Source organism: Nothobranchius furzeri, chromosome 16 (genome assembly GCF_043380555.1).
Source record: "Nothobranchius furzeri strain GRZ-AD chromosome 16, NfurGRZ-RIMD1, whole genome shotgun sequence".
Taxonomy (NCBI): domain Eukaryota; kingdom Metazoa; phylum Chordata; class Actinopteri; order Cyprinodontiformes; family Nothobranchiidae; genus Nothobranchius; species Nothobranchius furzeri.
The window spans coordinates 32,208,919-32,281,007 of NC_091756.1; the positions used below are offsets into that span (position 1 = coordinate 32,208,919).

A 72,089-nucleotide genomic window follows, 5' to 3' on the forward strand; every position below is an offset into this window, starting at 1 on the left:
CTCCAAACAACGTGTGCGAAAACCACTAAATCGCGTACTTGGACCAAAATGGCCGACTTCCTGTGCAATTTTGTGCTTGGCTCCAAGAGACTTTTTTGTAGGTCCTGGGACACCACATTAGTGTACCAAATTTCGTAATCCTCAGTGAAAGCATGGCTTGGGGCTAATAGTTTAAATGGTCCTAGGGGGCGCTATTTCAGAAATTAGGCCACGCCCACATATTTCAGGTGTCTATGTCTCTTTGGGGTCAGACTAGGATCACTCACCAGAAGTTTCGTAACAATATCACGATAAATGAAGAAATGAGAGGCAAACGTATTTCCATGGCGTGATGGCGATTTTCGAGATGCTCCCAAAGCCCCGCCTTTTTTTGAAACCTTCCAGTACTGGATACCAAGTGACCTCAAGTTGTCTACTGCTATTTGCCAGAGAATCCTGCCGATTGGGTAAAAGGAGTCCAGTAGGGAGCTGTGAAAAAAAGAGTGGCGCGGCGACAGGTCAAAGTTTGAGGCTTAGCCACGCCCACACCTTTCAACTTTTGAAAAATCCGACGGTTGAATTTTTTCCCCTATGCCTTAAGAGTATATAGCAGAAGTTTGAAGGCGATTGGTGAAAAGGGCGACGGAGCATCACTCTCCAAACAACGTGTGCGAAAACCACTAAATCGCGTACTTGGACCAAAATGGCCGACTTCCTGTGCAATTTTGTGATTGGCTCCAAGAGACTTTTTTGTAGGTCCTGGGACACCACATTAGTGTACCAAATTTCGTAATCCTCAGTCAAAGCATGGCTTGGGGCTATTAGTTTAAATGGTCCTAGGGGGCGCTATTTCAGAAATTAGGCCACGCCCACATATTTCAGCTGTCTATGTCTCTTTGTGGTCAGACTAGGATCACTCACCAGAAGTTTCGTAACGATATCACGATAAATGAAGAAATGAGAGGCAAACGTATTTCCATGGCGTGATGGCGATTTTCGCCATGCTCCCAAAGCCCTGCCTTTTTTTGAAACCTTCCAGTACTGGATACCAAGTGACCTCAAGTTGTCTACTGCTATTTGCCAGAGACTCCTGCTGATTGGGTAAAAGGAGTCCAGTAGGGAGCTGTGAAAAAAAGAGTGGTGCGGCGACAGGTCAAAGTTTGAGGCTTAGCCACGCCCACACCTTTCAACTTTTGAAAAATCCGACGGTTGAATTTTTTCCTCTATGTCTTAAGAGCAGATGGCAGAAGTTTGAAGCAGATTGGTGAAAATGGCGACGGAGCATCACTCTCCAAACAACGTGTGCGAAAACCACTAAATTGCGTACTTGGACCAAAATGGCCGACTTCCTGTGCAACTTTGCACTTGGCTCCAAGAGACTTTTTTGTAGGTCCTGAGACACCACATTAGTGTACCAAATTTCGTACTCCTCAGTCAAAGCATGGCTTGGGGCTGACAGTTTTAATGGTCCTAGGGGGCGCTATTTCAGAAAATAGGCCACGCCCACCGGATGTTCACATCAGATCTTTTGAGGGGCCGGACTAGGATCACTCACAACAAGTTTCGTGACGATATCTTTAGAAATGACGAAATGGAAGGCAAACGTAAGGCCATGGCGGTACGCCTGACTTCGCCGCGCCGCCACAGCCCCGCCTTCTGCCGAAAACTCCCATAAAGTGACGCCAAGCAACCTCCACTTGTCTTGAGTTACCAGCTACAAGTTTGTGGTGATTAAGTGAAATGGGGCAATTTGGGACCTTTCACAGTAAAACTTGACCTTTTTGGTCCTGAGGGGGCGGGGCTTGTGTGATGTCATCATCCGACCATTCAATTTACTTTGTGGCTGGATGACGAATGACCACAGAAAGTTTGGTAATTCTATTCCTTTCAGTTATTAAGTTATAGCAATTTTAAATTTTTTGGCGAGTAGTCAAACTTCGAGGCCTGGCCCCGCCCCTTCAACATATACGAAAACTCAGAATCCTTGTCTCATTTTGTTCGCCCATTCCTTCTGAGCAATTTTACACAAGTTTTGAGACGATCGTGCGAAAAATGATCGAGCAATCCAATCAGAAACGGACCCTAAAAACGGCAAAAACGGCTAAAAATCGCCATTTCAACCCAAAATGGCCGACTTCCTGTTTGATATTGACCATGCTTGCAAGAGACTTTTCTGTGCGGACTGTTGAGTTCTACAAGTGTACCAAATTTCATAACTGTACGATAAACTAAGCTTTATGGAGAGGGTTTTTTTTCACTTTGTAGTGGGCGCTGTTCAGCCATTTTCTTTGCGATTTTTTTGGGACCTTTAAAATATCAAATTTTTCACCAGGCCTGAGAAGTTTGCAAAATATTGTGAGTTTTGGGGTATGTTAAGGTCCCCAAAAAGCCGTTCAAAGGGGGCACGGAATAACAAAAAATAATTAAAGCTGCAAGCAGCGTCGTTCGGCCCTCGCAGCTCCGCGCCGCTCCGGCCTGGCCGGCAGCCCGGGGCACTAGGGCACGTCCACGGAACAGAAACGTCGACCACCCCAACACCAGAAACCGCAAACGATCACCTCGTCCGCACCTCACCCTGACTCAGCATCCCCTCTGAGGACACCATTATATTACACGTCTCACAACTAGGGCATACTCTACCTTTACGACTCTCGTGGATCTGATGACACAGACCAACTGTAATGCTTTTCTGACCACGTTGTTTGAAGTTATTGTAGGTTAAACTTATCTAGGGCCGCTGGAAAGCTTTCAGATCATGACAAATATGGGCATTTCACCATAAAACAATAGACTTCCTGTAGTAGAGGGCGGGACTTAGGGGATGTCAGCTGTCCACATTGGCATTGTCTTCAGATGTGGTCAGTGATCACACAGACAAAGTTTGATATAGATTAGATCATGCACATGGGAGTTATTAAGCCAAGAAATGTAATGGCGAAAGGTCAAAGTTTGAGGGTTAGCCACGCCCACACCTTTCAACTTTTGAAAAATCCGACGGTTGAATTTTTTCCCCTATGTCTTAAGAGGATATAGCAGGAGTTTGAAGGCAATTGGTGAAAAGGACGATGGGGCATAATACTCCAAACAATGTCTGCGAAAACCACTAAATTGAGTACTTGGACCAAAATGGCCGACTTCCTGTACGATTTTGCACTTGGCTCCAAGAGACTTTTTTTCCTGAGACAACACATTAGTGTACCAAATTTCGTAATCCTCAGTCAAAGCATGGCTTGGGGCTATTAGTTTAAAAGGTCCTAGGGGGCGCTATTTAAGGAAATAGGCCACGCCCACAAACTTCAGCTGTCTATTTCTCTTGGGGTCAGACTAGGATCACTCACCAGAAGTTTCGTAGTGATATCACGATAACTGAAGAAATGAGAGGCAAACGTATTTCCATGGCGTGATGGCGATTTTCGCCATGCTCCCAAAGCCCCGCCTTTTTTTGAAACCTGCCAGTACTGGAGACCAAGTGACCTCACGTTGTCTACTGCTATTTGCCAGAGATTCCTGCTGATTGGGTAAAAGGAGTCCAGTAGGGAGCTGTGAAAAAAAGAGTGGCGTGGCGACAGGTCAAAGTTTGAGGCTTAGCCACGCCCACACCTTTCAACTTTTGAAAAATGCGACGGTTGAATTTTTTCCCCTACGTCTTAAGAGTATATAGCAGAAGTGTGAAAGCGATTGGTGAAAAAAGCAACGGAGCATCACTCTCCAAACAACGTATACCAAAACATCTAAATCGCGTACTTGTACCAAAATGGCCGACTTCCTGTGCGACTTTGGACTTGGCTCCAAGAGACTTTTTTGTAGGTCCTGAGACTCCACATTAGTTTACCAAATTTCGTAATCCTCAGTCAAAGCATGGCTAGGGGCTGGCAGTTTTAATGGTCCTAGAGGGCGCTATTTCAGAAAATTGGCCACGCCCACAAATTTTAGCTGTCCATTTCTATTGGGGGTCAGACTAGGATCACTCACAACAAATTTCGAGGTGATATCTCGATAACTTAAGGAATGAGAGGCAAACGTATTTCCATGGCGTGATGGTGATTTTCGCCATGCTCCCAAAGCCCCGCCTTTTTTCAAAACCTGCCAGTACTGGAGACCAAGTAACTTCAAGTTGTCTACTGCTGTTTGCCACAGAATCCTGGTGTTTGGGTAAAAGGAGTCCAGTAGGGAGCTGTGAAAAAAAGAGTGGCGTGGCGACAGTTCAAAGTTTGAGGCTTAGCCACGCCCACACCTTTCAACTTTTGAAAAATCCGACGGTTGAATTTTTTCCCCTATGTCTTAAGAGTATATAGCAGAAGTTTGAAGGAGATTGGTGAAAAGGGCGACGGAGCATCACTCTCCAAACAACGTGTGCGAAAACAACTAAATCGCGCACTTGGACCAAAATGGCCGACTTCCTGTGCGACTTTGCACTTGGCTCCTAGAGACTTTTTTGTAGGTCCTGAGACACCACATTAGTGTACCAAATTTCGTAATCCTCAGTCAAAGCATGGCTTGGGGCTGACAGTTTTAATGGTCCTAGGGGGCGCTATTTCAGAAAATTGGCCACGCCCACCGGATGTTCACGTCAGATTTTTTGGGGGGCCAGACTAGGATCACTCACAAGAAGTTTCGTGACGACATCTTTAGAAATAAAGAAATGGGAGGCAAACGTAAGGCCACGGCGGTACGCCTTACTTCGCCGCGCCGCCACAGCCCCGCCCTCTGCCGAAAACTCCCATAAAGTGACGCCAAGCAACCCCCACTTGCCTTGAGTTACCAGCTCCAAATTTGTGGTGATTAAGTGAAATGGGGCAATTTGGGACCTTTCACAGTAAAACTTGACCTTTTTGGTCCTGAGGGGGCGGGGCTTGTGTGATGTCATCAACCGACCATTCAATTTACTTTGTGGGTCGATGACAAATGACCACACAAAGTTTGGTAACTCTATTCCATTCAATTATGAAGTTATAGCAATTTAAATTTTTTTGGCGAGTAGTCAAACTTTGAGGCCTGGCTCCGCCCCTTCAACATATACGAAAACTCAGAATCCTTATCTCATTTTGTTCGCCCATCCCTTCTGAGCAATTTTACACAATTTTTGAGACGATCGTGCGAAAAATGATCGAGCAATCCAATCAGAGACGGACCCTAAAAACGGCAAAAACGGCAAAAAATCGCCATTTCAACCCAAAATGGCCGACTTCCTGTTTGATATTGACCATGGTTGCAAGAGACTTTTCTGTGCGGACTGTTGAGTACTACAAGTGTACCAAATTTCATAACTGTACGATAAACTAAGCTTTATGGAGAGGGTTTTTTTTCACTTTGTAGGGGGCGCTGTTCAGCCATTTTCTTTGCGATTTTTTTGGGACCTTTAAAATATCAAATTTTTCACCAGGCCTGACAAGTGTGCAAAATATTGTGAGTTTTGGGGTATGTTAAGGTCCCCAAAAAGCTGTTCAAAGGGGGCACGGAATAACAAAAAATAATAATAATCAGAGCAAAAACAAGAGGCCTTCGCAGCGCTTTCGCTGCTCGGGCCTAATTAAAGCTGCAAGCAGCGTCGTTCGGCCCTCGCAGCGAAGCTGCTCGCCCTCCTTCCGCACCCCCTCCGCTCCATCCCCGACGCTCTCCAAACCCAGCTCCGCGCTTCTCCGTCCTGGCCGGCAGCCGGGGGCACCAGGGAACGTCTGGCGGAACAGAAAGTCAACCACCCCGACACCAGAAACCGTGAACGGCCTCCTCGTCCACACCTTACCCTGACTCAGCATCCCCTCTGAGCCCACCATTACACGTCTCACCACTAGGAGATACTCTATCTTTACCACACTGGTGATGCGATGTTCAGTCTCGGGCAAGTCGGAGGCTGTTTGTGGAAGTTACAGTCAAACGTAAGGTCACAGTGTCACGTCAGAAATCGCCATGGCATCAAAGCCCCTGCCTTTCTGAAAAGCTATCAGATCTGAATGGTCATTACAACATCATGAAGACAGTGCATGACCTTAGTGTCATCTTGACTAAATTAGAGGGAACAAATATGGGCATTTCACCATAAAACAGTTGACTTCCTGTAGTCAGGGGGCGGGGCTTAGGTGATGTCAGCTGTCCACATTGTCACTGTCTTCAGATGTGGTCAGTGATCACACAGACAAAGTATGAAATTGATCTGATCATGCACATGGGAGTTGTTAAGTCAAATAAGGTAATGGCGACTGGTCAAAGTTTGAGGCTTAGCCACGCCCACACCTTTATACTTATTTAAAATCCGACGGTTGAATTTTTTCCTCTATGTCTTAAGAGTATATAGCAGAGGTTTGAAGGTGATCGGTGGAAAGGGCGAGGAGATATCATTCTCCTAATAACGTGTGCGAAAACCACTAAATTGAGTACTTGGACCAAAATGGCCGACCTCCTGTGCGACATTGTGCTTGGCTCCAAGAGACTTTTTTGTAGGTCCTGGTACACTACATTAGTGTGCCAAATTTTGTGATCCTCAGTCAAAGCATGGCTTGGGGCTGACTGTTTTAATGGTCCTAGGGGGCGCTGTTTCAGAAAATAGGCCACGCCCACAAACTTCAGCTGTCCAATTCTATTAGGGGTCAGAGTAGGATCACTCATCAGAACTTGTATGGCGATGTCACAATGACTGAAGAAATGAGAGACAAACGTATTTCCATGTCGTGATGGCGAATTTCGCCATTCTTCCAAAGCCCCGCCTTTATTCGAAACCTGCCAGTACTATAGACCAAGTGACCTCAACTTGTCTGCTGCTATTCGCCACTGTTTGGTGGTGATTGGTTAAAAGGAGTCCAATAGGGAGCTGTGAAAAAAAAGAGTGGCGTGGCGACAGGTCAAAGTTTGAGGCTTAGCCACGCCCACACCTTTATACTTATTTAAAATCCGACGGTTGAATTTTTTCATCTATGTGTTAAGAGTATGTAGCCGAAGTGTGAAGGCAATTGGTGAAAAGGGCGACGGAGCATCACTCTCCAAACAACGTGTGCGAAAACCACTAAATTGCGCACTTGGACCAAAATGGCCGACTTCCTGTGCGACAATGCACTTGGCTCCAAGAGACTTTTTTGTAGGTCCTGAGACACCACATTAGTGTACCAAATTTCGTAATCCTCAGTCAAAGCATGGCTTGGGGCTGTCAGTTTTAATGGTCCTAGGGGGCGCTATTTCAGAAAATAGACCACGCCCACCGGAATTTCACATCAGATCTTTTGGGGGGCCAGACTAGGATCACTCACAAGAAGCTTCGTGGCGATATCTCTAGAAATGACGAAATGGGAGGCAAACGTAAGGCCTAAGTGGTACGCCTGAATTCGCCGCGCCGCCACAGCCCCGCCTTCTGCAGAAAACTCCCATAAAGTGAAGCCAAGCAACCCCAACTTGTCTTCAGTTACCCGCTACAAATTTGGGGTGATTATTGGAAAGGGCGAATTTTGGAAAATTTCCCAGTAAAACTTGACCTTTTAAGTCCTGAGGGGGCGGGGCTTATGTGACATCATCAATCGACCATTCATTTGTCTTCGGAGGGCGATGACAATTGTCCACAGAACATTTCTTTAACCGTAATTCTTTCATTTATGAAATTATAGCAATTTGAATTTTTTTGGCGAGTGTTCGAACTTTGAGGCCTGGCCCCGCCCCTTCAGTATTTACGAAAAGTCAATTTTATTGTCTCATTTGAATCGTCCATCGATTCTGTTCGATCTCGCACAATTTTTGAGACGATGGTGCGAAAAATGACCAAACTGTTCAACCAAATATAGACCCTAGAAATGGCCAAAACGGGGTCAAAATGGCCACTTTACTCCAAAATGGCCGACTTCCTGTTTGATATTGACCATGGTTGCAAGAGACTTTTCTGTGCGGACTGTTGAGTACTACAAGTATACCAAATTTCATAACTGTACGATAAACTAAGCTTTATGGAGAGGGGTATTTTTCACTTTCTAGGGGGCGCTGTTCAGTCACTTTTTGACGAACTTTCACATCGCCAGTGAAATACGTAAATTTCACGCACTTTCTATATTGGGCCAGAATTTGGTGACTTTTTGGATATGCTAAGACCCCCTAAAGGCCATTCAAAGACGCGGAAGAAAAAAGAATAATAATTAAAGCTGCAAGCAGCGTCGTTCGGCCCTCGCAGTGAAGCTGCTCGTCCTCCGTCCGTACCCCCTCCGCTCCATCCCCGACGCTCTCCAAACCCAGCTCCGCGCCCCTTCCTGGCCGGCAGCCCGGGACACCAGGGCACGTCCGCGGAACAGAAACGTCCACCAGAACAGAATTCGCCATGGCATCAAAGCCCCTCCCTTTCTGAAAAGCTATCAGATCTGAATGGTCATTACAGCATCATGAAGACAGTGCATGACCTTAGTGTCATCTTGACTAAATTAGAGGGGACAAATATGGGCAGTTCACCATAAAACAATAGACTTCCTGTAGTCAGGGGGCGGGGCTTAGGTGATGTCAGCTGTCCACATTGTCACTGTCTTCAGATGTGGTCAGTGATCACACAGACAAAAGTATGAAATTGATCTGATCATGCACATGGGAGTTGTTAAGTCAAATAAGGTAATGGCGACTGGTCAAAGTTTGAGGCTTAGCCACGCCCACACCTTTATACTTATTTAAAATCCGACGGTTGAATTTTTTCCTCTATGTCTTAAGAGTATATAGCAGAAGTTTGAAGGTGATCGGTGGAAAGGGCGAGGAGATATCATTCTCCTAATAACGTGTGCGAAAACCACTAAATTGAGTACTTGGACCAAAATGGCCGACCTCCTGTGCGACATTGCGCTTGGCTCCAAGAGACTTTTTTGTAGGTCCTGATACACTACATTAGTGTGCCAAATTTTGTGAACCTCAGTCAAAGCATGGCTTGGGGCTGACTGTTTTAATGGTCCTAGGGGGCACTGTTTCGGAAAATAGGCCACGCCCACAAACTTCAGCTGTCCAATTCTATTAGGGGTCAGAGTAGGATCACTCATCAGAACTTGTGTGGCGATGTCACAATGACTGAAGAAATGAGAGACAAACGTATTTCCATGTCGTGATGGCGAATTTTGCCATGCTCCCAAAGCCCCGCCTTTATTCGAAACCTGCCAGTACTATAGACCAAGTGACCTCAACTTGTCTGCTGCTATTTGCCACTGTTTGGTGGTGATTGGATAAAAGGAGTCCAATAGGGAGCTGTGAAAAAAAGAGTGGCGTGGCGACAGGTCAGAGTTTGAGGCTTAGCCACGCCCACACCTTTATACTTATTTAAAATCCGACGGTTGAATTTTTTCATCTATGTCTTAAGAGTATATAGCAGAAGTGTGAAGGTGATTGGTGAAAAGGGCGACGGAGCATCACTCTCCAAACAACGTGTGCGAAAACCACTAAATCGCGCACTTGGACCAAAATGGCCGACTTCCTGTGCGACATTGCACTTGGCTCCAAGAGACTTTTTTGTAGGTCCTGAGACACCACATTAGTGTACCAAATTTCGTAATCCTCAGTCAAAGCATGGCTTGGGGCTGTCAGTTTTAATGGTCCTAGAGGGCGCTATTTCAGAAAATAGACCACGCCCACCAGAATTTCACATCAGATTTTTTGGGGGGCCAGACTAGGATCACTCACAAGAAGTTTCGTGGCGATATCTCTAGAAATGACGAAATGGGAGGCAAACGTAAGGCCTAAGCGGTACGCCTGACTTCGCCGCGCCGCCACAGCCCCGCCTTCTGGAGAAAACTCCCATAAAGTGACGCCAAGCAACCCCAACTTGTCTTCAGTTACCCGCTACAAATTTGGGGTGATTATTGGAAAGGGCGAATTTTGGAAAATTTCTCAGTAAAACTTGACCTTTTAAGTCCTGAAGGGGCGGGGCTTATGTGACATCATCAATCGACCATTCATTTGTCTTCGGGGGGCGATGATGATTGTCCATAGAACATTTCTTTAACTGTAATTCTTTCATTTATGAATCTATAGCAATTTGAATTTTTTTGGCGAGTGCTCGAACTTTGAGGCCTGGTCCCGCCCCTTCAGTATTTACGAAAAGTCAATTTTATTGTCTCATTTTAATCGTCCATCACTTCTGTTCGATCGCACACTATTTTTGAGACGATCGTGCGAAAAATGACCAAACTGTTCAACCAAATATAGACCCAAGAAATGGCCGAAACAGGGTCAAAATGGCCACTTTAGTCCAAAATGGCCGACTTCCTGTTTGATATTGACCACGGGTGCAAGAGGCTTTTCTGTGCGTATTGTTGAGTTCTACAAGTGTACCAAATTTCATAACTGTACGATAAACTAAGCTTTATGGAGAGGGGTATTTTTCACTTTCTAGGGGGCGCTGTTCAGCCATTTTTTTATGAACTTTCACATCGCCAGTGAAATACGTAAATTTCACGCACTTTCTATATTGGGCCAGAATTTGGTGACTTTTTGGATATGCTAAGACCCCCTAAAGGCCAGTCAAAGACGCGGAAGAAAAAAGAAAGAAAGAAAGCGTAATAATAAACGGAGCAGATACAATAGGCCTTCGCAGCTTCACTGCTCGGGCCTAATAAGAAGAAACGGAGCAGATACAATAGGCCTTCGCAGCTTCACTGCTCGGGCCTAATAATAATCAGAGCAAAAACAAGAGGCCTTCGCAGCGCTTTCGCTGCTCGGGCCTAATTAAAGCTGCAAGCAGCGTCGTTCGGCCCTCGCAGCGAAGCTGCTCGCCCTCCTTCAGCACCCCCTCCGCTCCATCCCCGACGCTCTCCAAACCCGGCTCCGCGCTTCTCCATCCTGGCCGGCAGCCGAGGGCATCAGGGCATGCCTGTCGGAACAGAAAGTCAGCCACCCCAACACCGGAAACCGTGAAAGGCCTCCTCGTCCACACCTCACCCTGACTCAGCATCCCTTCTGAGCCCACCATTACATGTCTCACCCCTAGGAGATACTCTATCTTTACCACACTGGTGATGTGATGTTCAGTCTCGGGCAAATCGGAGGCTGTTTGTGGAAGTTACAGTCAAACGTAAGGTCACAGCGTCACGCCAGAAATCGCCATGGCATCAAAGCCCCTCACTTTCTGAAAAGCTATCAGATCTAAATGGTCATTACAACATCATGAAGACAGTGCATGACCTTAGTGTCATCTTGACTAAATTAGAGGGGACAAATATGGGCAGTTCACCATAAAACAATAGACTTCCTTTAGTCAGGGGGCGGGGCTTAGGTGATGTCAGCTGTCCACATTGTCACTGTCTTCAGATGTGGTCAGTGATCACACAGACAAAGTATGAAATTGATCTGATCATGCACATGGGAGTTATTAAGTCAAATAAAGTAATGGCGACTGGTCAAAGTTTGAGGCTTAGCCACGCCCATACCTTTATACTTATTTAAAATCCGACGGTTGAATTTTTTCCTCTATGTCTTAAGAGTATATAGCAGGAGTTTGAAGGTGATCGGTGGAAAGGGCGAGGAGATATCATTCTCCTTATAACGTGTGCGAAAACCACTAAATTGAGTAATTGCACCAAAATGGCCGACCTCCTGTGCGACATTGCGCTTGGCTCCAAGAGACTTTTTTGTAGGTCCTGAGACACTACATTAGTGTGCCAAATTTTGTGATCCTCAGTCAAAGCATGGCTTGGGGCTGACTGTTTTAATGGTCCTAGGGGGCACTGTTTTGGAAAATAGGCCACGCCCACAAACTTCAGCTGTCCAATTATATTAGGGGTCAGAGTAGGATCACTCATCAGAAATTGTGTGGCAATGTCACAATGATTGAAGAAATGAGAGACAAACGTATTTCCATGGCGTGATGGCGAATTTCGCCATGCTCCCAAAGCCCCGCCTTTATTCGAAACCTGCCAGTACTATAGACCTAGTGACCTCAACTTGTCTGCTGCTATTTGCCACTGTTTGGTGGTGATTGGATAAAAGGAGTCCAATAGGGAGCTGTGAAAAAAAGAGTGGCGTGGCGACAAGTCAGAGTTTGAGGCTTAGCCACGCCCACACCTTTATACTTATTTAAAATCCGACGGTTGAATTTTTTCATCTATGTCTTAAGAGTATATAGCAGAAGTGTGAAGGCGATTGGTGAAAAGGGCGACGGAGCATCACTCTCCAAACAACGTGTGCGAAAACCACTAAATCACGCACTTGGACCAAAATGGCCGACTTCCTGTGCGACTTTGCACTTGGCTCCAAGAGACTTTTTTGTAGGTCTTGAGACACCACATTAGTGTACCACATTTCGTAATCCTCAGTCAAAGCATGGCTTGGGGCTGTCAGTTTTAATGGTCCTAGGGGGCGCTATTTCAGCAAATAGACCACGCCCACCGGAATGTCACATCAGATTTTTTGGGGGGCCGGACTAGGATCACTCACAAGAAGTTTCGTGGCGATATCTCTAGAAATGACGAAATGGGAGGCAAACGTAAGGCCTAAGTGGTACGCCTGAGTTCGCTGCGCCGCCACAGCCCCGCCTTCTGCAGAAAACTCCCATAAAGTGACGCCAAGCAACCCCAACTTGTCTTCAGTTACCTGATACAAATTTGGGATGATTATTTGAAAGGGCAAATTTTGGAAAATTTCCCAGTAAAACTTGACCTTTTAAGTCCTGAAGGGGCGGGGCTTATGTGACATCATCAATTGACCATTCATTTGTCTTCGGGGGGCGATGATGATTGTCCATAGAAAGTTACTTTAACTGTAATTCTTTCATTTATGAAATTATAGCAATTTGAATTTTTTTGGCGAGTGCTCGAACTTTGAGGCCTGGTCCCGCCCCTTCAGTATTTACGAAAAGTCAATTTTATTGTCTCATTTTAATCGTCCGTCGCTTCTGTTCGATCGCACACTATTTTTGAGACGATCGTGCGAAAAATGACCAAACTGTTTAACCAAATATAGACCCAAGAAATGGCCGAAACTGGGTCAAAATGGCCACTTTAGTCCAAAATGTCCGACTTCCTGTTTGATATTGACCATGGATGCAAGAGGCTTTTCTGTGCGTATTGTTGAGTTCTACAAGTGTACCAAATTTCATAACTGTACGATAAACTAAGCTTTATGGAGAGGGGTATTTTTCACTTTCTAGGGGGCGCTGTTCAGCCATTCTTTTATGAACTTTCACATTGCCAGTGAAATACGTAAATTTCACGCACTTTCAATATTGGGCCAGAATTTGGTGACTTTTTGGATATGCTAAGACCCCCTAAAGGCCAGTCAAAGACGCGGAAGAAAAAAGAAAGAAAGAAAGCGTAATTAAAGCTGCAAGCAGCGTCGTTCGGCCCTCGCAGCGAAGCTGCTCGCCCTCCTTCCGCACCCCCTACCCTCCATCCCCGACCCTCTCCAAACCCAGCTCCGCGCTTCTCCATCCTGTCCGGCAGCCGGGGGCACCAGGGCACGTCTGGCAGAACAGAAAGTCAACCAACCCGACACCAGAAACCGTGAACGGCCTCCTCGTCCACACCTCACCCTGACTCAGCATCCCCTCTGAGCCCACCATTACACGTCTCACCACTAGGAGATACTCTATCTTTACCACACTGGTGATGTGATGTTCAGTCTCGGGCAAATCGGAGGCTGTTTGTGGAAGTTACAGTCAAACGTAAGGTCACAGCGTCACGCCAGAATTCGCCATGGCATCAAATCCCCTCCCTTTCTGAAAAGCTAGCAGATCTGAATGGTCATTACAACATCATGAAGACAGTGCATGACCTTAGTGTCATGTTCACTAAATTAGAGGGGACAAATATGGGCATTTCACCATGAAAAAATCGACTTCCTGTAGTCAGGGGGCGGGGCTTAGGTGATGTCAGCTGTCCACATTGTCATTGTCTTGAGTTGTGGTCAATGATCACACAGACACAGTTTGATATAGATCTGATCATGCACATGGGAGTTGTTAAGTCAAGGAATGTAATGGCGAAAGGTCAAAGTTTGAGGCTTAGCCACGCCCACACCTTTATACTTATTTGAAATCCGATGGTTGAATTTTTCCCCCTTTGTCTTAAGAGTATGTAGCAGAAGTTTGAAGGCGATTGGTGAAAAGGGCGATGGTGCAACACTCTCCAAACAATGTGTGCGAAAACCACTAAATCGAGTACTTGGACCAAAATGGCCGACTTCCTGTGCGACTTTGCACTTAGCTCCAAGAGACTTTTTTGTAGGTCCTGAGACACCACATTAGTGTGCCAAATTTCGTGTTCCTCAGTCAAAGCATGGCTTGGGGCTGACAGTTTTAATGGTCATAGGGGGCGCTATTTCAGAAAATAGGCCACGCCCACAAACTTCAGCTGTCCTTTTCTATTAGGGGTCAGAGTAGGATCACTCATCAGAAATTGTGTGGCGATGTCACAATGATTGAAGAAATGAGAGACAAACGTATTTCCATGGCGTGATGGCGAATTTCGCCATGCTCCCAAAGCCCCGCCTTTATTCGAAACCTGCCAGTACTATACACCAAGTGACCTCAACTTGTCTGCTGCTATGTGCCAGTGATTGCTGGTGATTGAGTAAAAGGAGTCCAATAGGGAGCTGTGAAAAAAAGAGTGGCGTGGCGACAAGTCAAAGTTTGAGGCTTAGCCACGCCCACACCTTTATACTTATTTAAAATCCGACGGTTGAATTTTTTCTTCTATGTCTTAAGAGTGTATTGCAGATGTTTGAAGGTGATTGGTGAAAAGGGTGATGGAGCATCGCTCTCCAAACAACGTGTGCAAAAACCACTAAATCGAGTACTTGGACCAAAATGGCCGACTTCCTGTGCGACTTTGCACTTGGCTCCAAGAGACATTTTTGTAGGTCCTGAGACACCACATTAGTGTACCAAATCTCATACTCCTCAGTCAAAGCATGGCTTGGGGCTGACAGTTTTAATGGTCCTAGGGGGCGCTATTTCAGAAAATAGGCCACGCCCACCAGATGTTCACATCAGATTCTTTTGGGGGCCGGACTAGGATGTCTCCCAAGAAGTGTCGTGGCGATATCTCTAGAAATGACGAAATGGGAGGCAAACGTAAGGCCTAAGCGGTACTCCTGACTTCGCCGCGCCGCCACTGCCCCGCCTTCTGCAGAAAACACCCATAAAGTGACGCCAAGCAACGGCACCTTCTCTTCAGTTAACTGCTACAAATTTGGGCTGATTATTCGAAAGGGCGAATTTTGGAAAATTTCCCAGTAAAACTTGACCTTTTAAGTCCTGAGGGGGCGGGGCTTGTGTGACATCATCAATCGACCATTCATTTGTCTTCGGGGGGCGATGACAATTATCCATAGAAAGTTACTTTAACTCTAATTCTTTCATTTATGAAATTATAGCAATTTGAATTTTTTTGGCGAGTGCTCGAACTTTGAGGTCTGGCCCCGCCCCTTCAGTATTTACGAAAAGTCAATTTTATTTTCTCATTTGAACCGTCCATCGCTTCTGTTCGATAGTACACTATTTTTGAGACAATCGTGCGAAAAATGACCAAACTGTTCAACCAAATGTAGACCCTAGAAATGGCCAAAACGGCTAAAAATCTCCATTTCAACCCAAAATGGCCGACTTCCTGTTTGATATTGATCATGGTTGCAAGAGACTTTTCTGTGCGGACTGTTGAGTACTACAAGTAAACCAAATTTCATAACTGTACGATAAACTAAGCTTTATGGAGAGGGGTTTTTTTCACTTTCTAGAGGGCGCTGTTCAGCCACTTTTTTATGAACTTTCATATCGCCAGTGAAATACGTAAATTTCACGCACTTTCTATATTGGGCCAGAATTTGGTGAGTTTTTGGATATGCTAAGACCCCCTAAAGGCCACCCAAAGACGCGGAAGAAAAAAAATAATAATAATAATAATAATTAAAGCTGCAAGCAGCGTCGTTCGGCCCTCGCAGCGAAGCTGCTCGCCCTCCTTCCGCACCCCCTCCGCTCCATCCCCGACGCTCTCCAAACCCAGCTCCGCGCTTCTCCGTCCTGGCCGGCAGCCGGGGGCACCAGGGAACGTCTGGCGGAACAGAAAGTCAACCACCCCGACACCAGAAACCGTGAACGGCCTCCTCGTCCACACCTTACCCTGACTCAGCATCCCCTCTGAGCCCACCATTACACGTCTCACCACTAGGAGATACTCTATCTTTACCACACTGGTGATGCGATGTTCAGTCTCGGGCAAGTCGGAGGCTGTTTGTGGAAGTTACAGTCAAACGTAAGGTCACAGTGTCACGTCAGAAATCGCCATGGCATCAAAGCCCCTGCCTTTCTGAAAAGCTATCAGATCTGAATGGTCATTACAACATCATGAAGACAGTGCATGACCTTAGTGTCATCTTGACTAAATTAGAGGGAACAAATATGGGCATTTCACCATAAAACAGTTGACTTCCTGTAGTCAGGGGGCGGGGCTTAGGTGATGTCAGCTGTCCACATTGTCACTGTCTTCAGATGTGGTCAGTGATCACACAGACAAAGTATGAAATTGATCTGATCATGCACATGGGAGTTGTTAAGTCAAATAAGGTAATGGCGACTGGTCAAAGTTTGAGGCTTAGCCACGCCCACACCTTTATACTTATTTAAAATCCGACGGTTGAATTTTTTCCTCTATGTCTTAAGAGTATATAGCAGAGGTTTGAAGGTGATCGGTGGAAAGGGCGAGGAGATATCATTCTCCTAATAACGTGTGCGAAAACCACTAAATTGAGTACTTGGACCAAAATGGCCGACCTCCTGTGCGACATTGTGCTTGGCTCCAAGAGACTTTTTTGTAGGTCCTGGTACACTACATTAGTGTGCCAAATTTTGTGATCCTCAGTCAAAGCATGGCTTGGGGCTGACTGTTTTAATGGTCCTAGGGGGCGCTGTTTCAGAAAATAGGCCACGCCCACAAACTTCAGCTGTCCAATTCTATTAGGGGTCAGAGTAGGATCACTCATCAGAACTTGTATGGCGATGTCACAATGACTGAAGAAATGAGAGACAAACGTATTTCCATGTCGTGATGGCGAATTTCGCCATTCTTCCAAAGCCCCGCCTTTATTCGAAACCTGCCAGTACTATAGACCAAGTGACCTCAACTTGTCTGCTGCTATTCGCCACTGTTTGGTGGTGATTGGTTAAAAGGAGTCCAATAGGGAGCTGTGAAAAAAAAGAGTGGCGTGGCGACAGGTCAAAGTTTGAGGCTTAGCCACGCCCACACCTTTATACTTATTTAAAATCCGACGGTTGAATTTTTTCATCTATGTGTTAAGAGTATGTAGCCGAAGTGTGAAGGCAATTGGTGAAAAGGGCGACGGAGCATCACTCTCCAAACAACGTGTGCGAAAACCACTAAATTGCGCACTTGGACCAAAATGGCCGACTTCCTGTGCGACAATGCACTTGGCTCCAAGAGACTTTTTTGTAGGTCCTGAGACACCACATTAGTGTACCAAATTTCGTAATCCTCAGTCAAAGCATGGCTTGGGGCTGTCAGTTTTAATGGTCCTAGGGGGCGCTATTTCAGAAAATAGACCACGCCCACCGGAATTTCACATCAGATCTTTTGGGGGGCCAGACTAGGATCACTCACAAGAAGCTTCGTGGCGATATCTCTAGAAATGACGAAATGGGAGGCAAACGTAAGGCCTAAGTGGTACGCCTGAATTCGCCGCGCCGCCACAGCCCCGCCTTCTGCAGAAAACTCCCATAAAGTGAAGCCAAGCAACCCCAACTTGTCTTCAGTTACCCGCTACAAATTTGGGGTGATTATTGGAAAGGGCGAATTTTGGAAAATTTCCCAGTAAAACTTGACCTTTTAAGTCCTGAGGGGGCGGGGCTTATGTGACATCATCAATCGACCATTCATTTGTCTTCGGAGGGCGATGACAATTGTCCACAGAACATTTCTTTAACCGTAATTCTTTCATTTATGAAATTATAGCAATTTGAATTTTTTTGGCGAGTGTTCGAACTTTGAGGCCTGGCCCCGCCCCTTCAGTATTTACGAAAAGTCAATTTTATTGTCTCATTTGAATCGTCCATCGATTCTGTTCGATCTCGCACAATTTTTGAGACGATGGTGCGAAAAATGACCAAACTGTTCAACCAAATATAGACCCTAGAAATGGCCAAAACGGGGTCAAAATGGCCACTTTACTCCAAAATGGCCGACTTCCTGTTTGATATTGACCATGGTTGCAAGAGACTTTTCTGTGCGGACTGTTGAGTACTACAAGTATACCAAATTTCATAACTGTACGATAAACTAAGCTTTATGGAGAGGGGTATTTTTCACTTTCTAGGGGGCGCTGTTCAGTCACTTTTTGACGAACTTTCACATCGCCAGTGAAATACGTAAATTTCACGCACTTTCTATATTGGGCCAGAATTTGGTGACTTTTTGGATATGCTAAGACCCCCTAAAGGCCATTCAAAGACGCGGAAGAAAAAAGAATAATAATAAGAAGAAACGGAGCAGATACAATAGGCCTTCGCAGCTTCACTGCTCGGGCCTAAATAATAATAATAAACGGAGCAGATACAATAGGCCTTCGCAGCTTCACTGCTCGGGCCTAATAATAAACGGAGCAGATACAATAGGCCTTCGCAGCTTCACTGCTCGGGCCTAATAATAATCAGAGCAAAAACAAGAGGCCTTCGCAGCGCTTTCGCTGCTCGGGCCTAATAATAATCAGAGCAAAAACAAGAGGCCTTCGCAGCGCTTTCGCTGCTCGGGCCTAATTTAAAAAACAAGCCTTAACACTAAAAACACAAGAGACAAATGTTCCCAGCAGAGCACTTAGAGCTCACCTGCAGGTTTGGTTCCTAGAGGTTCTGAGCAGAATTGGAGGCTAAGCTCTAAGTTCTCAGATTCATTGCTTGAGAAGACAGGTTCTAGTTTCCATCTTCGAATCAAACGCCCTTTCTACTATCATGATACTGTTTCTTTAGGTATAATAGTTCTATGGTTGAAGATGTTGGCCTGAAACTTACGACAAGCATTTTCTTTTAGGGACATGGTCACTGACTGGAAAGGGCCAAACTTTGAGCAGAAAAGTCCTTCTAAACAATATTCGCTTTCCGAAGAACAAACAAAATAAAAAAACCTTTTAAAGCATGTTCACAAAGATTTTTGCGTATAATTGCTCTCACATCAAGCTAATTCTGCAGTTTTATTCTTAACCATTTCAGTACCTTCCAGAATGAGCCATTTCAGGGCTCTGTCCCTTTGAGAAAACAAGATGGAGTTGGCCACGCCCACCCCTGCTCAGGCTGCTATAAGCTGAGAAGCTCCCATACCTGGGAGGGGCTCAGAGTAGAGCAGATGCTTCTCCAGCAGCAGCTCTCTCCTGCAAGAGTGAGGTAGTTCTATTCTACTTTCCCCATTTGTGACATCACAAACAGGAACATTTTGAAACGGTTTCTTGTAGGCACATAGTTCCTGAAATCAAACATTGACAGAAAACAGATGGATTTTTTTCCTTTGGAGTGTTTATAGAGGCAGTAAAGATCCACATGGAGCACAGAAGGGTGTAAATGTAGGTTCTGAGTAACATGTCTCCTTTACAACCAAATCTGTAAGGAGACAGCAGCTGAGAGGACCGAGCCATCGTATCTCCTGGTCAATTCTCCTCCTTCTAGAGACTTGTTTAGTGGAAACACGACTTTTTCCTGTTGCTGATGCTTTGCTCTCACTCATGTTTAGAAACGACTGTCCTTCTCTGTTTGTCTCTGTCCTCTTAGACTCCACTCATTCGAGGCAGAAGATTCATCCTGAGCCTGGTTCTGCTGGAGTTTTCCTGCCCACCGTCGCCCTCATACCGTGCGGCTCAGACTGCGTTGAAGCCCTCACAGCTGTCACATTTAGTGCATTTATGTATGTGACGCTGAAGAAGCTTCCTGTTCACACCTCTGAGCTGCTGCAGAACAATCTCCCCATGGAGACACACCACATCCTCTATCGACCCGCTCTTCAAAAACATGTAATCCACTTACACAGGGCCGCATGTACATCAAGCACCCCCTGCTCCTCACTCTGCTCACCCTTTAATATCCACACACATACATGCACATCTGGCCTGAGGGTAAATTAAGCCCTAGCATTCCCACAGAGGCTAATCTCCATCCACTTAGAGGGCTGTAATATTTAATCAGAGGAAGTGGACCGACTGCCAGCGCCACACGCTGCGGCGTGGGTCATATGTTCACAGGAAAGGCCAGCCCAGAGGCGACGGAGGGGAACTCACGGCTAAAAGCCACAAAGTACTCAACCACAGAGACACATGCGTCGCTCTGCGCTCCTCAGAAGAGAAGGAGAGGGAAGGGCTGGTGCTCAGAGGATGTTTAATGAAACAGGAAGTGTTTACTAAACTTAGCTTGGCAAGCGTGTGCTGCCAGAACCATCTAAATGGAGAACATGAATAAAACATGGAGATACTGTTTTTATTCAAGAAATCCCTTTTATGACACGAAACCAATAATTCTGATTATTATCTACATTAAATGGTTGAGTTAGGATGGGTAAATGTTGAAATTGATTGAAGAGGAATGTGAATGTTTAAATCACTTTACGACGACATGTTAAACATGATTATTAACAGTATTAGCTGGGAAATATTCCAGTCATTTTCTCTGGGTCCTATTCAGCAAATTTATGTTGAATTCTCCTGAAATATTCTAAATCAGTAAGCAGAGCTTAGCTTGAGAAACAGATTTTATTTAATGTTGAAGTATTTCCTGTCAATCCGTGTCAGGGATAATCTCATTTAAAAAAGGTTTAAAGTGGCTTTTTTATTCTATTTTTTATTTATGACAAGTCGTATTTTTCTCTTGAAGAAGTTGTTGCGTGTTGTGTGTAAAACTCCCGCAGGACCACCCCTTGTTCTTGATGTTGTTTCACCTTTACTTGAACAAAACTAAAGGTTAGAGCCTCTTTTAGGATGACACCTTCGTGCCGTGTTCTCTTACGCTGCTTCGCTGTGACGTTTTTGGACACGGGAAGCTCAGACACGGACGGTTCTGTGTCCGCCGTCCTGCCTGGAGGTATCACACTGGACCCGGCCGACTCACACGCTCACACCTGGGAAAAGGTCAGGCCTCTCACCATCAGTGTGAAAATCCCAAACTGGAACACGCTCTGTTGGTCTTTTAGAAACAAATGCAGCTGCTGCTCAGCCCTAAGAGGCTTCCACTGTGATTTTGGTTTTCAGAAACATTATTTGCGTAGCTAAATGGTGAGCGATGAAGGTGCCACATGGGTGGCCGTTGTAACGCCTGCTCCCTGATTCAGGCTGACTCTAATGGGAAGGCCTGGTGAATTTTTCATGCAGCCCAGAGGGGGATGATGAGCGTCGTCATCGGCAGATTACAACCTGGCAGAAAAGGGAAAGAGAGTGAAAAAGGAGCCTCCATCGGGGTCCAGGTCCCTCCCAGAAACAGAAAAGTTTAAATAAATCAAATTAAAATAAATCTTTCTGGTGGGGTTTGAGTAAAATTTCCCTTTATTTGCATTTTGATGAGGTTTAAGGACAAAAATCTTAATGAATGCTCTTTTTTTAAATCACAAGTTCAGATGTTTTAACTGTGCATGAATTTCTAAATGGATATTTAATCAAAAGTTGAGGTTTTGATCAAAATATAAAAAGAACTCCCTCCTGAAGATCCTCCTTGAGCCCTAATGAATAAAAGCAGACTGAATAATGCCCAAGATCTCAATTTAATGGGCTTGAAATTTCTGCAAGAAAGCTCTAAAAAATTATCCATCTGTTCGATGCGCACATGCCACAGCTCACCCGGATAGCTCATAGCACTGTCTTGCATATGCAAATATGTTTTGCCTGGAAATCTATTTGAAGTTGCTTGAAGGAATCCAGAACGGCGTCCTTCTGTCTCCCCTTCCTGACTCGCGTGGGGGCTCCGTCTCCTCTCGTGTGGAAAACATTTTCACCAGCTCTGCTCGCGTGGACATCCACGCCACGCCTCCATCGGCTCCCACCATGGGCCAATATGCAGATCATCACTGGGGCCCTCACACCGGCGGCCCTGCCCGCAAGCACACCAAGATGCCTTGCAACTGTGTGTTCAGTTGGATAATACATGCAACGCAGCGGCACAGGCAACACTCATCCTCCCTCTTTTCCTTCTGTAGGAAAAAAGCAGAAAACCTGAAAAAGACGTTTTGATTTAAGGTTTAAGTAACTTGTGTTTACTGAGTAAATAGATTAAAAACTGTTAAATCATTTTAAAATCAAATGCATTCAAATTTGAAATGATTTAATATGCTTTGCATAATCATAAATGAAGAATTGTTGCTGCTTTTGGATGGAGATGCATAAAAAAAAAGAGTTAGTCTTCATTTATGTGTGTGTTTGCATACCAGAGGGCTGAGAAGGCAGATTTGGGCAGATGGTCCACAAAGGTGTTGCCACACAGTGAGTGGGCACTGCGATTGATGCATTGCAACATCCAAGAAGGTGGAACATTTGGCTGCTGACCTGCAGTCAGAGCTCATTGGCCCTGCCTCCTCCTTATTTAGCCGCTACGAGAGAGCCGGCAGCTGGTTTGTTATGAATAAACACACATTCAGAACTTTCCCACCCTAAAGGAAGCCTGCTCGGGATGCACGCTGCAAACTTCTCCCTTGTCTCTTTGCAAGGAGGTCACGATGGTGGTGCAGGCAGGGAGGGATGTGTGCACGGAGCCGAGGCGGCACACAGGGTCACTGTTACACTTGGATGGAGAGGATCTGACCCTGAGCCTGTTCTGAGGGGCCTTTGTCGGCGAAGCAGCTCCATATGTCTTGATTTGTGCTAGTAATGTGTAACACATGTGTCTTCCATTTGTTAGCCATGTGGGATTAAGGAACACTCAGAAATATGGAGAAGCACCAAGGTAACATGTCTATCAGTAGGAAAATGTTGCTGGGATTAAAAACTGACATTTTATATACAAAATAAAATAAAAATATAAAAATAGATTATAATGTAAAAAAAATAGCTGTGCAAGTTTTTAAATAAGAAACGATGTTAGTTGTGCACATGCAAAGATTTTATTTCAGACCCAAAAGCATTTTTACGTCAGCTGAGTCCCGCTAAATTCATGAGAGGATTTTTAACAAGATTGTTTGTGTTTGAGCTCACAGAACAAACATCACCTGTTTTTATTCCTTATTGTTTATCACCAGTTTTATAAATAAACAGATTTATTGGTATTACAGTTTTATAATATGTTGTTCTTTCTCAGTTCTAATAAATATATTAAGGATTCCAGTTGTTTACTTTTAATTATTTTTTGTATGTGTGTTTATTATCAGATTATAAAAACGTTTTCATTTAATTTCATTTTTATTTTGAGTCGGTAATGTGCCATAAAATAAACAATTAACAACAGAAACTACAAAAATAAGATATCAGAACAAATGCTCAAAACGGAGAAAAGAACAACAAAAGGTTTTATTTGGTATTTTATATTTTACACGCAAAGAAGCCAAGTTGAAGACATTTTAGTGTATTTAAAAATCTTTTTTACTTAATTAGTTATTGGTGTAGCCAAATGTGTGACTGAAGCAGTTCTATGGTGAGGCAAGGTAAAGAGCGCCACCCTGTGGACACATGTGGTATTTAACTTCCATGACAGACATGCAGCAACACAGAAACCAGAAATTCCGTTACAATGGTCAAGTAGAAAATAGCGACAAAATTAAGAAATTCAATTAAAGAGCAAGTCACTTCCAAATCAACTTTTTTTTCTGAGAAACTATATAATTGCGTGTCTAATCATGCTGCAGACACGTGTACCCAATAGTTTTGCACTTCAGTGCATTTTAGTTAAAATCTAAAATTTCTGCCTAAAACTGTCAGTGTTGTGCCGTTGTCAGGTAAAAACTCTGCACTGAATTTGAATTTAAATCGGCCATCTCTATTGGCTAAGAGGTACCCTAGAACGTTAGCTGGTACCATATGATGTCACAATGTCGTTGTGAGCCTGTGTGTCTGTGTGTGTGTATTTGTTAGCGGCCCCACCCTCTCGGTCTGCTAGGCAACAGCATTTGTTGCATTTTTCAAACAGGAAGTGGGAGTGGAGTAATACTCTGGTAGGGGGTGACTTGCTCTTTAAGCAACCTTCATAGATCTAACACCCAGTTAGACAACAACCACAGCTTTATAATTAAATAAGTAAAAACGATTTATTAATAGAAGGAAAAGACCAGTTAGACTCTTTATCTAACATGAACTGTTCTTTGGAATTACATCCTATAAATTTAGATGAGCTTGGTACAGAATATGGATGTATTATTATTATTATTATTGTTGTTGTTGTTATCTGTCGATTCTATTTTTTGTGATGTCATGTATTTTCTAAATCTACCTGAACATCTCTTATTTGTATTTGTCTCTTGGTCCTCCAGTTAGTTAGTCCCTGTGTTCTAGACAAGCCACAACCCCAACACCTGCCCACATCCACACATTAAACTTTAAACAGACATACAGAGTTATAACTCTTATACAGAGCTTTGATTATACTATTGAGTGTGTTTTTGGTACATTTTACCAATATATGCTTGGTAACCTCACTACCTCATCATAGAGAAGAATGTGGGGACCCTCTTAGGGGTCACCAATCAGGAACCACTGCTCTAGATGCTCAACTTCACTTCCACCATTTCACACATAAAACGATAGATAAACAACTTCCATTTCTGTTTCCTTAGAAGGAACTGGAGCAGGGCTACACCATCCTGGTCTCCTAGGGCCACTACCTGCGTGTTGATCTTCACCAACTCTCCTAGTTTGAACAACAAGCTTGTGAAGAACAATTGAACCAGGTGTGTTGAAGCAGGAAACAACTAGAACATGCAGGGCAGCAGCCCCACAGGATTCCATAAAGAATCCTAAATCACTGAAAACAAAACAAACAAGAAGCTTCGTGTCAAAGCAGTTGATTCAGTAGAGTATTATGCTTATTTGCAAAATGTTGTCAAGTCTAAGAAAACCAGTTCAATCTTCAACATCATCCTGGTTAGGACAGTGGGGGACAGTGGGACGGAAAACATCATTTAACAGGAACACATTTCCAGCAGAACCAGCTAGCTCCTAGCGGGAGCCGCTGCCGGGCTTTTAGCCTCTCTCAGGTTTGAGTGCATGTTCAGAAACTTCACACAGCCTGTATGCCAGGTGGGTCTTGTGACCTTTTCAGAGGATTTGCCACGTTTTGCATAATCTTTTTGTTCCTAATGATGACTCATTCAGTCCTGACGGACTGTTATGTTAGCATAAACTTAAAATGATTTGGTGATGAACTGCTGTTAAATAGACCAGCCTTCGCTCTGGTTTAATCACGTGTGTTCTTACAGATATTCAGGATGAAGTTTTCAGATATAAGATTAAATGTGAGGATGAGAATCGTTTAATTATAAGTACAGTTTATTTTTGAGTGAGTAGCGTTGCAGAAAACAAGAAACCTCCTTGTTGTCCTTTCTTGGTTACTCAGAGGCTCTGTGTGACCCAGCACAGACATGTTCTCTGGAACTGAACCAGGGAGAGACAGAGACACACCAGTATCAGTCCAGCACTCCTTTCCACAGCCTGACCCCTGTCTGCACTGGACTGCCCGTCACGTCAGTCATCATCTACCACCATCACATTCCCATTCAGCTCGTACTCTATGGTGCCCCAGTTGAAGATGTTTCCCTTGGGTACCTTGTGTCCGTAGTGCCAGGCCTGGATCATGCTCCTAGAAAGCACAAAGTCCCACATGTTCAGGTCGGTCAGCTCTCCTACGAAGCTCTGCGAGGCCTCCAGGCCCCCCAGGTGTTTATCTGGGTCTTGGCCCAGCAGGATGGTGCCTTTGGGACGGATGCTATGGCCAGGTTTGTAGACCTGGTAGGTGCTGCGTTTCCCTTCCACCCAGAAAGCAGCAAGGCCGGTGCGAGACTCCCAGGTGAGGCAGAGGCTGGTGCGGAAGGTGCTGAGGGGGGGCAGGTGATAGAAGGCGCCATCGCCACTCATATAGAAGGAGATGCGGCCGTCTTTTTCACGCCACACGTTGAGCTCATCATAGTTGGCTGTTCGGTAGGCGAACAGGATGATCTGACGCTCCTCTGGCAGCTCAGTGGCCACACGCAGACAGAGGGTGAAGGCCCGGAGCGCCATCTCCTTTTGCGGGATCAGGGCCACGAAGCTGAAGTCCGTCTCAAACGGGAAGACCAGGACTTTTTCATTCAGGCCCACTAAAGTGAATCAAACCACACAACCCAACAAATGAGTTAGACGCAAAATATTTCAGTCAATTTTTCACTTCCTTTAGTTTTAAGGTGGCCATAATAACTCTCCGATCGTAATCGATCTAGGAATGCTAGCAAACAGTGGGCGGCGATGTCTCAAAAACAGTACAAGCCTGAATCTGCAGTCGGCCTGAATCTGCGGTCTCCGGGTCTGCAGCGATACCCTCCTCCCAAATGCTGCAGCCTTTATGAACTCCTCAAACTAAAAATGTTAAGTTGGTTTTATTCAAAAAATGAAAAGTCCAACTTGTTCAAAGTGGAAGTGGTGCGCTGTTCCAGCTCAAAGCTTCAAGTGGTGCAACAAATAAAAGTTTCCCATTGTTTATTTGTCTTACTGAATTAAAGCTGATTTAGAGAATCTGCAGAACAAGCTAATGCTAACACTCAGCCCTCTGCTCAGGTATCTTCCCTGAGACGCTTCTGCAGGAAATGGAAAACCACCGTGCCCGAGAAAACGAGATAGCGTTAAACACCAGTCACCGTTGTCCAAGTTCAAACGTCTTTTGTTGTCCGTGACTCAAATGGTGTTTTTCATTTTGGGACTCTGGTAGTTTGTCCTACAGTTGAAGTGGTAGCAGCCGGCTGTTTCTCCTTCTCTGATGTTACTGAGCGGAGTGGTTTTCAGTTCAAAACGTATTATTGGCAGAGGCTTTTAGACAATTGTGAAATAACCACTTCATTATTTATATTTTTTAATCTCCACAATATATTCATAGCTAAACTATGTTAGAATGTTAGGAGGCATGAAAAAATGTTTTAAGTTAATTACTTTTTCAAATTTGCAATTGCAGCTTTAACTACTGGATCTTGTTTACTTGTGGCAAATACTCATTTAACTTTATTTTCATGCATACAAAACTTTGTGATTCTTGTCACATAAAAATCAACTATAATCCCTAAATACCCTTAAAAAATTATTATTATTATTATCAATTATTATTATTATTATTATTAACTATTATTATTATTGTTATTATTATTATTTGTAGTAGTAGTAGTAGTAGTAGTAGTAGTAGTAGTATAAAACATGCCGATAAGTTAAGAATGTAAATATACTATTATTTTATACTGTCTAATATATGAAAGACAAAGTGACTGAGGTTTGTAAAGTTCAGCTAATTTATTTTTGGGAGCAATGACACTAAACCGGGACTGTTTGGACTCTTGGATGAATAGTAGAAGGATGTAGCATTTCCAGTCTGTAGATAAAGTAATAACTGACGTGTTTTTCCAACAATAACAGAGTCAGTTGAAACGTGGTTTAGAGGGTTTGGATTTCCTGAAGGGTTTAACTTCTCATCTCTGGCCCTGGATCCAACGCTCTTTTGAAATCAGTGTTTCCAGTCAATACAATTACCCAAAAGCTGTTTTAACTAAATAGTAGATAAAAATACTAGAAAGATAAAAGAATATGGATTTTTTTTCTTTCCAAATTTACTAAACTTTGACACTTTTGTTCTAGTTAGGAGGATTGGAATTTTTAAAATACGTGTTAGGGTTTGAATTTAAGCACAAACTGGTATTATAGAGCCGTGTTTATAAAAACAAAACATCTTCACTCTCACCTTGTGAGGCTGCAGCAGGAGTTAACGTCAAAGCAGCTGCACCAAGCAGAACCACAGGAATCGCTGCAGTGATGATTCTCTGAAAACACCCACAGAACATTCTGACATACCATAATATCCATATGATGTTACTCACTGAAAATGCACAAGATATCAAAATTCAAAATGTGTGTGTGGTGTTAAAGTAGAAAGGATTGTTTTTACCATTTTGTTGTTGTTTAGTGGTTATTCTGAGGATAGATCAGCTCTTCCTGCTGATGACTCGTGACCCCGTCCTCTTCCCTCCTAGCACAGACCGTGATGTCACCTCTGCGGTCGGCGCTCTGACAATAGACCTGGTGTGTGAAGTCTGACTGACACTGTCCACGTGACATTGTTTTTATTTGTGTATGTTATAAACCATTTCATAGGATTTGCAGTAGAATATAAAATAAACTCAAGTCTTAAATCATGCTTTATTACTTTTGTGATTTGTAGCAAAGTTGAAGGATTCCAGATAAAAGTCCAGTGTGTGTCAATAGCACAAGCTTTAAGGATCAAGGGATACATGTGTGCCTGTTTTCAGTGGTGGCTAGCAAACTCCTGGTAGGTCTATGCATGAAATATTTCCTTTCTTAGTCTGTTATATTTAATAAAATGAACATCTGGAAAATGACTACAATTCCAGCACATTCATTTATGTCTCTTCTTCAAATAAGCTGGTACAGATGAAGTTGATTATCAAATTTACAGATAAATTAGACTATAATAAAAACAATATTCAAATAAATATGCAAGCCTGTTGTGTACACCTGTAACAGAAACCGCAGTCTCCAAAGCTGACACGTTTTCTTCTGAAATAAACACTCTTCTCAGTCCCAAACATAATGGATCGCCTGATGGCCTGGTCTCCAGCTACAACAGCAGCCTCTCCACCCTTCTGAATATCCATGCCCCACTAAAACCAGACCTGTTTCATTCACCCGCTCCTCACCGTGGTTCACCCCTGCCCTCTGTCAGCTCAAAGCCCATGGACATCAACTGGCTGCACAAGAAAACTGGACTAACCATACACAAATAAATGTACTCTGCTCTACAAGGACCACCTCTCATCTTCTAAATCTGCTATTATTCTTATTTAATTCATTCCAATCAAAACATCTCAAAAACTCTATTTTCTCTCCTGCACACTCTCACAAACCCCCTGACTCCCTCCCCCTACATCTACACTCCACTGATTTTTGTAACTCACTCACATCCTTTTTTGTTTCAAAAATCACCGACTTCCATCAACACCTGACCTCTCGAGGTGCTCCAGTATCCAAAGTGGACCGCACCGCCTTCTACTCACTTCACACATTTTCCAGCTTCACCCCTCCCTCAGTCCAATAAATCCTTGAACTTATCCTCAAATCCAAACCATCCTCCTGTCAGTTCGATCCCATCCGACACAGATCTTGTCAAAACCTGCATTTCTTCTCTTGCCCCTCTCATAACTGATATTATTCAACATTCTCTAAGATCTGGAATTGTCCCTCTCACTTTCAAAACAGCATCCATTCTGAAGAAACCTGGCCTAGACCCGACAAACTTCAATAATGTACATCCCACCTCCAATCTACTATTCATCTCTAAAGTTCTTAAAAAATCAGTTGCATCTCAATTTCACAACCACCTTATCACCAATAACATCCATGAATCTGGCTTCCGTCCTCTCCACAGCACTGAAACAGCCCTTCTGAAAACAACCTTCTCACTGTCTCTGACTCAGGTTTATTGTCCATTCTCATCCTCCTTGATCTCACAGCAGCATTTGACACCATCTCCCATAGCATTCTCCTCAGCAAACTTATCTAGGTACCACACACACACACTCGTCTTGCTTGGTTCACCTCCTAGTGGAGAACTTTCAACTGAGGTCATTCAAATCCAATGGTTTTCCTGTCTCCGCTGGTGTGCCCCAGGGCTCTGTCCTGGGGCCCCTTCTTTTCATCATTTACCACCTCCTCCAAGGTTACATCTTCCGTAAACACAAAATTAATTTTCATTGTTATGCCGATGACACCCAGCTCTACCTCTCAACCAAACCCATAACTTCACTTCCACCTTCCTCCCTGACCCTCTGCCTCCAAGAAATTGATTCCTGGTTCACTTCCAATTTCCTCAAACTCAACATTTCTAAAACTGAAGTCCTCCCGGCAGGCACACCTAATACTCTCTCCAAATCTAACTTTCCCCTTCACTATTGACAATTCAACAGTTACTCCCTCTCCTCATGTTGAGAGTCTGGGTGTCATGCTTGACAGCACACTTAAACTCACATCAACAATATTACCTGGTATGCCTATTTTCACTTGCATAGCATCTCCTGACTCCATCCATCACTTATACCACTGCCGTTCTCGTCCACAGCCTCTTCACATCCAGGATAGATTACTGTAACTCACTTCTCTTTGGTCTCCCCAGCAAATCCCTCCATAAACTAACTGCAGCTTCGACAGATAGCTGCAGCACATGTCATCAGGACTCATATCTCTCGTCACATCACCCCCATTCTGCAACAACTTCATTGGTTACCCATCAAACAGAGGATCAATTTCAAAATTCTGCCTATCACATACAAAGCTCTTAACAACCTTGCTACACCCTACATATCCGATCTCCTTCACATCACCACTCCTGTCCGTTCACTCCATTCCTCTTCTGCTCCCCAACTCTTGGCTCCCCCAGGTCGCCTCGTCACCATAAGGAGTAGAGCATTCAGCCGCTCTGCTCCCCACCTCTGAAATTCTCGTCCCCCTAACCTTCACACCACTCATTCTCTCCCGTTTTTTAAATCAAAACTAAAATCCAACCTCTTCTGACAAGCCTTTAGCACCAGTTCAATGTCAGTATTATTTTAAAATTGTCTCATTAGTGTTTTAAATCTTTTTGTACTTATTTTATCTCCACTGTTGTAAAGTGTCCTTGGGTGTCATGTTAGGCGCTTTTAAAGGAAATGTATTATTTTAAATAAAATGTATTATTATAAAATATCATCATTATTGTCCATATTTGGTGTTTTTCCATTTGAATTTTTCCTTAGTTTTTCTGCCAACTTGAGTTTTCAGTCTCCCAACAGCTGTGTCTCACTTTAACTGCTTAAAGCGTGCACATCCCAAAGCACAATACTCAGCCCTACCAGTACTAACACAAAATAGATTTTTTTTAATTAGATATCCTGTTTTAAATGTTATAATCACACTACAGCAGCAGCAACTAGTATGATTTCAGCTCTGCCTGGTTAACTCAGAAGTGAGTGTGTGGGTGGGTGGGTGAGGGGGGGGGGAGAGAGGAAAGAAGATTTAATACCTTCTAGCAAGCTAGTTATTTCTTGTAGCAGGGACACTATTGGCCAGCGACCCAGACACAATAAATTCAGTGATGCTAATTGGCTAGAAATCTCCAGGTCTCCCTAGCAACCAAACATAATTGGTTGGTTAACTGCAGCTGAATTTCATAAGTTTGTTGGAGGAAATTCACTGTTTATTAAGAGACAGCTGGTCAAAATGATGTTGTTAAAAATAACTCAGACTGCATGTAGGCACACATAATTAAGCAAAATCGACACATTTATAGTAAATTTATGTATAAATTGTCATTTAGTTTTTACATTTTAGATTTTTTTCTCTTTTTGCAACAGGGTGGGCAGCGCCCTAGCACCCATCATGGATGAGCCACCACTTCCGGTTTACAAAAAGCCACCTCGACTGAATCCTCTTGATGTGGAGAAGCAGCGGTTCTGCTCCAAGCCCCTCCCAGAGCTCACAGCCACCCTGTGGAGAAAACTCATTTTGGCCGCTAAAATAAGCAGTCTCGTTCTGTCAGTCACTCATGACCATAGGTGAGGGTAGGAATGTAGATCGAACGGTAAATCGAGAGCTTTGCCTTCCAGGTCAGCTCTCTCTTCACCACGACAGACCAGTGTTGGGGTTATTAGGAGCGAACAATTAGTAAGCTTCAACTTACTTTTGGATTCTTCAATAAATTCTGTAAATATGGCAATATTTACTGAATTATTAATTAATTAAGATATTCTTAGATATACGGGGCACCATTCCCCTTTTTCCGGGGAAAAATTGAATCCAAAACTCTTATCAGTCTTTCTTGAAGTTCGTAGAATCCTTGGAGCAGAGACTTCTCTTCGACACAACAAAGCTACTGGAGACGAAAATCTGAATTTTATAACGTTTAATTAACAATTTGTCAAATGAATAAACAGTGGCATAAATGAATAATAACCATGTGATATAATAAAAGGATGTATATTCAAAATAATGTTCAAGGTGTTTTGTGTGTATGTAGGATGTATGAATGGGGTCCTTTGTTCTCACAAAGGAGTAGTGTGTGTGCGTGTGTATGGATTCAAAATGGAGTCTTGAATACAAGATGGCTGACTCCTTTGTCTGGCTAAAGTGTGGGTGGCAACTTGCACTTTAACTTCCAAAGCACTTAGAATCAGTAGTAACTTAACCTTAAATCACTCAAAACATTTCAAAGGATCATGCAACAACACAAAAGATTAATCACGAGTTAATATCCTTAGTTTATCAGCCTGGCCATGGCCGAACATTTAAAGATACCAAACAATGATTAATAAGCAGTTTATTCTTTCAAAATGACCCGAAGGACGAATTTGGAACGAAAGAGGAAAACACGAAGCTACTTTTTTTAAGCAATAGCGCGGTTTTATTGCTTATTCTGGACTATAGAGGAAACGGGAGAAGAAAAGAATGAGAGAAAAATGAGTTTTCTGATCACCAAAAGAGCGAGGCGTCCCTCCCCCTTTTGATTTGACGGTTCTCCGTGTTTCTCCGCAGTTTTCAGCGTCATCCGCCGGTTTGATGCTTTCTCCGTTGTTTGGCTCCACGAGTGTTTCTCCACGGCTGGACACAAAGAAAACGAAGTTCCTTTTGGGCTGAGTTTGACAACTTACAGCGTTTCTGAGAGCTGGATGGAGTTGTTGTTTCCCTCCGCTGGTTCTGTGTCCTCAAACATCAGCTGGAGGGGAGCAGAAACGAGCAGATCAGCGGTCCCGTGGGCTCAACTTGGCTCTTAGAGCTTCCGCGTGCTCAAAGAAGTCGGAGCGTTCGACAAGCGTGTCCTCACCGCCAGGTATCCTGGGCAAAAGAACGAGGTTTCTTTGTCTCTGCTGAAGATTTATGGTCTTAGTTCGCGGGAAAAGCTCCACGGCTTCCCGCACATGCGCAGAACGTGTTTCTGGTACTAGGCGGTGGCGTCATCACAATGCTTCCGTGTGCAAAGCATCATGGGAAATGAAGTTTCTTGGCGCTGATGTGATTATTTGCTTTCCAGAGCAATTTAAGCACAGTCATTTTGGAGAAAATCACTGCATAGTAATTTCCTCATGAGGTCAGACCCTCAACATTCCCCCTTTTGGTTTCGGGGATCGCGCCCAAAGCTCGATCGTCGGAAGCACAGATGGGTTTGTTCCTCATGAACGTAGGTCGACTTGATTGTCGGAAGCACAGGTGGGTTTGTCCCTTAGGACGTTGGTCTCCTTGGACGCCTTTGTCTTTGGTCTTTGTCTTGGATCCTGGCGCCTTTGGTCTTTGTCTTTGTCTTGGATCCTGGTCAGGCACAAAACAAAAGAGGATAGGAAACGGGATAGTCCCCAACGCGCATAACGAGAAGAAGCCACTCACGCAGGTGGTACGCAATGATGATGTCGTCCATGCGAGAGGTAGTAGTGTAGAAGGAGGAAGGTCGGTGGGCGGTTAACTCCACGAGTGGACACAAGGGCATCTCACCGCCGGCCATACAGTTCAGTTTATGGAGCACGCGGTGATGTACGAGGTCCATAGTTCGCAAACGCGCATTGACCTATGTGGTCCCAAGATTCCCCCCTTTTTGGTCCAAAGGGTGGATCAGGACAGTCTTTGGGCTAAAACAAGGACCATAAAACTAAGAGGTACTACAATGTGCTGGTGCGTCAGACAGAGTCATTGACAGACTGAGCTGGGCCGGCACATAACCACTAGTTAATATGTGACCAAGTAAGAAACAAAAAAAAAAAAAATACAGAAAACCCAAAAAAAAAAAAAAACATATAACATATAACATCCAAGAAAATTCATAGCAACCTTGAGGTCTCATAAAATACATTCTTAGGTCATACAGTCAGTGTGTATTCAAAATAAAGAATGTGACATACTGCAACACTCAGATAAATATGTGAGGTAGACTAAATTGAGAACTACTCTTAGGTTTACAGAATAACAAAGAAAATGTTGCTCACCCCCTTTAGACAGGTGTGGTACATTCACGCTTGGAGTCTCCCCGAACGCGGTTACGAGGCACACCGTAGGTGAGCAAGTGCATCTTATCTTGGAGTTTATTAACACGCCTGTAGGCGGAATAAGCTATCACGGCCGTGATGGGCCATTCCATCCCCAGGGCGACCAATGTGCAGATTAAAGTCGTATAATCTGTGTCAATGTAGCGTCTTGGGCGTCAAAGTAAGTTCACGCGGGTTTTGTGTGAACGTAGCAAATTTGGTTCCTTCAATCAGTAATTGTTGGTCAATTTCTAAATCGAAGGCAAAGTTACAACCCCGGAAAGCGTCCATGATCTCAATCTCTGAGTCATGCTGTTCGAGGTTGAGGTGATGGAGTATCAGGTTTCTAGTTCAAAGTGGAAATGCCTACCGTCCTTTCAAATACCAATGTTCAGCATCGACTTAAACCTATAGATGTGAGGTGTCACAATTATGGGAACGTTTAACAGGAAACCGAGTTCTAATTTTTTTTTCCAACGTGAATGGGCATTGCACTACTTAGGCTGTACGCTAGGTGGATTTGTGAAAGGTGCACAGTAGAGGGGTAGCAGCTGTCAAGCTATCTTTGAGCAGGTCCAGTGGTACCAAGTACGGGGAAATACGACTTTCAACCAAGCTGTCCAGCGTGGAACTTACTTCCCTGAGCAGGTCCTACATCAAATCTCTCACCACTCATGTGTACACAATATCCTGATGTATGGTTTCAGACAAAGTCTTGATTGCACGTAGAGATTCATTAATCAGAGCCTAGTGTAGGTACCAGAGTACCCTGTAAGGTTTTAGTAGGTACATCCTGTTAGCGGTCTAGGAAGGAGTTTCTCTTGGTTAGTGAAAGTGACGGCGGGGGGGGGGCCTGGTTCTTTGTCGGTTAGTACATGTTAGTGGGTTAAACGTGCACTTCCCCCCCTTTTCCATTTCCATGCATAGAACTATGTAGCGACTACGTCTACCTCCTGCGGGGAGTCTGGTCTCTGTACCCGCGGGGATGGTTTGACGTAGGGTTTGATTTGGTTTGCATGCACCCATTTGTAGACAGGCTCCTGTCTCGCTTTGGTGATGCGTAACCTGTATGCAACTGGAGAGAGTTTTGCCACGATCTCAAATGGTCCTGACCAGCGGGGCAGGAACTTCTTAGCTTTGCGTGCCGGTTGGGCGAACCGAAAGAAGAATACTTTGTCACCCACCTCGTATTCGCGGCTGGTTGTCTTTTGGTCGTAGTAGGCCTTAGCGCCTTCTACGTTGGTCTCCAGTTTCTTCTGAGCGTGCGCGAACGTAGCTCTGAGGTGTGTTTTCAAGTCTGCCACATACTGATGAGCGGTATAGGCAGTGGCAACACTGACATCCTCTGGGTGATACAGGAGGTGCAGTGGTAGAGTCATCAGTCTGCCGGTCATCATCTCAAAGGGCGTAACCCCCGTGGATCGCTGTGGAGTGGACCGTATGGCCATCAGGACCAGAGGGAGCTTGACGTCCCAGTCCTTCCCAGTGGAGCAGACGTACTTTTTGAGCATAGAGACGACCGTGCGGTTCATCCGTTCGACCTGTCCGGATGACTGTGGGTGATAGGGAAGGTGGAATCTCACTTCCACTCCCAGAAGTTCAAACAGGGACGTCATTACACTGGATGTGAAATGAGTTCCTCGGTCAGAGTCAATGCAGAGTGGAAGTCCCCATCGACTGAAAACATGGTTAATCAGCAGTACAGCGGTTGTGACGGCTGTATCGTGTGGCGCTGGAAGGCACTCAACCCACTTTGTGAAACTGCAAGTTACAGTTAGCATATATTTGTTTCCTCTTGCCGATTTGGGAACCGGTCCAACCCAGTCGATCTGCAGGTGGGACCAAGGGAAGGTTATTCCCCTGCGTTGCAGTGGTGCTCTAGCAAGCGGCTGGGAGGGTTGAAACTGGGCACCGATGAGGCAGCCTTGGACATAGCTGTGTACGTCCTTGGACATCGACGGCCAATATGCTACTTCTGTCAGTGACGCGAGGGTAGCTTTTGCTCCGCGGTGACCTCCAACCGGAGTGTCGTGGGCGTAGGCAAGCATCACTCCTCTGTGGTCGAGTGGAACAACCCAGCGCGGCGGGCTGTGATCGTCACGTATGTAAACTAACAAATCGTTTTGTAGTTTCAGATGCGCGAGTTGACGATGCAGGGTTACCAAATCTCGGCTTGCGCCAGTAGGTGGTGACGGTTGTTTGGACATCGGCCCCTTTTGGAGAAGCTCGCGGATGAGCTTCAGGTCAGGATCTTGTTCCTGCATGGTGACTAGGTCCGCGTCATGTGGTTGTCTGCCTAGAAACACGGGTACCCCAATGTTCTGAGGTTCGTCTGCCTGTTTAGCATGGCGACGAGTAATCGCACAGACCTCGTGAACGGCCTTGGGAGGAAGCCACTCGTCTTTGAATTCCCAGCAGGTTCCCTGGTCAGCACCGAGCTTAGCAAGGCGGTCAGCTTCGTCATTACCATCTTTCTCCGGACCTATGGTCCTGGAGTGACCTTTGACCTTTTTCCAGTAGACCATTATGCCTTTCTCAGTGGTGAGCAGATCACACGCTAGGAATAACTCCGAGTGTTTCACATCTCTGTTCCTGGCGTTTTTCATGTGGTTCTCCTTCCACATGGGGAAGTGAGAAATGAAGCTGTGTCTAGCGTAGTTTGAATCTGAGCAAAGGACGATTTGAGTGATGTCCAAGGCTGCCGCCTGCTGGAGGGTTATCAACACTGCAGCAATTTCAGCGTACTGACTAGACTTTTGGCCCAACCGGTAGTGATTTGGTTGCTTAGTGTCACAGTCCACCCAAACGACTCCAACCCCAGCACGGAGCTGGCCTTCGTGAAGGTAGGAGCATCCATCAGTGTAAACTTTCGGAAGCCCTTGGCAAACATTCTCGTCAAAGTAGCGATGATTGGATGCGGTTGGGTAGACTGCGGCAGGTGTGTCCAGGGGGCCCATGACGGAGTCAGAGTCACAGTGCTGGCAGCCTGCTAGCCCTTGTCCTAGCGCTAGCTTGGTGTTCTGACCATACTTGACCTCAATGTTGTATCCTTGGAGCACCATCATCCACGTCGCAATGCGGCTGTTTGACACTCTTCCTTCGCGCAGACGCTGGCTGTTTAGGAAGGTGACAGGCTGATGACACGTTTCAATGATCACTTTCTGTCCACCGATGTAACTACGAAAGTGTTCGACAGCCCAGACTGTAGAGAGGAGGGCTCTCTCACAGTCTGAGAACTGGAGTTCCACCTTGCTCAGAGGCTTGCTGGCGTATGCCACAACTCTCATGTCCTGGTCGTGTTTCTGCTTCAAAGCAGCGCTCAGGCAGTGAGAGGAGAAAGTCGCCTCTATGTAGAACTCTTTATCCTTGTCTGGGTAAGCCAGACAGGGTGCGGACGCCAACTTCTGTTTTAGGAACTGGAAGGAGAGTTCTTGGGGTCTGTCCCACACGAAAGGTGTGTCGTTCCGAAGCAGCTCAGTAAGGGGCCTCGCTATTTCAGCGTACTCCTCAATGAACTGTCTGGAGTAGTTGCAGACTCCGAGGAAGCTCCTGAGTTCAGTCAGATTAGCTGGGGCTTTGATGTCCTGAATGGCTCTAATGCGTCCCGCTTGGGGCTCGACTCCATTAGGGCCAACCAGCAGTCCAACATACTCCACTTTGGTTCGACACCACTGTCCCTTGAGAATCGCCAATTTAGCTCCAGCGTCAGCGAGCTGTTGCAGCACATGACGGAGCTCAGCCAGGTGCTCCTCGAAGGTTCGACTCCTCATCAAGATGTCATCGACATATATGAGGTTCCCTCTGGAAGCAGCATCTGACATGGCTTTGTGGAGGAAGATGTTGAACTCGGCAGGTGAGTTAGAGTAGCCAAAGGGGCAGCGGTTCCAAGTATATTGGCGATTTCCAAAGGAGAAAGCCAGTTTATACTGGTCCGCCGGCTCAACCTTCATGGTCCAGAAGCCGTTGGCTACGTCAACCGTAGAGAAGAAACGAGCATCTCTGACTCTGGCTAGCTCCTGATCTAAATGGATCATAGGCCACCTGGAGAGAGGTACTTGTTTGTTCAGTGCACGATAGTCTATGGTGAGACGCCATTTCCCAGTCGGTTTCAGAACCGGCCAGATGGGAGAGTTGTAAGTGGAGTTACACTCTCTGATGATGTTTTTCTCCTTCAGCTGATCGAGGATCTCCTGGATCGACTCATAAGCAGCGAGGGGAATCTTGTACTGACGTACAAAAGTAGGAGGGGCATTCGGGTTCGTTGGAATGCGAACCGTGTGCAGGTTTGTGAGTCCACAGTCCAGGGAGTCCCTGGATAAGACGGACTGAAACTCATAGAACAGGCTTCTAAGCTCTGCTCTCTGCTCCTCTGACTCCAGCGCATCCGCTTTGTCAAGCTGCTGGCTGACTTCGGCCTCGAAGCCGTCATAAGGTTCAGAGGAGGAGGGTCTCTGGTGTTCCGGGCTTTCAGCCGGTGACTCAGAGGGTTGAGTATTTATTGCAAAAACCGTTAGACACTGACCACCGTCAGTATCTAAGGTTGCACTGCAAATGGGTTCCTCAGGAAGGGCTTCATGCCGCTTGATGGTAATCATTTGTGAAGGGAAAGTACTGAATGTGTCTACACCAACCTGTCTGTCGTTCAAGAACAACGGAAGTTGTCCGATCACGGGGACTGACAGTTCGAAGTCATGGAATGAGCTATCTATCAGCATGCCTAAGGGCTTTCCTGCCGGCATGTGGATAGGACTCCGGGTCGGATTTTCGACCAACAAGTAGGCAGAACGATTGTTCAGCTCCAAGAGTGGCGTGCCACAGACGGCTAAGTTGAGCTCCAAGAAGTGTGGTGATGGCTGGAAGAAGGCCTGTGTGCCTGGCAGCTTCTGATGCTTCATCAGAGTCAGACGAACAGGCACTCCTTTGACCAGTGGGGGCAGAACCGTGCTGGCCTCAACCACTGCACGGCAGGCCTGTGGAATGGTCTGACCGGACAGCAAGTGTTCAGGGCCTTCTGAGCCAGGCTCAGAGGATGGTGTGGCCCGGGCCCAAAGGACTTGATTGCAAGTGTCCAGCTGGGCACCTAGTCGAACCAGCAGATCTGCTCCAATGAGTGCAGGTGGATCAAGCTGTGGTATGATGCTGAATGTATGTGTGAGCTGTCTTGCTCCAAGTTGGATAGTCAGAGAGCAGACCTCTGGCGCTTTCAGGAGCCTCTGCGGCCAAGTAGGTGACAAGAGCCGATGGCTACGTGTCACACTGACCAGAAGGGGGTCCTTCTGACGCAGGTGTTCAAACGTCTGCTGGCTGATGGCTGACTTTTCAGACCAAAGAGCAAGGCGAGCATCTGAGATGTGGGTGCAGTTGATGGTAAGACCACCAACTATGTGTGGTGCATATGGCTGCAGGCTGACGTTCTTCAGCGAGCAGAGAAAAGATGAATGTGCGCGGAGCGGAGTTCCAGGAGCGGTTTCGTGCCTTTGCAGGCGGTCATCGTCTGTGGGAGCCGTAGGGAGGGGCATGACCTTGGAACAAGGGTTTTGCGGCTCACTTATGCTGACCTCAAGAATGGAGGATGGTCGGCTGCTATCTGGGTTCCAGGGCTTAGGTGTGTCCACCTGGGCCCACAGTTGACCCTTCTGGCAGTCGATGAGGGGAGCTAGACGTTCAAGCAGGTCCTGACCAATGAGAAGTGGTTCAGTGTCTAGCTGGCAGACATAAAACGGGTGAACCAGAGTCATGTCTTGGAAGGTGATATCCAGCCACGCCCGGTGAGTGATACACTCCCGGGTCTGGGTGTAGCTGGTGATTTTCAGGTCACAAGGTTCAACCTGGACTGGTTTCCCGAGCGACCGCATGGTGTCAGACACGCGATGGAACAATGTGGAGCACATCAGGGTGATTTCTGAGCCGGTATCCAGCAGAGCATCAACTTGTATGCATCCACCTAGATTGGTGCTACAGTACAAACGGCGAGCATGATCATGGTTTGTTAAGTCACCAAGGAACTTCAGAAATTTAGTATCTGGTTTCTCTGGGGGGTAGATTTCAGGAGACTCCTGTGGTCTACCAGTAGTGTTTCCCCAACTGATCAGGTAAGTCCTGGCCACGCTGGGGGGTTGAGCCACGCCTAGTCATGCGGACGTTGGCTCTGAGTCTGGCTTCTTAGAAGCAGACTTTGGTGCAGGGGTCTCATCTGCAGATCTCAGCTGTTCCTTCTGTTTAGCTAGGAACTGCTGAAACATCTCCTGGAGGTCGGCTTTGGTCAAGTACTCACCTGCGGACTTGCGTTCGGGACTTACCTGTTGGCGGCGCTCCTTAAACCTTCCACTGTTCCGACCTGCCTGCCGTTGGTTTTGGTTGGGCCACTTCCTGTCTGATTGTCCAGACCTAGGCGGCCAATCAGCACCCCCCTTCCCCTGTTGAGGAGATTGGGACTGCTCTCGCGGTTTAACAGGTCTAGGTTTAGCAGATTTTGGCTTAGTGGGTGGAGCTTCTGTGCCTTCAAGCTCCAAACGCGGCTCGGCGTCGGGAGCTAGGTGCATGACGCGGTGATGTGCGTCAGGCTTTTGGGGCTTTCCGCCGGCTTCCCAAGCCTGTTGAGCGTATCTCCTAATCTCCTGAGTTGTCAGTTTTTTCATCCGACAATACATTGAGACTTCGGAGCGAACACACTCGTGCAGGTTGTGAATGAACAGGGATCTGAAGGCAGGGTCTTCCTCGAGCCCAGGGCCGTTTCGACCTTGGAAATAAGCACTTTTGAGTCGGCGATAATACTCTCTGGGGGGTTCGTTCCTCCCGTGTTTGATGGAGAAGGCCCCCATTGTAGCTGACGCAGAGTCTGCATACGTGGCGTATTCATCTCTCAACGCTCGGCAGAGCGAGGAGTACCGATCACGAATGTCAGGTGGTAGAGTTTCCATGAAACCGTGCACCGTTCTAGATGTGGTTTTCCAAATTAGCTTGAGCTTTTCCCTTGAAGAGGGTGCTGGAAGATCAAGCAGACAACGTTCTATCTCCCTGAGATAATCGTCGACGTTGGATTCATTGGTGTTAGGATCAAAGCGTTCTATGTCTTTAGCTAGCGATTCAATTTGACGTACACGGAGCCCTGACTCACGGTACGGCGCGTCATCCTCTGACTCTGACCCACGGTCTGTCTCAGAAGGCGCTGGATATCGCTGGTGTGCTCTGGGCTCCCAATGTTGACTCCTGGGGCCCAAATCGGGGTTCGGCATGTTGTGGCGGGCTGCTGGCACGTCACGTGGGTGTCTTGGGAGGTCCTCCTCCCGGGGCACGTCTGCGTAGTGCAGCCTGCGTCTTTCAACTGGGGCTTCTGCGTAATACGCTCTGTCCGGGTACGGACTGGCGTATGATGCTTGGTCATGCAGCTGGTTATCGGCATGCCGAATACCGGAGTAGCTAGGATGGGTGGATGGTTGAGGTGCAGCTTGGGGTGCATAACCCCAATCGGCACCTTGCACCCTTCGTGGACTGGGGGAGCGGTCTAAATAGAGGTGCCGCTCAGCTGGTCGACTTCTCACTGATTGAGAAGGCCGTGAAGATGAGGGTGGTGGTCCAACCTGGGGTTCGAGGGCGAACTGCCCTCGGCCCCTAGGTGGTCCTGAATGCCCTATAGTGTGTGTAGGGAACGGGGCCGAAGGTTGGGACAGATGAGCTTCATCTCTCCCCTGCGGCGTGCGTCCGTCCAGAGAGTCATGGTGTTTCCCCCCTTCCCACTGTCTGTTGTCATCAGCAGAAGGGGGCGGGGTCTCCTCCCCATCTTCCCCAGAATCGGTGCGGGTGTCGTCTTCCTCGATCAGCCTTCCATTTCGCTGTTTTTCAGCTAGCATACTCTGGAGGTTCATGATCTCTCTATCATGTTGGAGTTCTCTCTGATAGAGGATCAAGGCTAACTTAGCTAAGTGAACCTGGATTGGTTTTGTACCATCCGGGTTTTCTATTTGATCGATTACAGCTTCTAGCTCGACGCTACGCTGTTCTTCAGTGAAATCCCTAGAAGGGTAGTCGGGTTCTCGAGCAACCGCGACCAGTTTGGACAATATTTGTCCAGAAAGTAGGCCAGGTTCATAGTCGTGGGCCGCAGCGCCACCTGGTTGCTGGGAGTTGGTCAGTTCACTACTCTGTCCCTCCATTTTTAACAACCGAACCAAAATGGCCTAGTAGAGCTTCTGCAGATAGCTCAAGGCTGCACCTTTGGCAGCAACTGCTAGCTTTGTAGCAGAAAAACACTAAATTAACCTTTGTGCGCACAGGTTTTAGCGTTTTAAGATTGCACGGAATGCCGTGACTGACGCTTAAAATACTATTCCTTTCAGTATTTTAGCAAAAGCTGGTGCGTTGCCGTAGCAACGTCTTACAACACTTGGGTGTTAAATATGCTAGTTATTCCTTCAGAATATTAGCAAACAGGGTGTTATCAGTCTTTGAGTGAAGGTTTCAGTTAGTTATAATAGCCACTGTGAGTTAAAGTCGCTAAATTAGCAGTTAATTTTAGCCTAAAAGGGTTAGTCAGAATCACTTACATACTGCACCTTTAATGAGGAACTGAATTTTAACCTAAAAGGTTAGCCAGAATTAATTACACGTTGCACCTTTAAGGAAAAACTGAATTTTAACCTAAAAGGTTAGCCAGAATTAATTACACGTTGCACCTTTAAGGAAAAACTGAATTTTTAACCTAAAAGGTCAACCAGAATTAATTTACACGTTGCACCTTTAAAGAAGCACTGAGTTACTGGTGAGAGTTCGATGCAGCTTCCTGCTCAGCGAAATCAGCACCACTCTGTTGCTGGTTCAAGGCTGAACAACGGATTATTTTTAATTCAAGCTCTTTGGATTTATTTGTTTGTTTGTGCCGGATAGAAATCTCTGTGTATCCAAGCCTCACACGGGGCACCAATAAAATGTTGGGGTTATTAGGAGCGAACAATTAGTAAGCTTCAACTTACTTTTGGATTCTTCAATAAATTCTGTAAATATGGCAATATTTACTGAATTATTAATTAATTAAGATATTCTTAGATATACGGGGCACCATTCCCCTTTTTCCGGGGAAAAATTGAATCCAAAACTCTCATCAGTCTTTCTTGAAGTTCGTAGAATCCTTGGAGCAGAGACTTCTCTTCGACACAACAAAGCTACTGGAGACGAAAATCTGAATTTTATAACGTTTAATTAACAATTTGTCAAATGAATAAACAGTGGCATAAATGAATAATAACCATGTGATATAATAAAAGGATGTATATTCAAAATAATGTTCAAGGTGTTTTGTGTGTATGTAGGATGTATGAATGGGGTCCTTTGTTCTCACAAAGGAGTAGTGTGTGTGCGTGTGTATGGATTCAAAATGGAGTCTTGAATACAAGATGGCTGACTCCTTTGTCTGGCTAAAGTGTGGGTGGCAACTTGCACTTTAACTTCCAAAGCACTTAGAATCAGTAGTAACTTAACCTTAAATCACTCAAAACATTTCAAAGGATCATGCAACAACACAAAAGATTAATCACGAGTTAATATCCTTAGTTTATCAGCCTGGCCATGGCCGAACATTTAAAGATACCAAACAATGATTAATAAGCAGTTTATTCTTTCAAAATGACCCGAAGGACGAATTTGGAACGAAAGAGGAAAACACGAAGCTACTTTTTTTAAGCAATAGCGCGGTTTTATTGCTTATTCTGGACTATAGAGGAAACGGGAGAAGAAAAGAATGAGAGAAAAATGAGTTTTCTGATCACCAAAAGAGCGAGGCGTCCCTCCCCCTTTTGATTTGACGGTTCTCCGTGTTTCTCCGCAGTTTTCAGCGTCATCCGCCGGTTTGATGCTTTCTCCGTTGTTTGGCTCCACGAGTGTTTCTCCACGGCTGGACACAAAGAAAACGAAGTTCCTTTTGGGCTGAGTTTGACAACTTACAGCGTTTCTGAGAGCTGGATGGAGTTGTTGTTTCCCTCCGCTGGTTCTGTGTCCTCAAACATCAGCTGGAGGGGAGCAGAAACGAGCAGATCAGCGGTCCCGTGGGCTCAACTTGGCTCTTAGAGCTTCCGCGTGCTCAAAGAAGTCGGAGCGTTCGACAAGCGTGTCCTCACCGCCAGGTATCCTGGGCAAAAGAACGAGGTTTCTTTGTCTCTGCTGAAGATTTATGGTCTTAGTTCGCGGGAAAAGCTCCACGGCTTCCCGCACATGCGCAGAACGTGTTTCTGGTACTAGGCGGTGGCGTCATCACAATGCTTCCGTGTGCAAAGCATCATGGGAAATGAAGTTTCTTGGCGCTGATGTGATTATTTGCTTTCCAGAGCAATTTAAGCACAGTCATTTTGGAGAAAATCACTGCATAGTAATTTCCTCATGAGGTCAGACCCTCAACACCAGTACAATACCCGAATCACCGCAGACGCAGCACCAGTCCACCTGTCAATCTCCTGCTCCATCTTTTTCCCACTTGTGAACAAGACCCCGAGATAAACTCCTCCACTTGGGGCAGGACCTCATCCCTGACCCGGAAAAGGTATTCTACCCCTGTCAAGATCATGGTCTTGGATTTAGAGGAGATGGTTCTTCACACTCGGCTGCAAACCGCTCCAGTGAGAGCCGGAGATCACGTTCTGATGAAGCCAACAGGACCACACTGTAACATTTTGTAAGTGGTCACAAATAATAACCTGTCAATAAAATATGAAAGGTTTCCAACAAAGTATAATGTTTCATTGTAACGTTCTGTAAGTGGTTACTTTTAATAAACTGTCAATAGAATATAAAGATATTCAATAAAAAGTAATATTCCAAAAAGTATGGATTTCCAATATTATTAAACCTTTGATATTCGATTGATGATGAAACTAGCTAATTTGGGTATGCCCAGGAACCAACACTTTATAATAATTGGACACAGAGGCAAAAATATAGTTTATAAAAATATATGTATTATTATATTTTTATTACTGATGATGATGCAGGACAAATGGCTATGAATGGTGATTCAAAGTGATATAACTGAGACAATGAATGAACTCTGATGCAACATGACCTTTTATGTTATTAGAGCTTAATTAATGTGATATCTGGGTTTATAAAATAAATCTGGCTGAATATTTAATGAAGTTTAACAAGTTATCAAATTAATCCTAACCCATCCAGCGCCAGTGCAGAAATACGGTAACCCATTTACCATCTTGAATAATCATTTACCTTCAGTTTATCTGTGTGATCATTAGTTGTAGAAATAGTTTTTTTAAAACTATGTTTTTGCTTCTGTGTCAAATTATTAATAAGGGTTTGTTCCCTGGCTGGGCTGCGCAGTGGCATAGTTAGAGCTGTTGCCTTGCAGCAAGAAGGTCCTGGGTTCGATTCCCGGCCTGGGATCTTTCTGCATGGAGTTTGCATGTTCTCCCTGTGCATGCGTGGGTTCTCTCCGGGTACTCCGGCTTCCTCCCACAGTCCAAAAACATGACTGTTAGGTTAATTGGTCTGTCTAAATTGCCCTTAGGTGTGAGTGTGTGTGCATGATTGTTTGTCCTGTGTGTCTGTGTTGCCCTGTGATGGACTGGCTCTCTGTCCAGGGTGTACCCCGCCTGATTGCCCATTGACCGCTGGAGATAGGCACCAGCTGGGGACCAGGGTTCCCCACCTCATCTGCAAAAAGCAGAGACCCGATCCTCAGGCCACCAAAATAAATCCCCTCAACACCTTGGCTGCACCTAGAAATCCATAAAGTCCATAAAATAATCAGTGACAAAGGGCAGCCTTGGCAGAGCCCGACTTACTGCTGGCATTGCAGACCAAGCTCTGACACCGGTCATCCGGGGACCTAACAGTTCGCTTCAGAGGGCCTGGTACCCCATACTCCTAAAAGCCAGCTCTATAAATCTCGCTAAATGGTTGTTTTATTTCCCAGCTTCCCATATTCATGTTATAAAAAGCAAGATACAAGAAAAAAAATAAAGACCCCAAACATTAAACTGACCTATTTTCCACTGAAACTCCACAAATAAAAGTTCAACAACGTTATTTAATCTGCCAAGAGTTCCAACGCTAATCCGCATCTTTAAAATGAGCTTGACTCGTACTCTGTCTCCTTTCGTCGTCTCGAGTCAAAACACAACAACCCACACGTTCCAAGTTCACGTTTTAATGGGAACAAAAGAAAACAGAATCAGGCATTAATGTTATTAACATATCTACATTTAATACAGCTTCTCAATTTCTAGGATTTCTCTAAGAAAGAAAAAAAAAACCTTATCGTGTCAAGAAATAAAATCTGAGTAACACCAGAAGTTTATATACATCTCCTGCACTCCAGTACGAGCAGCCTTCGACGAACCTGATTCACCACACACACATCCATGCATGCACACACACATTCAGCTGGACAAAACCTGATTCACCACACACACGCATCCATGCACGCACACACACATTCAGCTGGACAAAACCTGATTCACCACACACACGCATCCATGCACGCACACACACATTCAGCTGGACAAACACCTGTAAACCACTTGGACTTTGTTGTGTTTAATGAAGGACATTGGAGATGCGGCACACAAACACTCAGATGGAGGTAAGGGGAATTAAGATGGTCGCGGCTCTTCCAGCATTAGCATGGCAGCTGCTGGGGGCAGTGATGCAACTCAACCTCTAATCTCTGCGACTGGACTCGGGTTAGTTTGTGGAAGTCTGACACTCAGAGAAAGGAAATAAAACAGCGAAAGCTTAGGAAAAATACAAAGCATCTTCGTGTTTTTGTACAGAAGAAAATCCACTTCATGCTCGACGTGAGCGTCCACATTCACTCAAGGCAAACAGCACGAGCAACACCGAACATCTCAGGAACACAAACAACCATTTGTCAACGCGGGTTTTAGCAACAGCTGAACATTCTGAACTCATATCCAGCAATGTGGGAACGTTGTTTATATATATATGCAGCCATTTATTTTCTGTTTCCAGTTCAAGGCGTTTCAGAAAAACATGGCAAATCGCTGAGGACTGACTCTAAAACTAAAAAAAATACAGAACTCATTCATTCGACTTATTGGAATTGTCTGTTTGAAGGTGTGATTGATATGCAAAGGAGAGGAAAACCTTTTTATTCTACTCAAATCCTTAAAGTGACAAAGACGGTTGGGTCTGAGCGCCACCAGCATCTCGATGCATCAAGTAAAACTAAAAACGTCTATTGGCATTTCTGACCACTTCAACAAATATACTAGAATAGATGGGCAGATGCTCTTTTTCTTATGAAATATGACAAAAATACTGGATTAGATATCAAATAAAATGTCTGTCAGCAAAATTTGTTGGTTTATTTTATATTTAAGTATATATGTGTGTATTTAGAGACCTACTGTAGGTATATGTGAAACACTAGAGTGTGATGCTAATGTTTCCCAGTAACTGTGGCACTCAGAGATAAAGCAGGCAGAGTGCGGCAGAGACCTGAGTACAAGCCCCATTATGAAGACAGGAGGAGTCAGGCTGGACGACTTAAAAAAATTAAATTAAATTTAAAAAAAAAACACGATAGAGAAGCTGAACGAGAGAAAGAGTGATCAGGTCTTAAAGGGAGCAACAGGCCATGAACACCAAGCCTCCGAGAGCTGCAACAAAAGGTTTTACAGCCAAGAACAAAACCGTTGGGAGGATGCAAACTGGGATGCTTTATACTCCCCGTTTGGTAGTTTCCTGTGTGGCTTGAGTAAAGTTCATATCCAGGCAAAGGGTGATCTGTTCTCTATATTCTTATCCAGGTCTGGTGTTGGCTCCTGGAAGAGAAAAGGAGCGAGCCTCCTCAGTAGTCCTCCACCCAGCCGTTCTCCTGGATAAAGGCATCAATCACTTCCTTCATGGCCAGGTTGGGGATCAGCTGATCCTGGGTCAGGGGACTTCGGGTGACTGGGTCAAAGTGACCAACTCGCTGCAAAAATGCAAACAAGAAGGATTTAATGTATTTGTGCACAACTACATTATTGATGCTTTAGAGAAAGTAACTGAACAGCTTTTCTTCTAACTGTGCCAATAACCAACACTTGTAATACCGTTAACCCACGTAAACCAATGATAACTACAGGGAGCCTAAGCCACGCTCATCTACTGGGTCCACTACTGTCAAAAGCATGATGAGCCAATAAAAGCTGTTTTCTGATCCCGTTTAATATGTGCTATGGCTTTAACAAATGCTGTCTGTGAATTTTAAAGACACATTCTGATGGCAAGAAAGTGCTTATTTTTAAAAAATGGCTAAAGTTATTTTAGATTTTGTGCGAAAAAATGTATAAGACTACAAATGTTTGTCTCACAAAATTGATGTCGTCAAACCAGACATGATGAAGAAAACGACTGAGTTTAGCGAGCTTTGGATCTTTCTTCCAGGACAAAAAAAAGCATTAAACGTGTAGAAAAGCACCATAAATCTGGCCATGTGGTAAGTAGCCGCTACGCTGGGGGAGAGGAGATACTGTGGTGATGTCGTATATGCGACGTCTGATTTGTGGCCACTTTAATTATCAATTTTTACAAGGTAATAAATCTCAAAATACGTGACAGACATAATCTAAACTCGTTACTATTTAGAATTTAAGCTAAAGTACAACATATGTGAGACTCGGGGTTAAAGGCAAAGTAGATTAGAAAATAGCTTTTGCAGCGCCGTTGACGGGGAGGAGACATATGGGCCATTCCCATCTGTACCCGGTCGGCACGGGCCGGGTAGCCCCAGTCGGCCCCAGCCTGGCCCGGTTGATTCCACACATCCTTGTCTTAAGCCCATGTGGGCTGATTCTACCCACCAATCAGAGGCTTGCTCTAATGGAAGGTGTGAATGGGCTGATTCTACCCACCAATCAGAGGCTTGCTCTAATGGAAGGTGTGAATGGGCTGATTCTACCCACCAATCAGAGGCTTGCTCTAATGGAAGGTGTGAATTTGCTGTCAGCAGTGGGTGTGTTGGCCCTGGTCGGCCTGAAGCAGACCTCCTCGGGAAGAGGGCCGAGAATGAGCCTTGGTTGGCCCGGGAAAATTCCAGGCCACCCAGATATGTAAACAACCTACGCTACCCGGCCCGGGCCGACCCGGTACAGGTGGGAATGGGGCTATAGGCTCCCTGTTACAACCAGTACTGATTTGTAGAGATGCAAGAAAATTTCTATACACTGAAATATTGCTGATATTTAAAAGAAGGTGTATCAAATTTTTATAGAGCATTTTAACATAATCTTCCACTGTGCTTCCCTTTGTGTGGTGCAATTCTACCTCCAACTGCTAGGTGGCAGCAGATTTTACCGCCTTCAGTCTGACTTCACGAGATCTCGTGATAACACTGGAAGCCTCTGGTCTTCAGGCTGTTTTGTATCATAACATATCATATGGTCGCTGCTGTACTGTGATACATAACCCACCGCTACTGATCTGATCATGTCTAGACTTGTGGACAGAAGCCTGTCCTACCACAGGATCAGCACTTCACGTCGCGGTGGCGGCCCAGTGTGACCCTGGCTTTAGCGGCTTGAGGAAGAAAACTTCAGATGCTGTTGGAAATTACAATTAACCTGTCACCTGAGTCTGTCACCATGGTGACCAATGCTGTAAACCTGCTCGCAGTTCAGTCCACACATTTTAACAAGCTGTTCTATTCATTCATTCATTCATTATTTATTTAAAGGAGGACAATGCATACTTATGAACAGTAAATATGCCAGATTTTAAGACTAATTTCCACTTGCAGTCCTCTGGCAGGTTGATGTTGCTAAAACAAATAAAACAGTCAACAACATACACATAGATAAAAAAAAAAACAATCAAATAAAACAAGTCACCAACTACCAGCAGACCTGAAACTGTTTACCTGTAGATGCTCTTCTATGTCCTTGCGGTCATAAGTGATCCCGCTGGGTGTGATGCAGGGCTCCCTCATCAACTCAAAACTGATTTTCCCACAAAGATAATCTGGAATCTCTCGCTTCTGGAATCAGGAAAAGAGGAAACTCTAAACAATCAGGGTTTCTATACAATTAGATGATTTATTCTGGTCTAACAGGGTCCAGGTCATCAACAAGCTGCTGCTTAGCAACCACACTGATGTCACTTCCTCCTAAAAAGCCTCAACGATCATCCTAATACGATATTAAGCAAACACATAACAGATTGATACATCTTATTCTAATTTCAAGGCCAGTTCCATCCTCCCTTATACGACTACAACCTCAATATAAACAACCAGCTCTGGCAAGAAACTTGGCAAACAGCAAGTAACAGTCGTCATAGAAACAGCTTGCGCTAAAATTAAAACAACCATCTTATTTCATGCGATCTCATCTGTCAGTGAAGTTACTGAGGTTGTATAAAAATAAAATAACCGCAAAAGATAGACTTAAATAAAACAGATCTCAAGTCAGATCTGAAGAATCAAGTATATTTGCTGCTCTTATGCCAACTACAAAAATGGGGGAGGGGGGGGGGGGAGACACACACTGTTTCTCTGTTAGATTATTTAAAGTATTTAAATATGAATTAAATGAAATAAACAACAAAAAATTAACAACTTGTCAACTCACTTTTCTTTTCTCGTCCACTTGGGAGAACAGCTCGTCCATGTCCATTAAATACTTGTCCTTAGCAGGTCACGTTTACATGTAATGAAAATGTCCCAAAATTAACATCAACGCATATTTTGGTCAGTAAAAAGTGTGAAAATCAGGGCAAAACCCAACGTGTTTTGATGAAATCTTTGCTGCATCTCCTCCGCTTTGATTGTCATCCTGTTTTTCTCTGTATTCTTCAAGTTCTCTATGAAAAATAGTAAACGCCACGTTATATCACTAAATCTAAACCACCTGGAGCACAGCGTGCCAGAATGTATTTCAGAAAAATCCCATCTGACCTCTCCTTCTCAGCCAGGATGAGTTTGGTCAGGTAGGCGTGCAGCTCGTTCTCCTGGTTGATGCGCTTCTCCTCGATGCTGTTCCAACGTTTTTTCTTGGCGATGCGTAACGCACTGGGGATGTCGTCTCCAAAGTTCAGCCTCTGCTCTTTTGCCAGGTTATACGCTATAAACAAATAAATAAGTCACATTAGTTAAAACTTGGAAGTTTGGAAAACGGTCAAAAAGAACATCTAAACAGTCTTTAAATCAATTTTCTATCAATTCCATGCTGCTGCAGAAGAGCTGGTGCTGTGGCTGCTTAACAATTTCCCAACGCTCTGAAATGGTAGGTTAGGTTGTAGTTAGAAGATAGAGATTTTGCACCTGCAGCTACACATGACCAAGCTTTCTCTATCATTATGACGCAGACTGGAGACACTGACTCAGTCCATCAGCACCCACCAGGTAACCAGCCTCTGATTGCTCTGGTTTGGCCTGTAAACTATACATTTATAATAGAAAGCATAAATCTGACCCTCGTGTTGTGTTATGGTTTTAGACTTATCCATGAGTTTTGAAGTCAGCCGGTATCCAGCATGTTTTAGTTGTTTCCCTGCTCCAACACATCTGATTTCACTCAGCAGGTGATTAACAGGCTTCTGAAGACCTTGATGAGCTGCTGATTAAGTGTGTTGGAGCAGGGACACAGCTAAAACGTGCTGGATACCGGCACTCCAGAACCAGGATTGGACTCCGCTGCTTTAGTAAAAAAAAACAAATAACTGTTGCACATTGGGTTTAATGCTCTGTGTGATCTGCTTGTTTGAAGAACTTGTCTGGAGACTTGTCAGCAACATTCAAAGATATAAATGAGTAAAACACACGGACTGAACAGTGTGAGTCTGTCAGCCAGCAGCACTTAAACATCAGCTTTCTGGTATTTAAAATAGGCAGAAATTACTGGAGATTGTATTACAACATTTAAGGGTCATGTTGAACTGTGAAAAAAACGGACTTTTCTGAAATGTTACACAACAAGTCATTAATTTATCTACACAACATTGATGTAGACATGGAATAGAACTTTTAAAGATTGCTGAAGACAATGGGGACGAGAAAACAACTACATAAAAGGATGACAATACAAAAACTTCAATCTAAAAGGAATTATGAAAGAAAAATGAAGGAACTTGTGAGACGAACTTTTCCCCCCAAATGACGCAAAACTCAGCCATGTTTACATCCTCTTTAAGGACTTCCTCAAACCTTTCTGCAGGTTTCCAATAGCCTCGTCGTAGTTCTCCAGCTCCAGGTGACACTGACCCAGGAAGAAGTGTGCCTTAACGGACTGGCTGTCCAGCTCCAGAGCATGCTTGCAGTCAGCCAGAGCCTTGTCATACTGCTGCAGCTTTACATGGCAGAGGGCCCTGTTGGTGTAGTATACAGCCACTGATGGATTACGGTTCTGTGGGACAAAATAAACCAGAAAGTGTGTTAATGAATTATCTGTAATCAGAAACATTTGTATTCTTCCAGCTTAGATGACTTAAGACTCAGACATCCTTAGTGCCACTCACAATAGCTTTGCTGTAGCAGGTTGCAGCCTCCTGGTACTTGCGGCAGAGGAACAGCCTGTTCCCCTGCTCCTTCAACTCCTGCGCGGTGGAACTCTTCTCCGGGCTGCCGGCCATCTTCTCCACCGGCTCCGCGGGGCCCGCCTCGCCCTGCTTCCCAATCCTGTTCCCCGTCTCTTCGGCTGGCCAGACGTCAGAGTTCAAAATGACCAGTCCGTCCTGGATCGCGCTCTACAGAGCAGACACCACAGGGTTTACTGCACTGCAGCTGCAATGCGCGTCTTTTAGGTGCAATGCTGCTCGATGCCACCCAAAAGGTTTGATTTGCTGACTGCGCGCACTGCCGCTGAAAAACACAGCTAGGTGCCTAGACTGAATTAACTATTCATATGACGGACATCGGCGTGGGCTGCAATCTGCAATGAGCACCGCTTTGAGTATTAAGTCAGGGTAACTTTACACCAGAGGTAGCCGAAAGGTGACGACCGACACCTCCAAACAGATCACTCGCTTGCGCAGGAACAGTTGGAGGCTAGCTGCTGTGGAAGAAAATGTTCTCAGACGAAAAAATTCACAACTTTAGTGAGACCAGAGATCGCTGCTATGCCTAGTAAGCTAGGCTACGTGGTCGGTTTTCACCGGGGGTTGCTAAAGGATTCCGCTCATTCAGCTCTAGTTAAACTCACTGAATTCATCAAATGAACAATAAATGCCACGTTTGATCCCAAACTATTCTCAGCCGGACACTGTCGTTAATAATATAGTACACCAAGACCCGGCTAAGCGATAAGTAAAAAAATCTTTAGCTAATGCTAAAATTAGCCTGTTAGCCCAAAGCCTCCCCTGTTTCTGGTTTAAACTGAGTTCGTTGTTAAAGCCTACCGTTTCCAACTCTTACCTTTAATGATAAATCTTACATCCAGATGATTGTGACTTCATTTATTTTGATATACAGTCTTTAAGTATTGATTTTCCCCGTACGAGCTCTCATGACAAGTTGTTGTTATGCTGACGTAAAGGGCTTTTTTACGTTACTCCAACGGAAGCCGAAAGGACACAATTAGTGCGATGAAATAAAAAGCAAATAACTGAAACTATGTATCAGTTATTACCTCCTAATCTTTCATTTAGAATAAAACAAAAAATGTTTTATGTATAGAAAGACTTACCAACAATTTCATTTGTTTGTGAAATGCAGTAAATAACGTTTAGTATTTTGAGTATACTTTATTTTATTAAATAATTGTCTTAATTATTATTTTGTAGCTATTTAAACACCATTTTTAAGTATCATTTATTTTTGTACATTTACGTGTTAATACGTAACATTTAGACAAATTTATTAAGATGGCATGTGAGTTATTTAGTCATTATTTTTTATCACATGTAGACATAGATTCAAGCTATTCAAAAGTATTAGTAATTCCAAAACACATTTTACATATTCATACATAATAGGTTTTGAGGTCAACTATTAATTGACAATAAAGGTAAAAAAACGTGTGCATCTACTGTTGTACTGAACATCTTTTTATATTTTTTAATTATCTTTATTTACTAATTTAGCATTAAATCAAATAGTTATGTACAAATCCTAATGCAGTGGTTTCAAATTCATATTCAGGTAGGATGCTATGTCAGAGTGTCAGAAAATGCAATAATCCTACCAAAATAAAATGTGGATTACATTCATATACCCTTTGATGGCAACTTTGTACAAATCTGTTAAAACGTGGATCATTTATCAACATTCCTTTCAGGATTCTCCTGGCATGTTGATCAATGATGAATGATCAAACAGACTCACATATTCTTGTTATGAAATGATATCCAGGATCTTTGTTTGCTGCTGTTATTTTGGTAGACTTGTTTTTTTGTTTTGTTTACATATTTAAGTCGAAGCCAACATTCTCTTTGTGGATTTCAAAGTTTAACTTAAACTTTATTTAAATTAGAGTCTGTGTGTCAAATTAAAATTTTTATTATCTTATAATACCATAAAGCAAAGCAAAGCACACACACACACACACACACACACACACACACACACACACACACACACACACACACACACACACACACACACACACACACACACACACACACACACACACAAATTACTTTTTTTTTAATCACGGCTTGTCCTACTTTGATCTGAAGCTTCACCAGCAGAGGGCGCTCTGTGCTGCAAAATTACTTGAACATCAAAATTGAAAACGTCTAACTGTGTAGAGACCTGCAACAGCAGAGAAGGACAACAGGTCTCTATTAACTTATTTCATGGATGCCAAGATCTTTTGAGGCTTCAGTGATGTAAACTTTTGAATAATTAAATCAAAATATTAAGATTGGTCCTAATATTCACAAACGCACCTCTAACCCTTTGCCAAAGTAGTAGAAGTCTGTTAGAAACAGGTCATCACTTTGTTCAGTCGTGGATGACATCTTCAGGGAGGGGTTGGGTAATGTTCAAGACTTTATCATAAAGTATCTCAGAGACATCCCACCCACAGGGAGACCTACAGACGACCTTTATAACTAAGATCTTTCAAGTTTAGCAACAGAGAAACTAGCAAGACAATGATTTTGGACAGGGTCACTTTCATCCCAGCCTGTGTGAAGATTAGGACACATCCCCAGAGCAAACACACATATAGATGTGTTAAAGAGGGGGGGTCCAACTGAGCTGCAGACCTAGCAGCAGTGAGTGTCCCCAGCTGTGTTTACCGATCTCCACCAGCTTGGTGTGTTGATCCTCCAGAACACCCACCAGCTCAACTAATCTGTAAGTCTGAGGAATGCTAAAGCCTTCTGTGGCATCTATAGGGTGGGTGCAATATAAAACACATATTAAGCTGCTAGGATAAACAGTCCTTTTAAGGATGATGGGAAAATTGTTTCATGCAAATTATCACCTTAGCAGAGGACTCTTTGGGATGCTTGCACATCTCTGGCATGTTTTTCATTTGGTTTAGTTCAATTGTTTTGTGTTTCATTAGTGATCAGAAACACAAGATGCTGCACTTTCCTGAAAATGTATGGATCGAAGAATTCAAATAGTGGACTGAAAGTTTATGTTCCGCAACATTGGAGGAACTTTTTATTAGAACAGAATAGACTTTATTAATCCCAGTAGGGAAAATCACTCGTTACAGCAGCACATACGCTTGGAGAGGAGGAAGAAAGCTATTATTGTAATCTTCAACCGCTAAAAACAACAAATAAAGAATGATCGAAGGATTAGAATTAGTAAAAGTGATTAGAAAAGTGTTTCAGAATCATTCTTCAGCTGTTTTTCTCTTCAGAGAGATGTGCAAAAAGAAGAGATTGGGGTTGTTTGGGGTAAGTTTCATTTTTAAACGTTTTTACCAACTGCTTACATTTAAATGCTGGACTCCTCCTGTCCACCATCACAACCGCCATCCTCCTCTGTCCTCTATCAAACCCAACGGCTGCACCAGCTGGCTGAGCTTCCAGTAACCAAGGCAACCAGGCTAGGAAGTTTCTTGACTCCGTTGGCAGGGCTAAAAAGCTGCCACTTCCTGATGGAGCCTTGTCTTTCTTTCTGCCAGTGTAGTTGTTTTTTTTTTTTCTTTTGGCAGCGTATTTCACTGTTTAGTGCCAAGTCAGAATAAGAGAACACACTCTTCTTCAAACCTCTGGTTCAAATGAGGAAGTCAAAAGCAGGAACTCTCCACCGCGGTGGCTTTTTGTCTGATGGATTTGCTCATTTTGAAAACGGGAAAGTCTGAGAGATTTAAAAAATGCTGTTTTGAGTGGATTTGAATCAGACATTCTCTAAAGAGGAAGAAGAAAACTTCCACCTGCAAAGCTGATAAATGCAGGAATAAGAAGTGAAATAAAGAGCCCAGAGGCTGGCCTGTGCACATACATGACCAAACATCAGTGCACGCTCTAATCACCCCTCCAACCTGCTGCTGCAGGAAACCCATGCTCCTGTAATCTGTAACAATATTCTCTGTTTCATGATCTTCTTAGTCCCTACAGGTGGTTCAGAATGCCTGTGCTCTACTTCTGACCAAGTCCTCCAAACACACCCACATCACCCCGCTTCTCCTCCAGCTTCACTGGCTGCCAGTCAACTTCAGGGTCAAGATCCTGGTTCTGGTCTATAGGGCCTTACATGGACAAGCACCATCATACATTGGTGATCTTCTCAGCCCCTAAACCCCAGCAGGTCCCTGAGGTCCAGTGACCAAAGCCTACTGGTTGTGCAGCGCACCAGGCTAACGACCAAAGGTGACAGATCATTTGCTGCTGTGGCCCCCAGACTCTGGAACTCTCTCCCCCTGAGCCTGAGATCAGTGGACTCAGTGGTCTCCTTTAAAAAGCAGCTGGAAACTCACCTGTTCAGGCTGGCTTTGGTGTGACCTTCACCACTCTCTTTATTCTGCTCTCCCCACCTATTCCACCTTCCTCAGGATCCACTGATCTTCTTCTTTCGTATTCACTCTCTCTCTTTCTTTAAAATTGTTATCACAATTGTCTATTTTTTGCTCATTTTAAATATATTTTTAATAATTTTCTAAATTTTTTAAAAATATTTTTACATTTTTTGTTTTTGTGAAGCGTGATTTTTATCTTGAGAGGTGCTATAGAAATGATATTTTCTTCTTCTTCTTCTTTTCTTCTTCTTCTTCTTCTTCTTCTTCTTCTTCTTCTTCTTCTTCTCCTTCTTCTTCTTCTTCTTCTTCTTCTTCTTCTTCTTCTTCTTCTTCTTCTTCTCTGTCAGAGGTTTCAGGTTGCCTTGGACTTTTTCCTGTAACACAGTTAGTTAACTATTTATGGAATATTTGTCCTTTTTTAACTTCTAACCAATGGCTGCTAAAATTGGTTTCATGTGTTAAAAGCTGAATGGGGTCTTGCCGATGGAACCCCGGAGACATAAAGTCAGAGGGAAAAGACCGAGACACCTAAATGTGAAAGGTCACCAAGGAGGATGGAGATGACACAGCTTTAAAGGTTTGATATCTTCTAAATAAAAATGCAGTTTTTGAAAAAAACTTTTAATACATTTTTGATACTTTTTGCCTTATTTATTTATTTATTTATATTTTTTGTATTTTTTAAAGGATTTGGAGGTTTGTTTCATTTAAGTTTCCAATTTAGGACCTGTGAGACACATAATTGTTCTGTATGTTGAAGCTGCGGTTAATATGTCTATGGAAATCGCATTTTCTGTCTTTGTGATAAGTTGTGAAGAAAATGTCTTAACATCTGCTTGAATCTGGTTCTGGTCCCATTCTTCTCTTGAGTTTAGGCAGAACCTGCTCTGTAGTCTTGATTTTTGTTTTGTCTTCAAACTGAGAACTTAAATGAAAAGTTTAACCAAACGAAGAGAGCGAGTTTGTTTTTAAAAACATGCTGTGTTATTACAAAAATCCTTCACACCCTGGGGGGTTAACAGCTGACTGGCTGAAACACCCCCGCTTCCCTAAACCCTCACACTGGGTGAGGATGGAGGGATGCAGCTGCTGTGCAGCTCATATAAGTGGCAGGGGAGACGTTTTACAACAGGGATGGAGATTTTGGAGGGAAACCAAAACTAATGAGCTGGTGTAGTGCAAGACTGAGTGAGGAGGGGGGTGGTTAACCTCGCCTCCTTCTTCTTATGCTATGAAAGTTGTTGTTCTTTAAATACAACAAAAGGACATCCACGGTTAGAAAACAGAATGCTGCTGCTGATCACGATGAGCCACCGGCTGCTAAAGGCACTGCACATTTGAATAATTATGACTGATCACTTAGTTTCATGTGGTGAAAAATGTCAATTTAAAACAATAAATCACTAAGGTGGAGGCTTCACTGGTGTCTAATGTGCATATTCAGTGTAGAAAGTAATTGGAGATGCTCCTAGGAGAAAGAAGGCAACAACCGGCAGGACTACAAGAAGTTACTCCCTCTCCGTCCTGGGCACTGACCACCCCAACACCACCCTTAACTCTTAAAACGTCACCCCCCCAGGGCAGACTCTTCAGGGTCACCAAACTCCACCCTGCCCCCCCCCCCCACCCCCCCAAACTTCCCAAACACAATTCAAAAGAGCAAAAGCAGACATAATGAGCTATGGGTCAATTGTGTGTGTGTGTGTGTGTGTGTGTGTGCGTGCGTGCGTGCGTGCGTGCGGGTGGGTGCATGTGTGAGTGTGTGCATGCATGTGTCTGTGCGTGCAGGTGTGTGTTTGCATTTGGGAGTGTGTGTATGTGTGCATGTAAATGTGTGTGTGCATGCGTGCATACATGCATATGTGTGTGTGTGTGTGTGTGCGCGTGCATACATGCATATGTGTGTGTGTGTGTGTGTGTGTGTGTGTGTGTGTGTGTGTGTGTGTGTGTGTGTGTGTGTGTGTGAGTGTGTGTGTGTGTGTGTGTGTGTGTGTGTCTCATAGGCTTCATATGTTTAGTATAGAATTAAATTGGTACTAGCAGGGAGTAATTCACCACACATATCTCCTGAGGTTGCATTGGATTGTACGTGGCTAAAGACGTTATTTCCTTGTAAAATACACATTTATGCTGTCATTGATAATATATAGTAACAGATGTGTTCTGTTAACTCTTAACCAGCAGGTCAACACGTTTTAGTCCCTATGCACTAAACCAAACTGAAAAATACAAACACAAAAACCTAATAACCTACAAGAAATTGTGAAAGGTTAAAGGTCGTCTCAATAAAAAATTATTGTCGTACTTGTTACTATTACCAAAATCTAATGCGATCAAGTACAAAAGCATTCACATTGTCTAGAGAGTAAGGTCTAACCAAATGAACGTTTATACACCCGTGATTGAAGGAGTACGTTTTTATTCGTGGACAGAAATGGCAGGAAATGCACGTGTGGAGGTGGCAACATTTGTTCATGTTAAATGTCTCTGAAATACATAAACACAATATAAATACAAACACACAACAGTACACTATTGTGGACCGGAGAGATGACTGCAACGGTGGCAAGATACCCCCAGAAAAGTGCTACACCCTCTGTTGTCCTGCTGGGGCATTGTTTTGCAATGTTTCCTAAGCCACTCAAGCTGACGGAGAAGTATTAATCAGGCTTAAGGTGCTCCCAGGTCAGCAGAGAAACCATAGTCCCTCTAGCGTGTGCTGGGTCTTCTTTTAAAGTGACAATGTGTAGTTTTTACCATTAATCTCTGGAAATATCCATTGAAATGTTGTTGTAAATGAATAAAAAGATGCCAAGTTGTTGAAAAATATTGGCAGTTTTATAACATATAATTGTAAAAATCAGGTCTAAAATACATGGGAGCGGGTCTAAGTCTGTGGGCGACACCATGTTTTCTTCTACGGAAGCCTGTGAGGACAGATAGCATTTACTGATTTGTAACAACCAGTTACAAAACTTTCAGCATTAATGAAGTTGTTGTTTTACACATTTAGCTCTTCGCTCTTTGCAAGTGATGAAAGGGAATCTGATGTTCTTGTTATTTTACTGGAGGTTGCACTCCCAATGATATTTTACCCTTGTGGCCCTCTGTTGGTAAGGTCTCACTTGAACACAAAAATAATGCTTGCTTGCAGTGATTTAGGTATCTACTGCCCCCTATCGCCAGGGAAACTACACACTGTCACTTTAAGTCACCTCATGGCTTCTCCCAATGTGGAGGAGCAGCAGGTCCCCCCCCCCCCCATGCTCCTCGTGAATGGCTGAATGTCTCACCCCATCTCTGAGGGGGAGCCCAGACACCCTGCAGAGAAAACTAATTTCAGATGCTTTTATCGACGATCTTGTTCACTTCCAAAAGCTCGTGAGCATAGGAGAGGGCTGGAACGTAGATTGTTCGGTAACCTGAGAGCTTCACCTTTTATCGATGCCCCACTCCATTTTTACCTCATTCGTTAACAAGACCTCGAGATACTCAAACTCCTTCGCTTGGGAGGGGAAGACATACCACCCTTTTCCGACTCATTAACATAGTCTCGGATTTGGAGTAACTGATTCTCATCTGCTTCAAACTCAAATCTCTCTAGTGATTGGAAATCATGTTCTGATTAAGCCAACAGGACCACGTCATCTGCAAAGACGTTGCAGCCCATTTCAAGGGGCCTGATACCCAATTCTACTGGAGTACCTCCTATAGCCAAAATATATATAGACAAAGCCGTCTCTCCTTCATGCACTTTCCACCTCTAAACCCACCTTTTCCCTCATTTCTGTCCACAAATAAAACGCTTGCTGCCTTTCTTTAAACTTCTTCAGTCACAGGTGGGTACATGTTCACAAGGTATTCTTCAGGCTGCCATAGATATCTGTAGCTCTCTTGTTTTGAGGGGACAATGACAATGTTGTTAACGAATCTGAAGGAAGCAGCCTCCTGGACAATCATAAGTTTGTGCTCTCTATCTCACTCGACGAATGTTTATGAAAGTGGGCTCGACTCCGGCCGTCCTTGTGAGCCTGTTGGAGAGCCCTTGTAACAAGTGATAATGGTGTTGCATTTCCCTACCGATGCAGACAGAAAAGTATAAATTAGGCTTAACAAATGAAATGTAAAGCATTATAACTTCGGCACTGGTCACAGTTCACTTCATCTGCATCAATCAGGTGGATTTTTACTAGCAATGACCACGAGCTGGGATGAGAGGGATTTGGGGAAGACTCAGCAGGGAGGGGTGAAGGTATAGGTGGTGAAAGGGTAACGGGGAGGGATGGGATTTCCTGCTGTGTGATCATAATAAAACAGTTTAAATGCCAATAAAACAAATTATACAGATGAGCTGAAGTTAGTGCTGCTGTGTGTTCATACCTGCTTCTGAATAGCAGGCTCTTACGCAGTACACTTCTATTTTCATTTATTACATCACCCCATCCTAAATATCTGCTAACGGTTAAAGATTTTCAAGGTCAGGACACATAAAACAATTACTTTTACAATAATCTGCTGCTTGGAAATTTTTTACTTGTTAGTCATGAGACTGTCACATTTAAAGGTCTCCAACCACGATTTAGGCTCCACTCTGCCTCCATCATAGCCTGGCAAGCCAGACTATAAACTTTGCTAAGCAAGAATTTGGTCTAGTTCACTATGTTCCCAAGAAAAATATGTTCTAGTCATATATTTCTGATATGCTAACGGCTAGCAGGAACAAGCCCTGCGACTGTGCTGCCATCTTGAGTTTTGTTGTTACTCGTGAGCGCTAACGGCGGCAGTAGCTGGACGTAGCACTTCCTGGTCCCGCCTGAGACGCTTCCAACAGCAACCAACTGTTTAATTCTGGTGAACACTTACAATCCATCTTTACGGGTAAAGTTTCCTTTAACAATAATAAAGTTAACATGGGTCAGAAAGAGAAATAAAAGGATAAAGAGTTCAAATAAACTGATAGAAAGAAAAGAGAGCAGCAGCGTGAGTTTTTCCTCATTTTGACAACGAAAAATTCTGTGTTAGTTTGGAGTGACTCATTTATTTGCTCATTCCTATCTTTTACATCATCCTGTGTTTGTGACCTTCGAGGGCAGCTCTGCTCGCTTTCAAACATTTTTTTAACAAATCACACAAAAATCAGTTCTCCATCAGATGAAGAATGCAGAGCCAGCGTTTGTCACCGAGGCCGGCGTCTATCTAGTGTTTTGTCTTCCTCTGTGTGAGCAGAAGCAAAAGCCCGCTCTTCTCACAACAATCTGGCTATTTGTTGTGATGCAAAGTTGCTGAAAAGCAGCTTGTTCTGATCCTAGAAGTGTGCAGTCGGCAGAATCCAAATTGGACGGTAATCAGATCAGTGTGAGGGGTTTGACAAATGACCAGAGACAGGAGCTGGACCCTGGAGGACGGGAGGACGGGGGTTCAGGCCCAGGGATCAGAGGTTAGCTTTTCAGAACGGCTCAGTGGAAGGACCATCAAATCCTATTTTTGTGAGATTTCTCTTTCAGGCGCTGGACACTCTGGTCCGTCTCGGACCAGTAAATCCTGCTACGGTGTTCTGATGAAAGAATCATTTAAAAACAGCAGCATACATTTTCCAAAACGATACCTTAAATAGATTTTAATGCATTCTGTGGGAATGTTTCTCGACACAGATTAAATAATCTGACACCGTTCTCCTGTAGAACATGTTTTTTACCTCTGCATTAAATCCTAAAAGAGCCATTGTGATCGTATCCTGAATGATTTTTTTTGTAACTCTTCAGTGTGTGTTATCTCATGTGTAAAGTATGACGACTCAGGGGCGTCTTGTCTCCGGCTTTGTTTTCTTACGCCTGCCATCCAAATTTCCATCACAAACATCTCGCCCTGAGTGACCCCCTCCTTTCTGCCTGTGAAGAGGCCCTGATTAGTCTGCATACATGTGCAGATAGCTCCAAAATCCTCGGGTCGGGGCTGTGTATGAAAGTGCATTTTAATTAAATAGAGAGGAAAAGTATGAGGGCTCATGCATCTGTGTGTTCAGGCTTAAGCTGCATCCTCTTCCCAGTTTCCTCTTTGCTATCTCACTATGCTCAGGCTGCTGCAGAAAGGAGGCCCCTCTGTCGACGAGTCAAAAGACAGACCGTTTTGTCTCTGCTCTATTCTTTTCCTTCTGTTAGCTTCTACTTTCTGTCAGTCTTAGACTGGATGAAGTAAATAGGAGAGAGATGTGGCATAAATATTTATTACTTCTAACAATCTGAAAACCAAAAGTAGGCCCTTTGCAAAAACTCCATCTCATGTTTAAAATGCAACAAACATCCATCCTTTTCTTCTTATCCAAGTTCGGGTCAGGGAGGCAGTAGCTTAAGCTGAGAGGCCCAGACTTCCCTCTCCCCAGCCACTTGGGCCAGCTCCTCCAGGGGAATCTCAAGGCATTCTCTGGCCAGCTGGAGAGACATAGTTCCTCCAACGTGTCCTGGGTCTTCCTTTAGGTCTCCTCCCAGTTAGATGTGCTCAGTAAACCCCACCAGGGAGGTATCAAGGAGGCATCCTAATCAGATGTCAAAGCCACCTCAACTGGCTCCTCTTGATGTGGAGGAGCAGCGGGTCTACTCCGAGCCCCTCCCGGATGACCGAGCTTCTCACCATATCTCTGTCTCACCCTGTGGAGTAAACTCATTTTGGCCACTTGTATGCATGATCTCGATCTTTCGGTCGCTACCCAAAGCTCGCGACTATAGGTGAGGGTAAGAACGTAGATCGACCGGTAAGCCGAGAGCTTCGTATTCGAACTCAACTCTCTTCACCACAAGAGATCGGTACACCAGCACCAATCTGCCTGTCAATTTCATGCTCCATCTTTCCCTTGCTTGTGAACAAGACCTTGAGATACTTAATCTTTAAGGACCAGTGGCGACACTGGTGTCACAACCGATTTCAAACATTTGCAGAATTGCTTAGAGTCATATATTAAAGTTTAAAAACCGCAAGTGACATTCTATCCATATTGAAAATTATTCAATTAATTTTATTAAATAAAATATTGATTAATTTTATTAAATTATCTACATATTCCTATCTGTTTTCTAATTCAAAGGGGTTAAAGATGAAGCAGGACCTCATCCCTGAAGGCATTCTACCCTTTTCTGACTCAAGACCATGGTCTCGGATTTGGAGGAGCTGATTCTCATCCCAGCTGCTTCACACTCGGCTGAGAGCCACTCCAGCGAAAGCTGTAGATCACGTTCTGGTGAAGCCAACAGGACCACATCATCTGGCTAAAGCAGAAACCCGATCCTCAGGCCACTAAAGCGGATCCTCTCACCACCTTGGCTGCACCTAGAAAAATAGACCCTTTGCAAAATCTCCATCTCAAGTTTAAAATGCAACAAACATTATTTCACATAATAAAAAAATACACTTGAGCACCATTAAAGAAGTCGATGCCTGTTTTTCCTGCAAACTTCATCCCACCTGTTGCATATATTAAATACACCTGTTATATTGAGAACATCCACACAAATGAGCTCTGAGTGATCTGTGATATGATACCCCTGAAGTTAGAGGTGCGTGTGTGTGTGCATGTGTGTGTGTGTGTGTAAGTGGGGGTCGAGATTCAGTGGAGCCAAGGCAACACCAGATTTTGGCGCTCCCCTGAAGGGTTTTGCCGCCCCCACCTTCCTCTCACTAAGGCTACTTCGGTTGTAGCGGCGGCGCTTCCTCTTAAAAGGCAGCTCCATCGATGGGGTGAGGGACACTGAGGTGCAGGTGCTGAGTCTGACAGAACAAAGGACATGTGTGGTGGTAATTTAAAAGAAAAAAGATAGATCAAAGGGGAACTCAGAGATGAGCTGTGGGTCAGCAAGGATTCTGAATGGAGTTGGTGAAAGATGCAGGAGATAAAAGACGTCCTGGATGCTGCTCTGGACAATCACAGTCCCACTGAGTCTCATTTCAGAGGTATTAATTGTCATCTAGGGGATGAAAAGGAGAGGTTCTCTGGTTACCACAGAGGCTGGAAAAAGGAATCTTAAATTACACCTTATCATCATCCAGTTGGTGTTATTCGATGCTGTTGTCTGCTTATTTTACAATGAAAATGTCTCACTTTTTAGGTCTTTTATTGCACTCTGAGATAAGCTCCGGATCGGTGCATGCAGCCAGGAAGAGTGGAAAGACTTACTTTCTCTAAATGAAAAGTTTGCTTGCAAACCTCACAATCTTCAAATTTAACACGTTAAACTTAAAGCATAAAGTCAAAATTCCAACTCTCCACAGGAGGGTTAGGGTTAGCACCCAAAAATCTGCATTAATTCTAAGATATAATCTAAAACATGATACGCAAAAAGTGTAATCTTATCACGCCAATTATCCCACTGATTGAGCATGCAGGGGGGTGGGGGGTGGAGGATAAACAGGGAGCTTTTTGTGTGTGTGGAGATAGCCGAGGGGGTCATACTATCGGCATGTGTCCATTGTCTGCACAGGCCATTGTGTAAGGGGGGTTTAAAGTTCAAAAAGTCTGTGTGTGTGTGCGTGCGTGTGTGTGTGTGTGTGTGTGTGTGTGTGTGTGTGTGTGTGTGTGTGTGTGTGTGTGTGTGTGTGTGTGTGTGTGTGTGTGTAGGCAGTCTAATTATTCTCTGCTCAGCCAAGGGTGACCCATAGAAACTCAAATAGGAGAGAGATGCGTGGAAGCGTGGGGGGGATGGGGTAGGGGAGGCGGTTCAGTGAAGTCATATCAAGTCAAGAGAAAGAAAGAACATCCACTTTGTTTATTTGTCATTTAGAAGCATTCTTTATTCGTTTCTTGCTGATTTTCCTTATTTCTTTGTTTAAATGAAAGACAAATTATTGGATTCCTGCATGAAACTCATTTAAACTCATTTAAACCATTCTAGTGTTCCTGTTGTGGTGAAATTCATCGTTTTTATTGCACCTTGTTTTCGACAAAGATAAAAAACATGTTAGTGGCTGAAGGTATTCAAAAGTAGAAGAGTTTTGACCCTGAGTTGAACAAAAAGTGAATAAAAACACATTTTCATTATAATTAAAGAAACAGTTTTAAACAGTATTTTGTGGAAAGTCTCTGAACAACTAATAAATCACCCGCTCTTAGAACAGCCTCAGTTAGGAGAAATAAAATATCTGTATAAAGATTAGACCTCTGGTGCTCTTTGGTGTTAAAAATCAAAGCAACAACTTTTTGCTTACAGCTGCTGTTAGAAACTGAGTGACTGAACGTTCATCCAGATTTTATGATAACTAATCACATGAAATATAATAGAACCACAAACATTTGAAGATAGATAAGTATCTATAGATATAACATCTTACGTGCATTTTCAGTTTAGCGTAACACAATTGTTTGCGGGGATCTCGTAGCTTCTGCAGCACTTCCCAGTCTAAAACCCAGTCACAGAGCTGACCATGCTACAAGTTTAGGTAATACTATTTGCATGATACGCTTAAAACTGGTGTTAAGAAATTTCTGCACACTTCTAATCATTATTTTTATAGGAATCCTGGTTTCTGGAGTAAATAGAATCCTGTTTTTACTTCTCACCCTTTCCTGACACCTTAAATTCACATAGAGCACTATCCAATCATGTTAAGCCTTTGCATTTTACCTTCAAGAGGTTATAACTTCTGTTTGACAAGCCTGAAGAGTTTAAGAATGAAACAAAGCACGGAATTAAAGTAAAAGAGGTCTTGTTGCATCTACGGAAATAGTTCACTGCTTAGATTTTGCATTTGCTCTGACCGCCAAAATATAGCCTCTTTGTGTCCTCCTCCATTGTGTCCAGATAAAGGTATTCAAATGTGGATGTGGTCAGCAGTGACAACATCTGTCTTTCCTGTGAACAATATGTAAAAAACTATACCTATTGTGAATTATGGAGGGATCTTGCTCCCTCTTAAGTTTCCCTCCAAACAAATTCAGCCAATTAAAAGAGACGTGGGGGGTTGTGGGGGTGCAAACAAGACAGACAGCCGTGATCTCCTGTCTGACCCCCGGTTGGGCTCTGAAAACGCTGGCTGCAAATCTTGCAGCTCACAGCCTGAAGCCGCGCTGGGCCTCTGATACCAGCGCTCTCATTTGGATAACAAACAGTCTGAGTTTGGGAGGAGCTCTGTGGTTTGCAGCTAATGAGGTCATAAATGAGCTGTGAAAGCAGTCGGAGATGCTATCATCTGAAGGGTAATAATTAAATTGGATAAACAGAGCAGCAAAACTGCTAAAAGATGGAAAGTTTGCCCACTTTCATGGTCTGTCAAAGACACGTCGACATTATAATAAGAGCTTAAATCAGAAGCTGTAGCTGTTTAGTCTGAGTTTACCCCAAACCTGGAACTTCCCATGCATTCTGCAGTGACTGCACAAAAATCCGATCTTCAGTGTTTTTACAGTAAAATCCTTTGAACGCACAAAAACAAAATGTCTGGGTTGTTGGTCCTTGAGGTAAAAGATTCCCTTCGTTCTTTTGGATAGCGTGGTGGAATGTGAGAATCACCACACGGCCGGCATGCTGATGACCCAGTCATGGTCTAGTCAGAGACAACGGACTGGATCAGAACTTCTGCATCAAGGTCAGCTTTTTCCTGTGGAGGAAAATTCCAGTCTAATGACTTCAAATAAGGACATGTTGACAACCTAAGGATGATATGGAGAAGGGTTGGCAGTGGAAGAGATCTGCATCCATCTGAGGTGTTATGGTTGACTTTGCTGAACCATAAATGGGACGCAGTCACATCTCTTTACAGGGAGATCATCTTTAAAATGCTGATGGTCGTGAGCGTGTTCTGTCTCACATGCAGCTGTTATTGTCTCACTGCTCAAAAGACTGGTGACCAGACTGATTGAGCTTTAGTGAAATTTGTTTCCCCTTTATGATGATCAACTTAGTAACAAACTACTTACTAAAGATGCTTTGATTCATGCATGAGCTTCAACCTGCAGTCATAAAGTCTGGGAGAAGGTTCGTCATGCTTTGTTGAGCTTTCATGAGGCAAGAAACAATGAAACATTTAAAGGAGATTACAGTGTTTAATGTTGCACGAGTCTCTGTTGTTGAACTGGTTTTGGGGCAATTCAGACAGATTTGGAGGATTCTCCTAAAATGGATGAAAGTGGTGCTTTTTCTTTAGGTTTCATCAGTTTTTAGTAACATTGCTTTCAAACGTATAAATTGCAGATACACAAATAAAGTTAAAGCAGTGAGAATAAATAAAATGTTCTATTCTATTCTAGGACTATGCATGCAGCATATTATCGAGGCTTTAAAATAAACTAAGCTAAAATATGATGCGATGTGCCTGATAAGGAGGATTTACAAGAAATAAGGTTGTTTTCATTTATTTTCGACCAGAGAAAAATACAAACTTAAATTAAACCAGATCTGCACGAAGAACAGAGTCAGGAGACAAAATATAAAACATCAAATTTACATCTGATAAGTCCACACTCCTGCAGCCTCTTCCCTCCATTTTCACTAATGAAAATTCCCCAGGGCACCCAGCTGTAACCTTTGACCCCAGTCACTACAATTAGGTTATATTTGGAGCTGCTGAATGCAACAAAGAAAGGAAAAAAATCACATGCGGTGAGCCCGTTAACATGAGATTGTGCCTAAAACAAACAGAAGCTGAGATAATATTAATTTAGATTCTAAGAAAGAAAAAGTAAAATAAAATAAAAACAAATGTGTGTGAAACATAAAAGATGGAGAAACAAAAACAGGAAGTGGATTTTTGTTGTGAGATCTTTCAGGAAATCTTGAGCTATTTCCTGTGAGCATAAACCAAGCTGTCAGCGAGGTTGTGTTAGATCCCGGCGGGGGAGCTTTGTGACGGTGGAGTTAAGTGATCTATTAGATGTTAGGAGAGCGTTAGAGAGCGTTCTCAGGGTGTCTGTGCGTTTCCAGCTGCGTTTACCATCAGCTCTGTTTATCTGCTGTCCGACCCTCTGTGTTCTCTTTCCCACTGGGCTTCAAACACACACACACTCTCTACCACCAAAACCAGGGGCACAATGGGAAATTTACTGTTATCCAAACAAACAAATGCACAATTGCTGTCCTGAGAAAGTGAAACGGGAGAGCAGGTGTCAGTTTTCACATCGAGTTCTCATGGGGGCTCAGACTGTAAATATCAGCACGAGTTTTTCCAGACTCTGGGCTGACTTTTCTCACAGCCTCTCAGTGCTGAGAACAGAGCAGATGACCCTCACCTGATGGGATGAAGGTCAGACAGTCTCACACAGGTCAGTTATGTTTCCTAAGCCTAACCCTCTTTAACACGTCACAACATCTCTGTCTGTAGCCACGCTCTTACTGTAAGTCACATCCAAAACATTAAAAAGGGAAACAAGAGAAAAAAGGCTTCTTTCTTTACCTTTTGATGTTTCCCGTTCTACATCTGAAGATTATTGAAAAGGTGTAATGGAAGTTTTAAAGAGGTCTTTCACTCATTTTTAATACATGAGCAGTGGTCTCTAGTAGAAATGCATTTTTGGGCATCTCATCTCACTTTGAATTGGCCCACACCTTACATCTTCTCGATTTATCGACACAACAGTTTGTAACAGAGCGGTTTTCCTACAACTGGAACCAGAAATAACAACCTTTTCCGCCTACTGAACTCCACTTCAAAATAAAACTCTGACACAACACTCTCGTATCATTACCGCTTCAAACCGTTACAAAAATAATACATAATAATAAATCAATCTCACAACACACAAAGTTGTGTGATTATTTGATGTTTTCTGCACTATTGAGAGTTTTTAATGTTTTGAATCTGTTAGTAAATTGTTACTGACAGCATCTACATTTAAGTGTTTCTTTTCATTTTCACTGAATCATTGATGCTTCGCTGTTTAGGTTCTCAGTCATCCTGCAAATGAACATCTGGAATTTTTTATTTGAGGGGAGATGAAATGAGATGAGATGAGATGAGATGAGAGAAGACTTTATTGATCCCATTTGTGCATTACCACAGCTTAGGACAGATGACAAAGGAGTACAAAAGTGACCAAGAATGCAATAAATGAAATAAGACAAAACACTGAATGCAACAGTAGTTCCTATGTAGACACATACACCGTACGCAGTATGGCTGGGGGGTTGTGAAACGTTGTGGAAGCAATAATAAATCAAAGTATCAGCTGTTCTACTACAACTACTGATTAAGTGGATAGATATCTGTAAATACAGGCATGAACATGTAGGCACACATGAACAAATATATACGGTAAATGGTTAATGGCCTGTATTTGATATAGCGCCTTTTAGAGTCCTGGAACCCCCCCACCCCCCCGACTGAAGGACCTGCTCAGTGCAGAAGGTGATGTTATTCATGATGGATGTCAGCTTAGCTAACATTCTTCTGGCTCTTGGAGAGTACAGGCGCTTTTTTCCTCCTCCCCTCCCTATCTTATCCAAAGGCTCTTTGTCTGTCTCTGGGTGTACGGCTCTTCTGAAATTTTCTGGAAACTGGAAACTGGAATTACTAAAATGGACCTGGTCAGTTGGTCTCTCAACGCGATTGGCAACATTTTTTCAACGATGAGAATGGCAGAAGGGGCTCCCAGATGCCCCTCTAGGACAGAGCCAGTTAGGCATATCATGGACTCCTGGAAACAGTGGAACTTGGTCTGCCTGTCTCAGCTGTCTGTAGAGGATTCTGAAGACGTCTGGATGTTCGTGGTGATGGTGTCAGGTTTCCTGCTCTTTGGCCTGGGAGGTTACCTGACTTACCAGAAAATTAATGAGCTGTCGAGGAATATTGGTTCTCTCCCGGAGCTCAGAGATGGTTTACACTAGGGCTGGGCGATATGGCAAAAATAGAATATCACGATTTTTCCAATATTTTATCACGATTTCGATTTTATCACGATTTTTTATCCATGAATAGCATAACTTCAATTGCGTATTAAAGAAGAGAAACATTGAATAAATAAACATTTATTCATATTAGGGATAATCAGCACAGTGCTAACACACTTATATTTTAAACTCACACCAGAGATGATAAAAGCCCTGAGAGAAACAATTACAAAAATCAGTTTTTCTCGTTTTTCAAGTAACTTAACATAAATTAAAATCGTAAACATATTTAAAGTGCAAACATGTCAATTGCAAACGTATTGTGCAAACATTAACTTGTTCAAAATACTATGTAGCTCCCAGTTGCTCATGTAGTGGATAGTTAAGCTCAAATACGGCTCTGATGTGCGGCTGGACCAGAGATCGCTTGTGGTAGCAAAAAACTGCGCATTCTGAATATTTTCTGCAACAAGTCTCTAAATAAAGTAAAAATTTCCAGTGCAGATTGGAGACAACCCATAGAAGCACTGATTTGATCTCATTTCAGAGAAAAATAGAACAGGTTAGATGCACCTAATAAATAAAATTACTAACATAAACTCAGGAATCTTTCTTTGCTTCACTGTTCTGGTGCTGAAAATATCACTAATGCGGATCAAAGGAGATACACAGATGAATGCACCTCTTATTTATTATTTGGAAACTACATTTACTGCAGCTGGCAGAGGCAGAGATTGTTTCTATTGATACACGGAGTTTACAGAATCATTTTAAATTGTAATAGGGGGAGACTGCAGGAGGGAGCGGTAAAATACAGGGGGTCCCAGCAAAAACAAGAAACTACGAGTCTGATTAAACCCGCTGGTTTTCCATCAGGCAGTCACGGGGCAGCTCCAGCGACCCAGTGACAGAGCTCAGTCCGGTTACCGACACCGGCTCGGCAGAGGGTGGACGAGCCGAGGCGGCGTCGTGCTCTGCTTAAGAAGCAGTGTTATTTTCCTGCTTCAGAAGAAGCGTCCAACGTGTTTTTACGCTTTCTCCGAGACATGTCACGTCGCTAAGTTGTTAGCGCCGCGCGCTAAGGAAACCCTGCGTTCCTCTTCGGAACGAAAACCTCGTTGTCGCTCAGCCGCGGCGAAGCCATGTTTGTTCACACACAGGTGAAAACAAGCGGGGCACTAATATATTACTATGACCCACTCTGATTGGTTAAGGGTCAAACAAAGGCGTGTCATTCGCCTGGGGTAAGTTCCGTTTTCATTCAGAGGCAGAAATTCAACAGCAGAGCTGTGAATCGTGATAAAAAGGTCTCTCAAAAATGACAGACC

The 72,089-nt window shown here is 44.0% G+C and overlaps 2 protein-coding genes across 3 annotated transcripts; both read right to left on the minus strand.

The window, feature by feature from the left end:
• Positions 1-23,363: 23,363 nt before the first annotated feature.
• Positions 23,364-28,109, minus strand: LOC107373305 (C-reactive protein). The gene is made up of 3 exons (XM_015941464.3): positions 27,983-28,109; positions 27,779-27,857; positions 23,364-26,159 (listed from the first exon to the last, which is right to left on the minus strand). The coding sequence occupies exons 1-3, from the start codon at positions 27,983-27,985 to the stop codon at positions 25,549-25,551; spliced, it is 693 nt and encodes a 230-aa protein (XP_015796950.1). The 5' UTR covers positions 27,986-28,109; the 3' UTR covers positions 23,364-25,548.
• Positions 28,110-47,456: 19,347 nt separating this feature from the next.
• On the minus strand, positions 47,457-53,588 carry stub1 (STIP1 homology and U-Box containing protein 1). 2 transcript variants are annotated; one of them, XM_070545407.1, is made up of 8 exons: positions 53,449-53,588; positions 52,554-52,781; positions 52,300-52,441; positions 50,995-51,160; positions 50,825-50,900; positions 50,669-50,725; positions 49,960-50,076; positions 47,457-48,033 (listed from the first exon to the last, which is right to left on the minus strand). In XM_070545407.1, exons 2-8 carry the CDS (start codon positions 52,665-52,667, stop codon positions 47,908-47,910), a joined length of 798 nt encoding a protein of 265 aa, XP_070401508.1. In that variant the 5' UTR covers positions 52,668-52,781; positions 53,449-53,588; the 3' UTR covers positions 47,457-47,907. The 2 variants fall into 2 exon arrangements, with proteins under 2 accessions (XP_070401508.1, XP_015798163.1); XM_015942677.3 differs by having other exon boundaries at positions 52,243-52,441.
• Positions 53,589-72,089: the final 18,501 nt, after the last annotated feature.

Coding starts and splice junctions, on each gene's coding strand:
- LOC107373305 (XM_015941464.3), bottom strand. Junction 26,160..27,778: donor TCCTGCTGCAGCCTCACAAG/GTGAGAGTGAAG, acceptor GATTCACTTTAG/TGGGCCTGAATGAAAAAGTC.
- stub1 (XM_015942677.3), bottom strand. CDS start 52,667: ATGGCCGGCAGCCCGGAGAAGAGTTCCACCGCGCAGGAGTTGAAGGAG. Junction 50,726..50,824: donor CAAAGATTTCATCAAAACAC/GTTGGGTTTTGC, acceptor TGACCTGCTAAG/GACAAGTATTTAATGGACAT. Junction 48,034..49,959: donor ACATAGAAGAGCATCTACAG/GTAAACAGTTTC, acceptor GCATTTTTGCAG/CGAGTTGGTCACTTTGACCC.